The sequence below is a fragment of the Equus caballus genome, chromosome 6, assembly GCF_041296265.1.
Source record: "Equus caballus isolate H_3958 breed thoroughbred chromosome 6, TB-T2T, whole genome shotgun sequence".
Taxonomy (NCBI): domain Eukaryota; kingdom Metazoa; phylum Chordata; class Mammalia; order Perissodactyla; family Equidae; genus Equus; species Equus caballus.
In genome coordinates, this window is record NC_091689.1 from 50,542,440 (window position 1) to 50,614,528 (window position 72,089).

Consider the following 72,089-nt stretch of genomic DNA (forward strand, 5'->3'; position numbering starts at 1 on the left):
GATAATTTTTGCATGTATGTTCATCAGCAATATTGGCCTGTAGTTTTCTTTTTTTGTGTTGTCCTTGTCAGTCTTTGGTATCAGAGTGATGTTGGCCTCGTAGAATGTGTTAGGAAGTGCCCTCTTCCCTAGTTTTCCTGAATAGCTTGAGAAGGGTAGGTATTAGATACTCTCTGAAAGTTTGGTAGTATTCCCCAGGAAAGCTATTTGGTCCTGCGGTTTTATTCTTTGGGATGCTTTGGATGGCTGTTTCAATCTCTTCCCTTGTGATTGGTCTATTCAGATTCTGTCTCTTTTTGGTTCAGCTTTGGGAGGTTGTAAGAGTCTAAGAATTTATCCATTTGCTCTAGATTATACATTTTGTTGGCACATATTTTTTGTTAGTATTCTCTTATAATCCATTGTATTCCTGTGGTGTCTGTTATTGCTCTTCTTTCATTCCTAATTTTGTTTATCTGAGCTTTCTCTCTTTTTTTCTTTGTCAGTCTTGCTAGGGGTTTGTCAATTTTATTTATCTTCACAAAGAACTAGCTCTTTGTTTCATTGATCCTTTCTACTGCCTTTGTTTTCAATAGCATTTATTTCTGCTCTGATTTTTATTATTTCCCTCCTGCTGTCTTTGGGCTTTGTTTCTTCTTCTTTTTCTAATTTAGTTAGGTGTAATTTGAGATCCCTTATTTGGGATTTTTCTTTTTTTTAAGATGTGGCTGTATTGTGATGAATTTCCCTCTTTATACCACTTTGCTGCATTCCATATGACTTGGTATGGAATGTTATCATTTCATTTGTCTCTAGATATTTTTTGATTTCTCCTTTAATTTCTTCAATGATCCATTGTTTGTTCAACAACATCTTGTTTAGTCTGAACATGTTTGTTCCTTTCTCAGCTTTTTTCTTGTAATTAATTTCTAGCTTTATAGCATTAAGATCAGAAATGATACTTGTCATTATTTCAATTTTCTTAAATTTTTTGAGGCTTGCCTTGTTTCCCAACATATAGTCCATCCTTGAGAATGTTCTGTGTGCGCTTGAGAAGAATGTGTATTCTACCATTTTTGGATGGAGCGTTCTATATATGTCCCTTTAAGTCCAACTGGTTTAGATTTTCAGTTAATTCCACTGTTTCCTTCTTGATTTTCTGTCTGGATGATCTACCCATTGCTGTGAGTGGAGTGTTGACGTGCTTTAGTATTATTGTGTTATTATTAATATCTGCTTTTAGGTTTGTTAACAGTTGTTTCATGAACTTTGGTGTGTCTGTATTGGGGGCACAAATATTTATGTCTTATTTCTTCTTGATAGACTGTCCATTTGCTGATTATATACTGCCCCTCTGTGTCGCTCTTTACCTGTCTTATCTCAAAGTCTAGTTTGTCTGTTATAAGTATTGCAACACCTGCTTTAGTTTATTGCAACACCTGCTTTCATTTTCCATTAGCTGGGAGTATTGCCTTCCATCCCTGTGTTTGTCATTGGAGCTGAGATGTGTTTCCTCAAGGCAGCATATTGTTGTTTCTTGTTCTATAATCCATCTCACCACTCTGTATCTTTTTATTGGCGAATTCAATCTATTTGCGTGTAGGGTGATTATTGATGTATGAGGGCTTAATGTGATTTTATCACTCATTATCTGGTTTTCCTTCATTTCCATTGTTTCTTTTTCTGTGTGCTTTGGCCTACCCATTGGGTTACATAGTTTTTCATGATGTGTTTGTTTGTTTTCTCCTTGTTTATTATTTGTGTCTCTGTTCTGATTTTCTCTTTAGTGATTATCCTGAGGTTTGCAGTCAGCAGCTCGTGTGTAAAAAAGTCTATTTTCTGATGACCTCTTATTTCCTTGGTCTAAATTGATTCAGTACCTTTCTGCCTCCCCTCCTAAGTTGTTTTTCTCCTATCTTATTCCATCTTGTGTTGTGAGTTTGTGGTTAAAACGACAGGAGTATCTTTGTTTTTGGTGTTTTCCTTCCCTTTAGCTTAATGCTATACTTGAGTATTTGCTATCCTATTCTGATTATGTCTACCTATTTATCTCCTTAATCTGTGTTTTGTGACCCCTTTCTCCAGCTTTCTTTTCAGGTATGAGGGCCTTCTTGAGGATTTCTTGTAGGGGGGGTCTCGCGGATATGAAGTCCCTTAGCTTTTGTTTGTCTGGGAAAGATTTAATTTCTCCTTCATATCAGAAGGATATTTTTGCTGGATAGAGTATTCTTGGCTCTTGATTTTTGTCTTCTAAAGATTTTAATATGTGGTGCCATTCTCTCCTAGCTTGCAAGGGTTCTGCAGAGAAATGAGCTGAAAGCCTAATAGGAGTTCCATTATAGGTTATTTTCTTCTGCCTTGGTGGCCTTAGTATTCTTTCTCTGTCGTTCAGTATTCCAGTTTTACTATTATATGCCTTGCTGTAGGTCTTTTTACATTGACAAATCTAGGAGATCTGGAAGATTCCTCCACACAGATGTCCCTTTCTTTCCCTGGGTTTTTGAAGTCCTCTGTTATTATTTCTTTGAACACACTTTCTGCTCCAGTCTCCTTCTCTTCTCCTTATGCAATATCTATAATTCTTATCTTGCATTTCCTAATTGAGTCAGATATTTCTTGGAGACTTTCTCCATTTCTTTATAGTGTTAGTGCTCTCTCCTCCTCTGTCTGTAGCATTTCAACATGCCTGTCTTCAATTATGCTGGTACTATGCTCCATGATGTCCGCTTGAGTGTTACAGGAATCTGTATTTTGTTTGATCTCATCCATTGTGTCTTTCATCTCTAATATTTCTGATTGATTCTATTTTATAGTCTTAATCTGTTTTGTGCTAGGGCTCCTGAACTTGTAGAATTGTTTCTCTACATTCTCTTTTCCCTCATTGAGTTTTTTGATGATAGCATTTTCGAATTCCTTGTCATTTAGATTACATATTGCTGTGTCCTCAGGACTGAATTCTGGGTACTTGTCATTTTCTATTGGGTCTGGAAATTTGATGTAGTGTCTGATATTGCTAGAGGAGGTGCAGCAGATCTTAGGCATTCTGATATTATTTGGTTGCATTTACTGCCTATCGCCACAGGGTTGAAGTCAGGAGCTGTGTATTCTGAACATTCTGCCTTTGGCTAAGATCCCAGGCAGTGGAGTGTGTGAGGGGTGGGTGGGGTGAGGAACAATTTCTCCTGCATGCTTTCAGGGCTTTCTTGCCATACTCTCACTATCTGTTCTCCTGGGGTCTTGGCTTAATGAGGTGACCACCTGTAAAACCTTTTGCCCTATTACAGGGCTTCCCTCATTGCTGCAAGGGCCCTAGGGATTCCATGATGTTCCTGTGACTGAGTATCCTCTCCCACGTTCCTTCCCTCCTGGAGCCTCCCATGGTCACAGATCAGTATTTAGAGGTGGGAGTGAAGTTCTCTCTTACCCCATTCCAGCTCCTCTGAGTGGAGCTCTGTCCTCTCCACCTTCCATCGTGTGGCTGTGTGTCTCTCTGACGTTTTTGTGTTGTGTCAGGATGGCCTCTCTTGGAGTATGGATTCCTCTTTTTGTTGTATGTTGGAGATGAGAGAGTCTTGGGGAAGTTCACTTCACCAAGATGGTGATGTCACTCCCATGACTTAGTTCTTATGGACCTTGTTTGGCTCTCTGAATCTAAGTTTGTGTTTTTCAACAAATTTGGAATCATTGCAGTGATTATTTGGTCAAATATTCTTCTGCCAAATGTTTCCTGCTTCTGCTTGTTTGATTCTAATTACACATGTGTTTTAAATTTAGTATTATTTCATCAATCTCCTTTTTATAATTTATTTTTCTCTCAACTTCAGATAAGATTATTTCTAGTAATCTATATTAATTGACTCCTTTTCATCCACTGTGCCATGAAACCAGTAAAGTGAATTTTACGTTTTCTATATTCTATATTCTGTTGCAAATGTGTTTTAGACCATTTGCTGGGACTTTGCATCTTTTTATTTATTGTGAGTATATTTTCTTGTACGTCTTTGAGCATTCTTTTAATTCTACTTTAAAAATATTTGTCTGATAATTTAAAAATTGGTTCATCTTGGAGGTGGTCTTATTGGAGTGTCATTTCTCTTAAGATAGGTCACATTTTTCTAGTTTTTGTATACGTTATGTTACTTTAAATCTTGAATCCCTTAAGAGGACTCAGGGTACACTTATATTTCTCTGAAGAGTATTGATATTATTTGTTAAAAGGCAACTGATTAGTGGGACTGGAACTGAAACCTGTCTCTGGGCTGGCAGGTCAAATCTCATTTTAGTTCTCTAGTTTATCCTTAGGTGTAGTCTTTTTCACACAGCATTGCTTTGTTGTCAGCCAGAATTTGGGGCAGAGTTTATACACTGAATTTGTTATTCCCACTCTCCGGCTCTCTCCTTTCTGGGATTCCATCATCATTTTCCACTGGCTGTGGTTTTCTTGTATGCTATCCTCCATTTTTTTTGACAAATGAAAGACTGAAAGGTTCTTCTTGAAGTTTTAGTCACATAAATGGAGTTGAATTTGGTCTTCCTTCAGGCTAAATATGGTGAAAATAGGTAACTGTTTTTGTGCCATTTTCTCCTTCCATGTTTGAACTATTTTTCCAAAATTCTTTGTTTTCCCCCTTTCATCTCTAGGCTGGTAGTGTCTGTGTATGTGTGTGTGTGTGTTATTTGCTTTATCCAGATTTATAATTTTTATCAGTGGTAGGTTCCAGTAGGAGCTTACATAGCCTCACCAGAAACAGAAAATCAAATTTCTTTGGATTTAAATCTCTTTATACTTTACTGTGAAAGAGATCTATAATTGTTTTGCCTCTGTGAAACTCAAGATATCTAGTGCTTATTAAAATTTGAGGTACCTCTTCATTGTTGGCATTTTATTATTTATATATATTTGTGCATTTTACTATTATAATAATTTTATGACATTCTTGAATTTTCTTCCAGAATATCTGGTACAGGATTTTGGATAAAACTGATATTTATGTTTTGGAACAGGTGGTAAAATAGAACAGTAAAACATAAACCTTGCATAGAGAATGACATTTCACTTTATTAGTACACTTTATTAGTATATGGTTTTTATCCAATTCAGAGCATTTGAGGAGCAAAAGCTAAATTTATGCATGTTGGTTTAGCAAGAGCCACAAATAAACAATGGACATAATTAAGGAGGAGACTTGTATAATGTAGGACAGAACACTTACTAGATGCTACTGTTGTATTTTATCCATAATTTTACACTCATTAATTACCAGAAAGCTGAATTTTCAGATTAGTAAATTTGGAACACAAGATATACATAAACAAGTTATTTCTTCCTGTATTCTCTTTGGAACTGGCTGCCTGCAAAGAAAATTCTTTCTGCTCTGCTTCAACATGCAGTACATTTTAAAGCAGCACTATCTCTTCTGAAATTAGTACTCAAATGGGTACTCTTTAATTCTGGACTCCAGAATGCAAGCCCATTATGTTCCACACCTAAGGTACATTCTCTGACAGTTAGCTGCAAAGCTAACTATCAATTTGGTCTTTATATTCCTAACTTCTCTGTGACTCTTTCTATTCTAAATTCACCTTGTTTAACAACCCCCTAATATTGTTTCCTATATTTATATCAGGTGGTTTTTTGGGGGCTATGATCTGATCTCACTTTATCAAGTAGATAAATTCCCATGGCTTTATTACAGATGCATATGGAGCTTTTAGCTTCATTTCTGTGCAAGATTTGAATGTTAAAAAAATAGTGTTTTAGAAAATTGTGAGCTTTGGCTCTTAAGAATGTGTTAAGCGGCTACTTTATTACTTTTCTCCATTCTCCATGGTAAGAGATGCACATATGTGAATGAGACACTCCAACTTTGGCAGGAAAAGGACATTTTAGTCTCTTTTTCCCCAGCACCCTGTAAAACTTTCATCTGGTCCCAAACCTAGGGAGTGTGAGAGATTGTCTTGCCAAAACTTGACAGTTCCTTTCAAAATTTCTTCAATTCCAAAAAAGATAGCCTATGCATATGTCCAAAATAATACATTGGAGGAGGAGACTGGGGTTCTGGACCAATCAAAAAATAGTAATTGCAACTTGATTTCAATTAAGGAAATTCATGTCCAGTAAAAAATTACTCTCGTTTATAATCCGTATGTGATGTGTATTGAATTTGGCAAAGCCGTCTTTAAAATGCAAATATTTTTGATATGCATTATTGAATTTGTTAAATCAGATTATATTTTTGTTGCCTGGCTAAAACTAATTTCTTGAAACAGTAGAGATTTGATAAGCGAAAGAAGGAAGACAAAGTTTTAGAGTTTGAGGCCTCTTGAAATATGATTTTACTGAACATTTGGGGAAGCAAAATATAAAAAGGCCACATACAGCAAACATTTAATATGGTGAGGCTTTATTTTAAGGATTTTTAGACATTATATTATTTATTTCTCAGAGCACCTTTTTTAGATGTCTACAATTATGGTCATTATGTTACAGGTGATAGAATGAAAGTATAAAGTTTTTAAGTAAAAATGACTGTATTTAGTGAATACTTGTGTGCCAGGAAGTGCTTTTCAAAAAATATTCAAGTAATGCTATGAATAAGATACTATTTCTATCATATTTTAAAGGAGAGGACACTGAGCCAACACAGTTCTATAACTAAATCATAAAGCTAACAGGATGCATGTAGAATTTACACTCAAATTACCTGGTATTTAATTTTATTCCGTATTACTTACTCCTCATTTGTACATGGATCAAGGATCCTGGGGTAAGCATCTATACAACAATCGTTACCACTATACAAAACCACTTCACCAGAACTTTTGACACAGAGGAAACAAAAACCTTCGTGGATAATGTAAGAAGTACTATTTTCTTCTATTTCCCAATATATTCTATTTACAAACAACTTACGTATCTCATGAAATATGAGAAATACATTGCTATGGCTATTATGATAGATTAGATTATTTTTCAGTAAATCTACATTTCCTCCCTCTGGCCACTACGAGAAGAGTATGCTTTGCAGAGAAGCTATGATATGTTTGGCCATACGACTTATTTTGACAATGTAATGTGAGTGGAAAAGTAATGAATTAGGAATTCTGAGCCTAGGCCTTAAGAAGCGAATTTCTATTTGCCCCTCTGAGACCTGATAATCTCTGCTTTACAGGGTTTTGCACCAAGTAACCCACTGTTCTGAGAATAAATATATGAAAAATGATCTGAGGTGAATCTCTTGTCTGGAGCCAAATCTCTATATACCTAACCTACATCAACTGAAAGCCAGGCAAACCACCAATGTGTGAGTGAGAAATTAGTCCTTATATTTAAATGTCAATACCATCTTGGGTTTTTGTAATACAACTTTACCAATTCGTTATAGCTACCATATACAGATTATATAAAATTAAAATATTCATATATTTTCCCTATATGAAGATAGGGAATAACTATAGAGAATATAAAGAATATGTCTATTCTTGAGATAAATAAATAGGAAATAATTTATTTTGCAAATAATATAAAGTGTAAAGTCTCTCCCTTTTGTAATTGAATTATGGTGAAGTATTTCTGAGTCAGTGTCAATTACTAAAGGTTATCTCAAATTTTGTCAATGACTAGATGGTCGAACCACCCAAACATTTTCATTGTTTTAACTCAATTTTTTCATTATTTGACATTTTCTTTTTTCCATCAAATTATTTTTCTAAGCATGGTGACAAAGAAGGACAGGAATGGAGAGAGACAAAATTCAATAAAACAAGATACCTTCCAAAATATTTGCTATCTAGAAGGGAAAAGATCACAGATGTGAAAAAATATGAAAGAACATTGATTATTACACAATGAAAAAACCAATCTCTACCAAAGAGTTAACCTAATCATTGATCATGCTGCACTAAAACAGATTCAGAAGATACAATTGGTTGCATTCTCTGAGGAAGTGGGGCAGATGCAAATGGCTCTTATACAGCAACCTTGTGGTTCTTACATAGTAATCTTGAATGTCAATTAACAATTTATTACTCGCAGCTTAAAACAATCTTCCATTGCTTTCTGAAAAAAATGGATATAGATCCCATAAACTTTTCTCCCTCGTCAGCTCACATGATGTTAAATTTTGTCAGTAAAAGGCACTGAATAGGCACTGTAGGAGAAAAGGCTCTTCTTCCTGGTTTCATGGTGTTTTCTCTCTTTTGGCTAATATAGTGCAGTTCCAGTGGCATGGATGCAGGAAGTCCTATGGTATTCTAGCAAGTTTTTGTGTCCAGTTTCAGTCATACTTCCCTGCCCTCCAGCCTCTGTCTGCTGACAATCTGGCAAGGCATTCTTCCTGCTTGCCAGTTATAGCCCGAGAGCCATCTTCATTAATTTCAGCCTGCTGATTGTGAAACAGCTTTGTCCCTGGGCAATCCAGTGAAAATGTCTACCATGAAGTTGTCTAAAGCCACACTGTCTTCAATGATTTCTAAAGACCTTCTTTAGGTGATAAACTTGGCTACAAGGTGACTCCTTCTTTGAGTACCCTCCTTTAATCATAAGGTAGAGAGATCCCATCAAGATGGTGGCATAAGCAGACTCTGAACTCATCTTCTCCCAAAAACACAACCAGGTTACAACTATTTTTGGAATTATTACCCTGGGTAGAAAACTGAAAACTGGATAAAAAGAAGCCCCACAGAAGGGACATTCCTGACTTAGGCAAAAGAGGCAAAAATTTCTTCTGTAGAGAAAAAAGTCACCTCCAGTAGTAATGGAGTTTCTAAGCCAGCCAGGTGGGAGCTACCCTAAGGTACGCAGCCCTCCATGGAGGAGTGACGTCTGGAGTGGGGGCCGATACTGCTATAAGCAATCTTCAGACTCAGCACAACTGAGACAAGGGTCTTACTACCTGGCTTTGCTGGGTATTAAGTGCAGCAGAGATATGCCTAGAAAGCCTAGCAGACAAAAGCAGAAAAGACCCAGGTCTTAAAGGGCCCATGCACAAACTCACCCGTCTCAGCAACTTAAAATCACCAGAGAGAAGGCTGACAGTCCTTTGGTGAAAAGACACACCTGGTGGGCTCTGGTGGCATCTTGGAGAGAGGAGAGTCCTCTCTGGAGACTGAGATATTGGTGATGTCCATTATTGTGAGCAAGTCCTTGTGTGTTGACACAGACCCCAGCAGAAGTCATTGAAATTCTTCCCCTGGGCTGTTATCCCTGGGTCTATGACACCCACTAGAGCACAGATTTAATCCACTTCAGCCAGGGTAGGCAGCCTGCTCTAGGGACTGACCCAGCCCAACAGGAAACCCTCAGGTTATTTGTCAGCCTTCATTGACTGGGTGCCTTGATCCTCTATAGGCAGGAGGGTGTGTCTGCCTCTGTTGGGCAGGACCTATTTGAGGACCATGGGGACAGTGGGGGGCATTGATGGAGAGGTGGGGGCCTCTCCATGGGGCATCAGGATACAATCTAGGGTTTCGGGAATTGTGCATGGGTCAGGAATGTGTTGACGGTGTGTGTTGTCCTGTGCAGGGTGAGGCTTAGCAGCAGAAGAAGACCTGTGCTTAACAAATAGCCATAAAAAGGATCAGCTCCATCTTCCACAACCTAAAATAATTGAGTGCTCCCATGGCTAAGGCCAGCCTCACTCAGCTGCACTCCTAAGAGAACTGACAACAACCGTGTAGTCCTGAGGCTTACAGCAGCTGTAATGCCCTGAGCCAAGCAACCAGCTACACTGGGTACCTACACAATTAACAGGAAAACTGCAACAGGAGTGTGCTTTTAGTCCTTGTAGCCAATGGTGCCGAAGCTCCCCAAACCAGATTCACAAACAGCTGGCCAGGAAAGGAAAGACTAGACTCCCTGGGTACCTGCAGTAAGAGCAACCCTGCCATAGCAGAAGGACACCAGTAGCCCACAAAGGAGTCACTCCTGGATCATTTGTACTGGTGATGAGAAGGAAGCACACTACTGGGCACCAAAAGGCATCCTTTACAAAAGACCACTTCTCCAAATTATGGAGATGTGGCTGACTCACCTAATACATAGAAATAAGCACAGAGAAAGAGGCATAATGAGGAGACAAAGGAATACATTCCAAGCAAGGGAACAGGACAAAACCCCAGAAAAATGACTAAATGAAACAGAAAGAATTGACCTATCCAACAAAGAGTTCAAACAAAACCTCATAAGGATGCTCACAGATATTGGGAGAAGACTGGATGAACACAGTGAGCTCATCAACACAACACTGGAAAATATAAAAAAGAAGCAATCATAATTGAAGAATACAATACTGGAAATGAAAAATTCACTACGGGGACTCGATAGCAGAGTAGAAGATACAGAAGAATGGATCAGTGAGCTAGACAGATGACTAGAAGAAACGACCCAAGCTGAACAGAAAAAAGAAAAAGGAATTAGACAGAATGTGAACAGTCTAAGAGAACTCTGGGACAATATGAAGTGCACTACCATTCCTATTATAGGTGTCCCAGAAGGAGAAGAGAGAGACAAAGGGACAGAAAATTTCTTTGAAGACATAATACATGAAAGTTTTCCTAACCTAAGGAAGGAAACAGACATCTAAGTACAGGAAGCACAGAGAGCTCCAATCATGAAAAGCCCAAAGAGGCCCACGCCAAGACACATTATAATTAAAATGTCCAAAATTAAAGATAAAGAGAGAATCCTAAAAGTAGCAAGAGAAAGGCAACAAGTGACATAAAAAAGAAATCCCATATGGCTATCAGTGGCCCTCTCAGGCAAAATCCTACAGGGGTGAAGAAAATGGCATGACATATTTAAAGTGTTAAAAAGAAAAACCCTACAGCCAAGAATACTCCATCCATCAAGGTTGTCATTCAGAATGGAAGGAGAGATAAAGAGCTGCCCAGACAAGAAAAAAATTAAAGGAGTTTATCACGAACATTTCTACAAGAGATGTTGAAGGGACTTATTTAAGTGGGAAAGTGATGAACCCAAATAGGGATAAAAAAATTATCAGCGAAAACCACCACCAAAAACCAGCCAATAAAATCACTGGTAAAGGTCCAAATATAATAATGGTAGCAGGTCAACCACCTGTGAAGATAGCGTGAAGGTTAAAAGACGAAAGTACTAAAATTACCTATTTCAATGATAAGAAGGTAATGAATAGACAGACACAAAACAAGACATTAGATATGATTTCAAAAACATAAAATGTGGGAGAAGGGGAGTGAAAAATTAGAGCTTTTAAAAAGAGGTCAAGCTAAAAGTCTATCAACTAGGTATAGACTGTTATATACATGGGCTATTATATACAATCCTCATGGTAATCACTGATCATAAATCTATAATAAGTAAGCAAATAAGTAAGAGAAAAAAATCAAACATATTACTAAAGAGACCATGAAAAAACAAGAGAAGAGAGCAAGAGAAAAAGAAAGGAACAGAGAAGAACAACTAAAACACCCAGAAAAAAAAGGTAACAAAATGGCAATAAGTACATATTTATCAATAGCTGTTTTAAATGTCAATGGACTAAATGCTCCATTCAAAAGGCATAGGGTGGCTCATTGAATAAAAAAAAACAAGACCCATATATACGCTGCATACAAGAGACACACTTCAGACCTAAAGGCACTCATAAACTGAAACTGAAGGAATCGAAAAAGATATTCCATGCAAATGGAAAAGAAAAGAAAGCGGGGATAGCAATTCTTATATCAGACAAAATAGACTTTAAAACAAAAACTGTAACAAGAGACAAAGAAGGGCACTACATAATGATAAAGAGAACAATCCAACAAGAAGTTCATATCTATGCACCCACTATAGGAGCACCTAATATATAAAGCAATTATTAACAGACTTAAAAGGAGAAACAAACAGTAACACAATAATAGTAGGGGACTTTAACACTCCACTTACAGCAATGGAAAGATCATCCAAACAGAAGATCAATAAGGAAACACTGGCCTACCCTATGATCTACCATATGATCCAGCTATCCCACTGCTGGGTATTTATCCAAAGAACTTGAAAACACAAATGCATAACGATACATGCACCTGTATGTGCATTGCAGCATTATTCACAATAGCCAACACTTGAAGCAGCCTAGGTGCCCTTGAAGGGACAAATGCATAAAGAATATGTGGTATATATACACAATGGAAGACTACTCAGCTATAAGAAATGATGAAATCCAGCCATTTGTGACAACATGGATGGAACTTGAGAGTATTATGCTAAAGGAAATAAGTCAGAGAGAGAAAGCCAAATACTGTATGATCTCACTCATAAGGAGAAGATAAAAGCAAGGACAAACAAACACATAGCGATGGAGATTGGATTGGTGGTTAGCGTAGGGGAAGGGGGGGAGGGGATAGGGAAAAAGGGGTGATTAGCCTCAGATGTGAGGTGATGGATTATAATTACTTTTTGTGTGGTAAACACGATGTAATCCACACAGAATTCGAAATATATTACAATGTACATCTGAAAGCTATATAATGTTATAATCTAATATTACTGCAATGAAAAAGAAAGAAAGAAAGAAGGAAAGAAGGAAAGAAAGAAAGAAAGAAAGAAAGAGAAAAAGTTCTCAGTACGAGAAAAAATTTCTTTTGTTTGTAACTCTGGTGACAGATGTTACCGGGATTTCTTTTGGTGATCATTTTGCAATAGATACAAATATCAAATTATTACATTCTACACCTGAAACTAATATAACATTATGTCAATTATATATATATTAAAAATACATAATATGTAATCATGTTATTCTGTGTGATTTTCTTTTATCCTTTCTTAGTGGACAATTTTCAACAAATAGTTAATAATTCTTTGCATCAAATGTACCCTGATTCCATCCTCTGACTTGACTCTAACTTATATACCTCGTCCCCCAAGGTTATTACTTCCTTATTTTCAATGCCTTCCAAGATGAAGACATATCTTTTAATCTGAAAATATGAGTGGACTGATTCAACTTACTGTGGCTAGCAATAACAGTTCTTGATATTATGATTTGCAATTTATACATGATTTATTTTAAAAAATAGCAAAAGCTTAAGAAATGTATAATATGGACTTGGCATATATTTTAAAAATTAATATCAATAAAGATTTTAAAATAGTTCTACAACACAGGAGTGAAGCCTCAGGCTGACTATGCACTTTAAGTGGTTATGATGCATTAATATAGATTCATCCTAGGTAACAAGTGTGCATTCTGGTGAGTGATGTTGATAAAGAAGGAGCCTACGCACGTGTTGGGATGGGGGGACATAGAAATCTTTGTACCTCCCTCTTAAATTGGTTGTGAATCTGAAACTTCACTAAAGTATAATATCTTAAAAAATAATTCTAAGCAAATAATTTATGGCTTTGAAGAAACTACAAATATGTTATTTATAGATGGTGACAGTAGCATTATATCAAATTTAGATAAGCTAAAATGCCTGCTGCTTACAAATATACATTCTTTCTTCCAAACAGGATGCGGAAGAAAGTGACTTCATTGGAAAATCAAAAAATGCACAATTTTTGCCTCTCTCTGAAGATCTTGAGAACCTGAAATACAGAGAATATTATATCATTATTTGTATAATATAACTTCATATTTTGATGAATAAACAATGCATTTAGACTAGTAGTTATAACCTAAATCTGAATATTTTCCATATAATTTTTTCTATGGAAACATTTAAATAATTGTGTTTATATGACTGTTCATATATTTCTTTTTTTCTTTCTAAGATTAATTCCTTCAAGGCATAAAATATTGAGTTCTCCAGCAACTTACAGTTTTGAAGAGAAAGTTGAGCCACTTGGCGACATCCAGGAATTACTATTGTTTCCATGAGAGGGTCTAATCCATGAGTAAACACGCAAGGAGACCAAAAAATTCTATGAGTAAAGAAATTTGAAGACAAGTCAAAAAAGTGCTTTTATACTAATTTGAATTTTCTAACCACAAATAGAGTTAATTCTTTTTAATTTATAGTCTTTCAATTTACATTATAGTGTTACACACTGGACACATTAGGAAAACGTATTAGTATGACTAAGTGAAGAAAACGACGGACAAAAACACACTTTCAGGGCTCTGAGAACTGATCAAAGATTAATAATAATTTGTGAAGTATTTATTATTGGAAAACCAATTTGTGAAGTATTTATTATTGGAAAACCTGCTGTAGATTCAAGTAAGAATGGAGCAAATTTGTGGTCTTCTTGCCTAGAACTGTTCCCATGCCTGCTCTCCTCCCCAGCCCAGCCGATGAGCAAGAATAATTGTAGTTTTTACAGTTTTGGTAAGACAGAAAAACTCAGTGGTGTTGTTACCACAGAGGCAGACTTGATTAGCAGAGGGGAATGGGTCGCTAAATAGCCCACTACCTTTTCAGCTCAAAGTGCTATATTTGCCTGGTACTGAATGAGGGAAACCCATACTTTTTCTATTCCAAGGTTGTGATCTCTTTTGTGCCACACACAGTGCCAATCATAAATATAATGGGAAGGTACAAAAAATGAGAGTACAAAAGAAGAGATGAGATTAGCTCTACACATCCGTGGACGATGGAAAATTGTGTACATGTGTAGAAGAGACAAGGTGATTCCATACTAGCTAAAATACTAAAATGACACCTGTTTAACACAAAAGATGTTAGGAAAGGTGAAAGAAAAGATCAAAAGACAGAAACTGAACAAATAGCAAATGGCAGACCTAAATCCAACTATATTAGTTATTACATTAAATGTAAATGAATAAACATTCCAATCAAAAGATAATAAAATATCTGAATAAAAATGCTGAATGAAAATGTAAGATTCATCTATATGCTCTCTGTAGCAAACCACACTTTAGATTCAATGGCATAAATAGGTGAAAGTGAAAGGGATGGAAAAAATACAGCTTATCAACAGTAACCATAGTGAGCAGAAATTGTTATTCTGATATCGGACAAAATAGCTGTTAAAACAGGAAACATTATTAGAAATAAAAAGAAACATTTAAAAATATTAAATCCATCAGTACAAGAGGAAGATAAAACAATGAAAACCTATATTCGCCTAACAGCAGAACCCACAATCACATGAAGTGGAAACTGAGAGAATTAAAAAGAAAGATAAACAATTTAATAATTATTGTTGAAAATTTAAGAGCTCTTTCCTCAATAATTGATAGAACAGCTGATCATAAAATCAGTAAGAATATGAAAGAGTGTAAAACCACTATGAACCAGCTTGATATAACTGGCATATATAGAAAATATTCTAGTTCATAAATAGGTATCACTAAGTTCAAAGGATTAGAACATTTCAAATTATATTCTCCGAAGACAAAGAACTGAAGTGGAAATCACAACAGAAAGAAATATGGGAACTTCCAAGTCATTTAGAAAGTGACACATTTCTGCAAAATCTATCGTTCAAAGTTGAAACCAAAAGGAAAATTAGCAAATACCTGATAATAAAATGAGAACATGTAAAAATTTTTAGGATGGAACTAAAGTAGTGTTTAGAAAAAAACATTTTGCCACAATTTCAAAAGGAAGAATGTTCTAAAATGAATGATCTGAGCAGCTTCCCTCTCAAGAAGCTATCAAAAGAAGAGTCAGTTAAAAGTTATAGAATGGAGAAGTGATAAACATATTTTGTTGAAACTTTACACTGAAATTTGTATGGCAGAATAACTCATGGAAGCCCTAAATAGAACAATACCCAAATATCCAAGAGCATCAGCAGTAGAATAGATAAATACATTATAACATAATCAGACAATGGAACAGGAAAGAGGCATGGACCATCTACAACTTCATGCAACAATGTAGATGAATTTCACCAGTTTAGCTTTACCTGAAAAAGCCAAAAATAAAGAACACATACTGCATGATTCCATTGATATAAAGTATTTTTTAATGCAGAAAAGAATACAAAAGTGCCCTTTCGTAGCGCAGGCAAATTTCAATTTCTCATTCTGGGTGATGGTTACACTTGATGAAAATTCAGTAAGCTGTTGGAATATAGTATTTGCATCCACTTGTGTGTATATTATACCTCAATAAAATTATAAGACAATGTTATGAAAATATGCAAATGCATTTTAAAACAGACACACAGAGGAAGAAATTCTAACAATTACGACTTGTGAAAACTAAAACAAAAAGAAATACAATTACTATGCTTGTCTTAAAACTTCTATTAGAACTTTATCTGTAATTCAAAAAACTTTCCACGCTCAGTTGCAGATCATTTCATGTTGATGTGAGCAATATGTACCAAAAACATATAGTGCCAATCTCATAAAATCTCTTGTAGGATAAAGAAAATAGAAAACACTTGCAACAAGATGAATGAGGCTGGTAAAATACGTTATGTGTATTTTTGATGAGAATCTTACAAAAAGGGAAATTACATATCGGTTGCAATCATAAAATGATATAAACATTCCAGTGATATATAAACATCACGCACTATGAAAAAACTGGATTTGTTGAAGCAATGCCATGTTGGATGTACATATGAAACTCCATAGTATTGATCCGTTACTTTAACCAAGTAAAGAAGATAAAAGATGTGATCACTCTGATGCAGAAGGCATTGATAAAATTAAGATTCATACTTGCTTAAAAAAAAGAAAAGCAAAAGAATCTTTAAAAAGATAGACATAATGAGGAAATATCCATACAACGTCCTAGAACAAACAATAAATCTTTGAAAAAGAACTAATGTAACTAATGTAAATTTACTGTAAAAAAATGCTTACAGTACAGACTTGGCATGAAAATAGATAACTAGATCAATAAAACAGATTAGAAAGTGCAAAGGTATACCCACGCATATGTGGAATGCAGATTTCAACAAAGATGCAAACTCATAAAGTAGACATAGCATAGTCTTTTCAACAAATGTTGTGGAAACAATTGGATATTGTTATGCAAAATAAAAATAATATAGTTATTATTTTATACATACCTCATATTATATACAAAAATAAGCTCAAAATTGGCCATAAACCTAGGTGTAAACTATAAAACGTCAAGAAGATAAATTATCTAGATAAAGCTGATTAGGGCATATATATGCGTATGCATTATATATATCTATAAAGTTACTTATGAAGAAAACATCACCTTCGCTATAAATTATATTCCATCATTTAGATAATCATGTAGAAAAGCATAAACTTCACTTCCACCTCACAGCATCACAAAACATACATTCCTAATGTATTATAGACCTAAATGTAAAAGTTAAAAAATGAAGGAAAAACAAAAAACTTAGAGTGTAATGTGGGAGACTATTGTCATGAATTTCGACCAAGTTCTGAAATAGGTCCAAAATAATCACTAATACTCAAAATGGTAAATTGGATTCTGATAACATGAGTAAATTCTGATCATTGAAGGACTCCAATATCAGAATAAAAAAGGTAAGTCACAGAGTCAAAAAAGCTGTTTTCATCTGATTAAATCAAAAACAACCTCAAATCCAAAATAGAACCACTTCTAGGAAGGAAGAAGAAAGACAACACAGGAGAAATGGGCAAGAGACAGGAACAGACACTTCTCATTATCACGAAAAAGAATATTCTAGTGATTAAGACCCCAGAAAAATGTGTTTAATTTAATAGTAATCAGAAAATGCCTGTTAATGTTATAATGAAATTACTATATAACAATCAGACATAATACTAAAATTCTTGATAATATTAAGTTTTGGTTGAAGGGACTAATTGGTAAAATGTGTATTTACACAATAAACTAAAAAACTGTGATAACAAAATAAATTTGACATACACATATTTATGACCCCACAATTTCATTCTAATGCAAAGAAGATAGTAAACTATAATTATACAGAAATGCAATTATACTTATAAATTAATATTATTATATATATAATATTTATATTATATGAAAATAATTTATTGTATATGACATATTATGTATAATATGTAAATTATTATAAATACAATATGTGGGAAAAGACATACACAATGATTTTCATAAAATAATTATTCATAATACCAACATATTCAAATCAACCACATTTATCTCTCAGTAGAATAGATTAAAAAACATCATAATCATATAATACAGAAGTGAAAAATTAAAAAAATACAAATAAATGTAATAACATGAATGAATTGTTAAATATCATATGGAGGTAAAAGAAAAAAACACATAAAAATGTATACTAAATGTTCCATTTATATAGTGTTTAAAAATAAGCAAAGACAATTTATAACATTAAAAATCAGAATGCTGATTAAGAGAGGAGAGAAGAGAAGTGGTAAGAGTACACTCAGGGGCTGCTGGGGGCTGGAAACTTCTAATTGTCACCTCATATGTAATTATATGGTTTTTTTCAGTTGTGATCAACATGCACTTTAAAATAAAAACTACCAACAAGTACAAAAATTTGGACGATTTTCACAAATATAATATTGACTGAAATAAGCTTTTAGTAAAATGTTCGAAACATTTGAAATCTTACCAGTTCATCTTCGTTATCTATATAAAGCAGGGTAGAGTTCTTAGACGCACAGGCCAGCAAGCTCTCATTCCATGCTTTTCTTTCAATACTAATGTAATAGCAATTGTTGGAATATGTGAACCACTCCTTTGGACAATGACCACAATGATATGCTGGAGAAAGATTATGAAATACATATCCCAAAACAATTTTAATTAAAAAAAAGGAATATTAGCTTACATATTTGCATAGGTAGAAGCATATATGTACATATCTTATCTATGCACCCTCACAGGCTGGTACATATAAATCAAAACACACTCATACACGCAACCACAGGGACGGTTAGCCTCTAATCTCCTAATTTATGTGCTCATATAAAGCAAAAACACAAACAAAAGTATCCACTCTATACATGTCCTGAAATTCAATGAACAATATCACCATTTTAGATTAGTAAAATTGTTTACATCTGATCAGTAGAAAATTTGATCCAGTCAGCAGCAATCGGTATGGTGATTTTAAATGAATTTTCTTAATATTGTTGCACAGAAAGAGAGACTGTCCTATAATTATCATGTATGAACATGTATTACTAGATTTTGTAATTCATCATCCCCCCAAAAATCTATTATCATTTTAGCTAGCTTAAGTTAGAGACAAAATCAAAATATACTAATATCAGAACTTTGGAAATCAATATACCTTTCTGGTTCCTTGTTGCCAGGGATGAATTGTTCTGTGCCAGGCTTACAGTACCTATAAAGATTAAATTAATTCATATAAAAATTAACATTATCTAAATAAATCATAGTTTCTTACTTTGAAATTTAGTATATTGTTTAGAATTAGAATAATCTAATTTGAGAAGATTTTACCAAAAAATTAATAAAGTAATAAAGATTGGGGGAAAAATATTTCAAAAGCCTTCAGGACCAACTTTACCATCTTTCACAATATTTGCTTTAACCAATCACAAAACTTACATTATATTTCTCAGTAGGATCGTTCAGTCTCCTAAAACACTTCTTTGAGTTATGAAGTGAAAATATAGGCATATATACACATATATATGTATGTATATTACCCTCTAAAATCATTCTGTTATTTATAATTAACGAATTCAGACTAATCATTCCACGTTCAGTCTAAATTTATTCATTAAAATAAGAATTCTAACCCACAATATTATGAAATGTATAGAGGCATTGACCATCATTAAGGTGAAAGTTCCCTTACAATCTTTCAAAAATTTACTTACAGGGAACAAGGAGCATCAACCTTACTACAATATACAAGACAAAGCAGATGACTCCCAGGATCAGAGCAATGAGCTTCTCGGAAGGTGATGGTAAATCTGCAGGGAGAGAAATAAAAACACTGAGAAAGGAGAGATGGAGATAGTTCTTCGTACAGTTTACATACACATGCACGGGGAATCATATATATAAACTTGGAACCCAAACCCATATCTACCATTATAATCTTTCTCTCAGAATATATACTACTGCATTTTCAGTGAATATAAGGGGCTACAAGTTGTTGGTCAAACGCTACAAATTTTAACAATGCCTGAATAAAATTAGTCCTCAGATTTTATGTTAGAATACCATATTCCAATTTCAATCCCTGATCCTCACAAATGAAAAATATTATGATTTTCTACTCTTTCCTCACACCTCTGTGTCCCAGCTGCACACCCTAGGACAGTGATATTGCGTGTCTATTAAATGTTTTACCTGTGCAGCAGTCGTTCTTGTCATTCTATTGAAGACACTAGGAAGTATTTTCAATGTGTAACTCCACATGAGATATTTCCTGTTGAGTTACTGAAATGGAGCTTAGTGTCCTACCTTTCATTTGACGTCTTCTTGGGTCTTTAACCACGTTCAGTTCTGAGTAGTTTTCTCTTTGGTCATTCATCTCTGCTGCTGAGTAATGACAGGGACTGCGTTCCATAACTGAACTTAAGTAGTTAACCAATGGTGTATATAATGACAAGATCGCTAGTATAGTTAAATGGGTGGAGTGTGACGTGAGTAATAGTACTCATTTGCATTTGAACAATGTAAAAGTCTAGTTTCCTTAGAGCTCTATTTATTCAGTTTCATTGAAGTATAAATGACATCCAACATTATATTAATTTCAGGTGCCTTAAAGTTTTAAGTAAGTGTTTTATGATAGACTAAGTAGTTTTTAAACCGTATTCTACATTTCACACAATGTTATTGGTTGCAGCAATGAAAAGCAATCAGTTAGTGTGGAATAAAGAAGATGATGGATAATAATGTCCTCATTAATTTGAGTCAGATTCCACGGAAACAATTTAACACTATTGGAATAACTGTCAAAATTAAAATGCCATATTGGAAGAAAAATGATGCACCAATTTTTTTTATGACAATTTTTAAATCCACTAATGGTTAAAGATTGAATGTTCTAAAGTTGAGGAAATAATGATATTAGCATGCATTGTCATTTCCTGCACTAAATTAATTTTATTTACTGACTTACATTTATTTATTGAAAGGGGATGAGGTGTTACCAATTAAACTTTATTTTGAAGGACCGTGGAGTTCTGAGAAATTATTAAAATTTTAAAGATATATTTTATAAAGTATAAATATATAAATTTGAGTCTCCCAAATTGTCCAAAGCCTTATAAATATTAAGAATAACACAGATTTTTAAAAAATATACACATGTAATTGGCAATTGATTTAATGGCTAAGATATGAAGCTATAAAAGATCAATAAAAGTGTAGATGATTTATGGAAGCACACTGTTGGTGCAAACTTCCAGAAGGATCTTACGGCTGTCAAATCAGTGAGGGTAGCTTCAATTGTGATAAATCATAGAATTTAATTTAATAATTCAGTCAAGGGGCTCCATAGTCAGTAAGACCTGGAATTAATTTTGTTTTTGAAACTTACAACATGTGACCTTTAAAAAGTTACTTAGTGTCTAGCAACTTCATTTACTAACCTAAAATGGGACTACAAATGTGTATGATATAATGCATGCAAAACACTTTATACTCAATCTGGCATTAATAAGCTCTCAATAATGTGTTAGTTAATTTAATTATTATTTTAACACAGTTATCTATTATTTGTGAACCTTACCAGTTAGACAGTATAATTTAATTCTTTAGACAGGAGTCTCTTTATCAGTGTGGTATACCTTTCTCTGCAATGTTTTGTTCAACATTTTAAAGTCTTTTGATTGTTTACACTTAGGTTTAAATTAGCATACTATGGAAATTAGTTCATTGTGATTTTTAATAAAAATCAAACTACTTTATTTAATCTAAGTAAATGTACGGGGGGGGTTTACATTTCACACTCATGTTTGGATGAATGCATTTTAAGAACCTATTTTTAAATGCTGGGCTAAATATAAATAATGTACAAAATAATATCTATACTGATTACAAAATCCAAAATTAACTATTCAGTGTCATGATCCTTATGAGATTCCACTTTAAATTATATTGATTTACAAATCCAAATATGCATGTGTATACGCACTTAACTATTCTTCACAGGCAATAATTTCGATATTTAAGAAATCCTCCAACTTATTTCATGTTTCTATGTTTGTTTTTTATCTTGAATTATTCAAATAAAGATACTAATGTCCTTTTTGATTTGATTATATATGAACTTTTGCATCATCTCTAGCATCGGTAATCCCCCACTAATTGAGTTGAGCTAGTAGAGAGACAGGAAAGTAGCATTACATACCTTCTGTTGCCCAGAGAGTCGTGTATCCTCTAGTGGGAGGCCAGGTTACTCTTGTAACAAACGATATCTGTGGACTTCACAGACGGCTCTGTGAAGGCTCAGAGTGAAGCAACAGCAGAAAAAGTAGATTTCTCATCAGTGTGTCACTTCAAGTTTGAACAGGAAGTTCTTACACGTGGGCTATTTTGAAGACAGTTTATCACCTCACACACCATCAGAATACCTGAGACTTTGAGCTTGTAGTGTGTCATTCAGTTTGTACATTGTCAAGTGCCTCTGAGAAATTGTTTTCATATTCTAAAAGATATCAGCTGAGAGATACTTGACCACTCCCCGCTGTTAATGTGCTTCCTCTCAATCACAAACACTAAAAACTTAGGTCTTGTTGAGAGTCTCTTAGATGTGTATGTTCTACTTTTAGGCAAGGTTGCTAAATGTTGAGATTTCATACTTCTTTTCCTTATACTTTCATGTGTCATTTCTATTATAGTGGAAAAAATTCTAAAATCATAATATCATTAACAATAGACATTTAATGAAATTTGTCACTAATTATTCTGAAGAATGACTCCATTTTCAACTTTGTGGTAACTGTCACAACGATCATGAAGTCCCAATATTTTTTCTCAATTTCTCCGCCTTTGTTCTTAAAATTCCTGCATTCAATCTTATTACTAATAAGTAAATTATTTGGATGTCTCCTGATAAAAATAAATGTCTCTAGGAAAGAAAAAACATTAAACAATGTTGAACTATGTCACCATGTCAGAGATTGATTTATGAAATTACTGTTCATTATATTATTCATTGATTCATCCTCCATTTATAACTAATTGTCTATATTTTAATAGAAATTTTTGCTGTAAATGACAAAAGTCCGAGTCTAACTATGTAGGGGGAAAACAAAGGTAATTTTTGAAAATTTCAGTAACTAAAAAAAGGGAATAGCATAAAAAGTAGACTTTTAAAACACAAGTTAAATCGCATATGAACATAAAAAGACTTAATTTATTAAATTTAAATGATCTAGTTTGTATAAAATGGAATTATTTTTTATCATTTTTCATTTTATGTCAAGAAAAAAGAGAATGTTTATCTATCATTCCTAAGGAAATTAAATAGGGTTAGAGCATGCACTCTCAACGAGCTGATATCGCTAACAACGGGACAAAAATGGGTTCTTGAGGGTAGTGAAAAAATTCTTATTCATTTTATATATAAAGCACAGATATACCTAAAGTACATAAAGAGAGGTGTAGCATACTTTTGGTTTTGAATTTTCATGGGGACAGGCTAAGAAAATATGTCCGGAATGGCTCCTTAGTTGGTTGAGGATGATAATGAAAAGAAAAGGTTGAAAATACAGTGCTAGAGGACAAGATGCAAGAGGTAACAGGACTCAGATCAACCAGGCTTCTGTAAGGCTTTACCTAGGTTTGAACAGATGAATAACATTATCTGATTATATTTTAATAGTGTCACTTTGGCTGCTGAAACGAAATATAGAATAAGGTCGGAAACAGGGAAACCATTAAAAGAATTCAAGCAAGAGATGATGGTGGCTTGGGCCAGTGTAGAGTGGAAGTGGTGAGAAGTGACTGGATTCTGGCCTATTTTGAAGTTAGTGTTAACAGGACTCTCTTGTGTAGAATGTGGTCTGAGAAAGAAGGACAGAAGTCAAGGATGAAGCATGACTTTTGCTTTGACCAACGGGAAGCATTTTGTTTCCATTAAATGAGTTGGGAAAGATTATACATGAGGTAGATGTGGGGCAGAGAGGTCAGAAGTTTGTTTTCTGATTGGACATGTCAAGCGTGATTTAGCTATTAAACATACAGCTGAAGCTGTTGCATAGGAACTCAGATATCTAAGTCCTGAGTTAAATTTTGAGAATTGGTCTGGAAAGTATAAAATTTGGGTTTTCAGCATATACATGGTGCTTGAAACTAAGGGACTGATAATGTCACCAAGGAAATTAGATGTAAAAAAGAGGAAGTCCAAAGACTGAGCCTTGTGGCACTCAGAGATTAAGAGGGAAAGGTGAAATCAGCCAACAAGACTGAAAGGAGTAGCAAGAAGATAAGAATAAAAACCAAGAACATGTATTGCCTTGGGTGCCAAGTGGAGAAAAGTTTTCCATGAGGCATGAGTGAACTACTGTGTTTGATGTTGCTGCTAACTTGAGTAAGATGAGAATTTATTAATGGATTCACAAAGTAGGGAATAGTTTGAGTATTATTGGGGCAAACATCCAATGTGATCGGTTTAAAAAAATAGGAGAAGAATTCAAAATAGTTTTACCATGATGCAGCCAGATGTTTATTAAATGTATGCTTTCTGATGGCGATGAATTGTGCTTCTTGAATCTGAGTATCATATGTGTCATCAATCCTGAGTATAATCAGTTCTGGTCTCTTCTAATATTACTTGTCCTCATTTCCCTGTCTTTCCATCCCGGAAAATTTATCCTTCATGTCTTAGTATCTTTTCTAGTTTCTGCAGTTTCTCTTTACTTCAATTGTTCTTTCGATTCACTTACTTTCTCCCTAAATGTTTCTAATCTTGTTCTTCAATCAATCCACTGACTTTTCATCCAAATAATTTTGTTTTAATCTCTAAAATTACTATTTGTGACTTTTCCAAATTTTTCTGGCTTCTTCCCATCACAAATATCTCAGGCAATAACTTCTTTTTTTAATGGTTCCTTTCTATCTCTTATATTTTGTTCATTTAATATCTATACTTTATATTCCAGAATTATATTCTTTGACACCTTTTTTTTTTTTTTTTGGATGACTTGAAATTTTGAATTGTGGCTTTCAAATTCTACACAGCCTGCTTTGAGAATGTCTCTAGAAGTTTTCTATTTAAATTTTTTCTATATACCTTAATTTTATTTTCTATGTATAGTTACATGTTTATATTTTGCCCTCAGTAATCACAAAATATCAATCTTCCTGATGGTTGTAAGGAGATTCCTCATCCCTCAAACCTTGCTTATATTTTTATTTCTTATTTCTCTACTTGTTATTTATGCTGAGTATCTCTGAAGGGTAGAGGAATTCAGATTCAAACTCTTCAATCATTGCATCCTGCTTGTTCCACTTGCTGTTTTATTCCAAAGTCGTAGCTGTTGAGATGAAGAGACATTTAACTATACACACAAAAGCCATATTTTCCCAAGATCATTTCAGGAAGTCTCATTACTTCTGTTCAAAAACCTTGTCTTGGATCAATTAATTTCCTGTTTAGACTTATCTGTTGTTCTTTTGGTTGATGATTTTCTCCTCAAAAGTTTGGTGATTTTTAATTGTCTGTTCATATTGATAACTGGGGCTTGAAATTTGAGCAATGTTTTTCTATCATGAAATAGTATTTTTATTAATTTGTTAACTAATTCAGATAATATGCAAAGAAGCTTATTTCTGGCAATATTGAAATTGTGGGAAGAGCCTTGCCACTGGATAGGGTATGTGGATACCTTACATTCTGACTTCTGGGATTTCCATACCTCTGCAGGTGGTCGTAATTGGTGGTAAGCTACTCTCTTAACTACACTTAGCATAAAATCTGGCGTCCCCTATGTCAAAAATCAAACTCTACAGTGAATTTCTCTCAGAGGCATAATAACAGGGAAAATTCTAATGCTTTTTCTTTCTCAAGATTCAAAGTAAAGCCATGTAGCATTGATCACCTTTAAATAAAATTTAAAAATTTAAGGAAGATCTTTAATTTCTTGCTCTGAGAATGGTCTTAAAAATTCAACTACTTTTATTATCTGCTACCTTTAAGCTGACCCTGCATCTCTTATTCTGTTTTATTTGCTATATTTGCCATTGAATGGTTTAATTTATAATTTAATTTGGTTTACTTTTAAATTTAACTTAAACTTTTTGAATCCCATTGCATTTGCTTTATCATGTTAAGTAATTTCGAAAAATTTTTTTGGATTTATTTTATATTTTGTATTTATTTTAAGAGTTGATTATTTTATAAATATTTTTTCCTATGATTTCAGTGAATTTACCACTGGAAGTAATATAGCCATAAAGGCTACATCTGTTCATCTTTTTTTTTTTTGTAAAGATTGGCACCTGAGCTAACATCTGCTGCCAATCATTTTATTTTTCTTTCTCCCCAAAGCCATCCACTACATAGTTGTATAGTTTTAGTTGTGGGTCCTTCCACTTGTGGTTTGTGGGACGCCACCACAGTGTCTCTTGATGAGAAGTGTCTGTCCATGCCAAGGAGCCGAACTGGTGAAACCCCAGGCTGCCATGGTGGAGCACACGCAAACTTAACCACTCAGTCATTGGGCCGGCCCCTAAATCTGATCATCTTGATCCCATAAAGGAATAATATTTTTAAATGAAAAGGATATTTGCTACTTTATTTTTTATACCTATATTCAAACAGCCAAAAAGTGCCTATGTTATAATGGTCTCCTAGCATAGCTATGCCTTTGTCTCTAAAAAGCATATGGAAGTTCTGTGTGAAAAGTTGCATGTGTATATATATATAAAAATATAAATTGAGGATACCATAGTAAAGTAAAAACACTGCATGGAAAGTTATTGAGAAAGCCAATTAGGGAAACACAGTTGTCTTGCAAGGAATCAAAAGGAAATAAGAAGCAAATAGAGCATTCAAAACCATTGTATCAGTCAAGATGAGTGAGATTTTCCTGCAGTAACAATCTCAAAATACTGGAGGCTTCCATCAGCAAGTATTTACATCTGCAGCAAGAGTGCTTTATTTCTTACTTGTGCCATAGGACCCCTCACCCACATCAACTTCACTCATGGATCAAGTTTTATGGAGCAACCTCTGTAAGGAACATTGCTGGTCTTCGAGTCAGAGAGAAAAAAGCTACAGAAAACCATGAACTTCCTTTTAGTATTTCAGCTCAGAAGTGTCCAACTTGAGCTCCACAGAGTGAAGATATGTAATCCTCTCACCAGGCACATCAATACACCACAGCCATTAAGTTGAACTTAATGGTTACAAATTCAGCCAGCCTGATTAAATTGACCAGACAAGTGGAATAAATAAAACACTAGAATTATATAACAATAATGAAAAAAATATTTATATAAATATCTAAGAAATATATATAAAGGATAATAATATTAATAAATAATTATATTTAAATGTATTTATATAAATTTATCTCAGAAATAAATGCTAGCAAGGACTAAACAATTCAAAAACTGTGAAAAGACAATATCAGGAACACATGGAGGAGTTGTAATGTCTAATCATGTCTCTAGACTTGTTTTAAGCGTTGGTATTGGTCTCAGTTTAGGAACATGGTGAGATGACTTCTCCAGTTACAACAATTGTGAAAGAGGTATGAAAATCTTCCTGAGGATGTGGATTTCTTAGACCTAAATATTTCCAAATCCAAAGGTAATCATAACAGCGAGTGTCAGATAAGATTGAAATTGCCAATTCAGAGACAATGTAGAAGTTATGTCACTAGAAATGACCCACACTCAATATACTATCAGAGTTCCAGACACATAGAGATGAAAGGGAGAAGGAAAATTCATGGATTTTGAATGTACAGGTAACGTACTTCAAGTGACACCTGGTAAGTTAAGTTATAAACCTTTTACATTTCTAACTTTGCAATACAATCAACATATCTAAGAGAAGATAATATTAGAAGCTTGTTTCTGATATATAAGCATATTGTTGTATTTAACTGTACCAAGAAGAATTCTCCCAACATGTATGAGCTCATATATCAAGTAAAGTGGAACTATCAGCATTTAAAAAAAGCAGTCACTCAGAAAACATCAAGTCAAGATATTTTCCTTTGTTCAGATATCAAGTCTGGCGTTATATTTGCCACAGTGATCACAAGGCTTCGAGAAAATAACTTTGCGTATAATAAACTGTAACGGTGGGGAATTCTGTTTTATTATAAAGATGATGATGATGATATGGATGAGAGACTGAAGTTTGTCTTTTGTTATTGTTATTATTTATGTTATTGTTTTTGTGAAGAAGATTCACCCTGATGTAACATCTGTTGCCAATATTCCTTTTGTTTTGTTTTGTTTGGTTCAAGGAGGATGAGCCCTGACCTATCATCTGTGCCCATCTTCCTCTACTTTATATGTGGGATGCCTCCACAGCATGGCTGGTGAGTGGAGCTGTCCACACCCGGGATCTGAACCCATGAACCCAGGCAACCAAAGTGGAGTGGGCAGAACTTTAACCATTCAGCCACGGTGCCAGCTCAGCAACTAAAGTTTTAATAATTCTTTATGTGCCAATACATATTAGGAGATTTAAAAATAGGTAATATGAGATTTTTTACAACCATGTTTTTGTGGTCTGGAAAATACTATATCCACTTCAGAAGAGGCAACCTAAATTGAATTTGCCAAAGGAATTATACCTTAATCCAGGCAACACAATCTTTATGGTGAAGAATAAATAGAATAAGAATTTGGCATAGATGAATTTTTTCCTTAATTACTCTTGGTCTTTTACATGATATAAGTGTTAGTTCCAAAATTAAATACTTTTGGCTTTATAATTGGTTTTATCTTTCTGCCCTCTGTTCCTGCCTTCCTTGGGATTACCTGAATACTTTTTTGAATTACATTTCAATTAATATACTGGCTTCCAGGCTATTCCTGTTTACATTATAATTTTCATGGTTGTTCTAAAGATTACAGCATATACTCTTAACATTTCACAGTCTGTGTAAACCGAGTTAATTTCATAGAACTTAAGAAATGTTGTAGCATGCAGCTCTATTGACACCTCAATCCATTATGATATTGTTGTCATACCAATTGCATGTAACATTGCCTCCTATTCTCTGGTTGCTTTCAATATTTTCCCTTTCTCTATTTCAGAAGTTGAGTTATTAGGTACCCCTTCATGATTTAGTTATTTTTTTTATTTAGTTCATCATAGTTTACATCAATGTGAGATTTCAGTTGTGCAGTATTTTTTGACTGTCATCATATAAGTGCTCCCTTCACCTGCTCTGCATACTCCTCACCCCTTTTCCCCTGGTAACCAGTGAACTGTTTTCTTTGTCTGTGGGTTTGTTCATATTCCACATATGAGTAAAATCTTCTGGTGTTTGTCTTTCTAAGTCTGGCTTTTTTCACTTAGCATAATTACCTTCAGGTCATTCCATGTTGTCACAAATGGGATGAATTTGTCTTTTTTATGGCTGAGTAGTATTCCATTGTATACATACCACATCTTCATCATCCAATCACCATTGGTAGGGCACATGGATTGTTTCCATGTCTTGGCTATTGTGAACAGTGCTGCAATGAACATAGGGGTGCATGTGTTACAATTTGGATTGTTGATTTCAAATTATTTGGGTAGATACCCAGTAGTTGGATAGCTGGGTCCTATGATGGTTCTATTTTTAGTTTTTTGAGAAATCTCCATACTGTTTTCCATAGTGGCTGCACCAGTTTGCATTCCTGCCAGCAGGGTATGAGGGTTCCCTTTTCTCCACAGTCTCTCTAACGTTTGTTCTTTTTGTTCTTAGTGATTATAGACATTTCAACAAGTGTAAGGTGGTATCTTAGTGTAGTTTTCTTTAAAAGATTTGCACCTGAGCTAACAGCTCCTGCCAATCTTCCTTTTTTTTCTGCTTTCTCTCCTCAAATTCCCCCAGGACATAGTTGTATATTTTAGTTGTGAGTCCTTCTAGTTGTGGCACATGGGATGCTACCTCAGTGTGGCCTGATTAGCTGTGCCATGTTCTCACCCAGGATCCAATCCAGCCAAATCCTGGGCAGCCAAAGTGGAGTGTGTGAACTTAACCACTGAGCCACAGGGCCGGCCCCTCTTAGTGTGGTTTGGATTTGCATTTCCCTGATGTTTGGTAATGTTGAACATCCTTTCATGTGTTTATTGGCCATCTGTATATCTTCTTTGGAAAAATGTCTGTTCATATCCTCTTCCCATTTTTTGATCAGGCTGTTTGTTTTTTTATTGTTCAGTGTATGAGTTCCTTATATATTATGGAGATTAACCCCTTTTCAGATATATGATTTGCAAATATTTTCTCCCAATTGATGGACTGTTTCTTTGTTTTGATTCTAGTTTCTATTGTCTTCCAGAAGCTCTTTGGTGTGATGAACTGCCCCTTGTTTATTTTTTCTTTTGTTTCCCTTGTCTGAGAAGATATGGTATTCGAAAAGATCCCTTTTAGTTCGATATCAAAGAGTGCGCTACCTATATTATCTTCCAGGAATTTTATAGTTTCAGGATATATCTTCAAGTCTTTGATCCATTTTGAGTTTATTTTTGTGTATGGCATGAGATAGTGGTCTACTTTTATTCATTTGCATGTGGCTGTCCAGTTTTCCCAACACCATTTATTGAAGAGACTATCTTTTCTCCATTGTATGTCCTTGGACCTTTGTTGAAGATTAGCTATCTGTAGATGTGTGGTTTTATTTCTGGGCTTTCAGTTCTGTTCTATTAATCTGTCTGCCTGTTTGTGTACCACTTCCAGGCAGTGTTGATCACTATGGCTTTGTAGTACATTTTGAAGTCAGAGATTATGAGGCCTCCAGCTTTGCTCTTTTTTCTCAGGATTGCCTTAGCAATTCAGGGGCAATTCTTTGATTGCCCCATATGAATTTTAGTATTCTTGGTTCTATTTCTGTGAAGAATGTCATTGGGATTCTGATAGAGATTGCATTGAATCTGTAGATTGCTTTGGGTAGTATGGACATTTTAACTATGTTTCTTCTTCCAATCCACGTGCGTGGAATCTCTTTCTATCTCTTTAGGTCATTATCAATTTTTTTCACTGATATATTATAGTTTTCATTCTGTAAGATCTTCACATCCTTGTTTCAATTTATTTCTAGGTACTTTATTCTTTTAGTTGCAATTTTAAATGGAATTGTATACTTGAGTTCTCTTTCTGTAAATTCCTTATTAGAGTGTAGAAAAGCAAGTGATTTTTATAAGTTGATTTTGTACCCTGAGACTTTACTGCAGTTGTTATTTCTATTAATTTTCCATTGGATTATTTGGAGTTTTCTATATATAAGATGATGTTGTCTGAAAACACTAAGAATTTCACTTCCTCACTCTCTATTTGGATTCCTTTTATTCCTTTCTCTTGCCCCATTTCTCTGGCCCAAACCTCCATTACTATAGTGAATAAGAGTGGTGATAGTGGGCATCCTTGTTTTCTTCCTGTTCTCAGGGGGATTGCCTTCAGTTTTGTCCCATTGAGTATAATGTTGGCTGTGGGTTTGTCATAGATGGCCTTTATTATGTTGAGGTAATTTCCTTTTATCCCCATTTTGTTAAGAGTTTTTATCATAAATGGCTATTGGATCTTGTCAAATGCATTCTCTGCATCTATTGAGATGATCATGTGGTTTTTATTCCTCAATTTGTTGATGTGGTGTGTCATGTTGATTGATTTGTGGATGTTGAACCATCCCTGTGTCCCTGATATAAATCCTGTGTGATCACGATTTATGATCCTCTTGATAGATTGCTGAATTTGGGTTGCCAAAATTTTGTTGAGAATTTTTGCCTCTATGTTCATCAGTGATATTGGCCTGCAGTTTTCCTTTTTTGTGTTATTCTTGTCAGGCTTTGGTATCAGAGTGATGTTCGCCTTGTAGAACGTATTAGGAAGTGTTCCATCTTCCCTAGTTTTCCTGAATAGCTTGAGAAGGATAGGTATTAGATACTCTCTGAAAGTTTGGTAATATTCCCCAGGGAAGCAGTTTGGCCCTGTTGTTTTATTCTTTAGGATGCATTGGATGGTTGTTTTAATCTCTTCCCTTGTGATTTATCTATTCAGATTCTGTTTCTTTTTGGTTCAGCTTTGGGAGGTTGCAAGAGTCTAAGAATTTATCCATTTGCTCTAGATTATCCATTTTGTTGGCACATATTTTTGTTAGTATTCTCTTATAATCCATTGTATTCCTGTGGTGTCTGTTGTTATTGCTCTTCTTTCATTCCTAATTTTGTTTATCTGAGATTTCTCTCTCTTTTTCTTTGTCAGTCTTGCTAAGGGTATGTCAATTTTATTTATCTTCACAGAGAACTTGCTCTCTGTTTCATTGATCCTTTCTATTGCCTTTGTTTTCAATAGCATTTATTTCTGCTCTGAGTTTTATTATTTCTCTCCTTCTCCTGACTTTGGGCTTTGTTTGTTCTTCCTTTTCTAATTTAGTTAAGTGTAATTTGAGATCCCTTATTTTGGATTTTTCTTTTTTTAAGGTGTGCCTGTATTGGGATGAATTTCCCTCTTAATACTGCTTTGCTGCATCTGATATGATTTGGTATGGTATGTTATCATTTTCATTTGTCTCCAGATATTTTTTGTTTTCTCCTTTAATTTCTTCAATGATCCATTGTTTGTTCAACAACGTCTTGTTTAGTCTCCACATCTTTGTTCATTTCTCAGCTTTTTTCTTGTAATTAATTTCCAGCTTTATAACTTTAAGATCAGAAATGATGCTTGTCATTATTTCAATTTTCTTAAATTTTTTGAGGCTTGCCTTGTTTCCCAACATATAGTCCATCCTTGAGAATGTTCTGTGTGTGCTTGAGAAGAAGGTGAATTCTGCTGTTTTTGGATACAGTGTTCCATATATGTCTCTTAAGTCCAACTGGTTTAGTTTTTCATTTAGTTCCACTGTTTCCATGTTGATTTTCTGTCTGGATGATCTAGCCATTGATGTGAGTGGAGTGTTGACGTCCTTTACTATTATTTTGTTCTTATTACTATCTGTTTTTAGGTTTGTTAACAGTTGCATTATGAACTTTGGTGTGCCTGTGTTGGGGGTACACATATTTACATCTTATTTCTTCTTGATGGACTGTCCATTTGATCATTATATACTGCCCCTCTTTGTCGCTCTTTACCTGTCTTATCTTGAAGTCTAGTTTGTCTGATATAAGTATTGCAACACCTGCTTTCATTTCCCATTTGCTTAGAGTATCCCCTTCCTTCCCTTCACTCTGAGCATGTGTTTGTCACTGGAGCTGAGATGTTTTTCCTTGAGGCAGCACATTGTTGTGTCTTGTTCTTTAATCCATCTCACCATTCTGTGTCTTTTTATTGGAGAATTCAATCTATTTGCGTTTAGGTGGTTATTGATGTATGAGGGCTTAATGTTGTCATTTTATCACTCATTATCTGGTTTTCCTGCATTAACTTTGTTTCTTGTTCTGTATGTTTTGCTGTACCCATTGCATTACATAGTTTTTCATGATGTGTTTGTTTGTTTTCTCCTTGTTTATTATTTGTGTCTCTGTTCTGATTTTCTCTTTAGTGATTATCCTGAGGTTTGCAGTCAGCAGCTCGTGTGTAAAAAGTCAATTTTCTGATGGCCTCTTATTTCCTTGGTCTAAATTGATTAAGTACCTTTCTGCCTCCCCTCCTAAGTTGTTTTTCTCAAATCTTATTCCATCTTGTGCTGTGAGTTTGTGGTTAAAATGACAGGATTATCTTTGTTTTTGGTGTTTTCGTACCCTTTATATTAATGCTATACTTGAGTATTTTCTATCCTATTCTGATTACGTCTACCTATTTATCTCCTTAATCTGTGTTTTGTGACCCCTTTCTCCAGCTTTCTTTTCAGGTATGAGGGCCTTCTTAAGGATTTCTTGTAGGGGCGTCTCGCGGCTATGAAGTCCCTTAGCTTTTGTTTGTCTGGGAAAGATTTAATTTCTCCTTCATATCTGAAGGATATTTTTGCTGGATAGAGTATTCTTGGCTCTTGATTTTTGTCTTTTAAAGATTTGAATATGTTGTTCCATTCTCTCCTAGCTTGCAAGGTTTCTGCAGAGAAATTGGCTGAAAGCGTGATAGGAGATCCTTTATAGGTTATTTTCTTCTGCCTTGGGGCCCTTAGTATTCTTTCTTTGTTGTTCAGTATTTCAGTTTTACTATTATAGGCCTTGCTGTAGGTCTTTTTACATTGACAAATCTGGGAGATCTGGAAGACTCCTCCACACAGATGTCCCTTTCTTTCCCTGGGTTTTCGAAGTCCTCTGGTATTATTTCTTTGAACACGCTTTCTGCTCCAGTCTCCTTCTCTTCTCCTTATGAAATACCTATAATTCTTATCTTGCATTTCCTAATTGAGTCAGATATTTCTCGGAGAATTTCTCCATTTCTTTTTAGGGTTAGTTCTCTCTCCTCCTCTGTCTGTAGCATTTCAACATGTCTATCTTCACTTATGCTGGTACTCTGCTCTATGATGTCCACTTGATTGTTCAGGGGATCTCTATTTTGTTTTATCTCATCCATTGTGTCTTTCATCTCTAATACTTCTTATTGGTTCTATTTTATAGTCTTAATCTGTTTTGTGCTAGGGCTCCTGAACTTGTAGAATTGTTTCTCTATATTCTCTATTCCCTCATTGAGTTTTTTGATGATAGCTCTTTTGAATTCCTTGTCATTTAGATTACATATTGCTGTGTCCTCAGGACTGAATTCTGGGTACTTGTCATTTTCTATTGGGTCTGGAAATTTGATGTAGTGTCTGATATTGCTAGAGGAGGTGCAGCAGATCTTAGGCATTCTGATATTATTTGGTTTCATTTACTGCCTTTCACCACAGGGTTGAGGTCAGGGGCTGTGTATTCTGAGCATTCTGCTTTCAGCTAAGATCCCAGGCAGTGGAATGGGTGAGTGGCGGGTGGTTTGAGGAACACTTTCTCCTGCATGCTCTCAGGGCTTGCTTGCCATATTCTCACTATCGGGTCTCCCGGGGTGTTGGCTTAATGATGTGACCACCTGCAGAAGCTTTTGCCCTATTGTAGGGCTTCCCTCTAGGCTGCAAGGGACCGCAGGATTCCATGATGTTCCTGTGCATGAGTATCCTCTCCCAGTTTCCTTCCCTCTTGGAGACCCCCATGGTTACAAATCAGTCATTAGAGGTGGGAGTGAAGAAAGTCTCTCTTACCCTATTCCTGCTCCTCTGAGTGGGGCTCCATCCACTCCACCTTCCATCGTGTGGCTGTGTGTCTCTCTGATGTTTTTGTGCTGTGTTAGGATGTCCTCTGTTGGAGTATGGATTCCTCTTTCTGTTGTATTTGGAGATGAGAGAGTCTTGGGGAAGTTCACTTCACCGAGATGGTGATGTCACTTCCATGACATAGTTCTTATGGACCTTGTTTGACTCTCTGAATCTAGGTTTGTGTTTTTCAACAAATTTGGATTCATTTCAGCCATTATTAGGTCAAATATTTTTCTGCCAAATGTTTCATGCTCCTGCATGTATGATTCTAATTACACATATGTTTTAAATTTGGTATTATATCATTGATCTCCTTTTTAAAATTTATTTTTGCTCAACGTCAGATAAGATTATTTCTAGTAATCTACATTAAGTGACTCCTTTTCATCCACTGTGCCATGAAACCAGTAAAGTGAATTTTACATTTTCTATATTCTATATTTTTTGTAAATGTTGTGTTTTATACCACTTACTGGGACTTTCCATCTTTTTATTTATTGTGAGTATATTTTCTTAGACATCCTTGAGCATTCTTTTAATTCTGCTTTAAAAATATTTCTCTGATAATTTAAAAATTGGTTCATCTTGGAAATGGTCTTATTGGAGTACCATTTCTCTTCAGATAGGTCACATTTTTCTAGTTTTTGTATACGTTATGTTACTTTAAATCTTGAATCCCTTAAGAGGACTCAGGGTACACTTATATTTCTCTGAAGAGTATTGATATTATTTGTTAAAAGGCAACTGATTAGTGGGACTGGAACTGAAACCTGTCTCTGGGCTGGCAGGTCAAATCTCATTTTAGTTCTCTAGTTTATCCTTAGGTGTAGTCTTTTTCACACAGCATTGCTTTGTTGTCAGCCAGAATTTGGGGCAGAGTTTATACACTGAATTTGTTATTCCCACTCTCCGGCTCTCTCCTTTCTGGGATTCCATCATCATTTTCCACTGGCTGTGGTTTTCTTGTATGCTATCCTCCATTTTTTTTTGACAAATGAAAGACTGAAAGGTTCTTCTTGAAGTTTTAGTCACATAAATGGAGTTGAATTTGGTCTTCCTTCAGGCTAAAAATGGTGAAAACAGGTAACTGTTTTTGTGCCATTTTCTCCTTCCATGTTTGAACTATTTTTCCAAAACTCTTTGTTTTCCCCCTTTCATCTCTAGGCTAGTGTGTGTTTGTGTATGTGTGTGTGTGTGTTATTTGCTTTATCCAGATTTATAATTTTTATCAGTGGTAGGTTCCAGTAGTAGCTTACATAGCCTCACCAGAAACAGAAAATCAAATTTCTTTGGATTTAAATCTCTTTATACTTTACTGTGAAAGAGATCTATAATTGTTTTGCCTCTGTGAAACTCAAGATATCTAGTGCTTATTAAAATTTGAGGTACCTCTTCATTGTTGGCATTTTATTATTTATATGTATTTGTGCATTTTACTATTATAATAATTTTATGACATTCTTGAATTTTCTTCCAGAATATCTGGTACAGGATTTTGGATAAAACTGATATTTATATTTTGGAACAGGTGGTGAAATAGAACAGGAAAACATAAACCTTGGATAGAGAATGACATTTCACTTTATTAGTACACTTTATTAGTATATGGTTTTTATCCAATTCAGAGCATTTGGGGAGCAAAAGCTAAATTTATCCATGTTGACTTAGCAAGAGCCACAAAGAAACAATGGACATAATTAAGGAGGAGACTTGTATAATGTAGGACAGAACACTTACTAGATGCTAATGTTGTATTTTATCCATAATTTTACACTCATTAACTACCAGAAAGCTGAATTTTCAGATTAGTAAATTTGGAACACAAGATGTACATAAACAAATTATTTCTTCCTGTGTTCTCTTTGGAACTGGCTGCCTGCAAAGAAAACCCTTTCTGCTCTGCTTCAATATGCAGTACATTTTAAGGCAGCACTATCTCTTCTGAAATTAGTACTCAAATGGGTACTCTTTAATTCTGGACTCCAGAATGCAAGCCCATTATGTTCCACACCTAAGGTACATTCTCTGACAGTTAGCTGCAAAGCTAACTATCAATTTGGTCTTTATATTCCTAACTTCTCTGTGACTCTTTCTATTCTAAATTCACCTTGTTTAACAACCCCCTAATATTGTTTCCTATATTTATATCAGGTGGTTTTTGGGGGGCTATGATCTGATCTCACTTTATCAAGTAGATAAATTCCCATGGCTTTATTACAGATGCATATGGAGCTTTTAGCTTCATTTCTGTGCAAGATTTGAATGTTAAAAAAAAATAGTGTTTTAGAAAATTGTGAGCTTTGGCTCTTAAGAATGTATTAAGTGGTTACTTTATTACTTTTCTCCATTCTCCATGGTAAGAGATGCACATATGTGAATGAGACACTCCAACTTTGGCAGGAAAAGGACATTTCAGTCTCTTTTTCCCCAGCACCCTGTAAAACTTTCATCTGGTCCCAAACCTAGGGAGTGTGAGAGATTGTCTTGCCAAAACTTGACAGTTCCTTTCAAAATTTCTTCAATTCCAAAAAAGATAGCCTATGCATATGTCCAAAATAATACATTGGAGGAGGCGACTGGGGTTCTGGACCGATCAAAAAATAGTAATTGCAACTTGATTTCAATTAAGGAAATTCATGTCCAGTAAAAAATTACTCTCGTTTATAATCCGTATGTGATGTGTATTGAATTTGGCAAAGCCGTCTTTAAAATGCAAATATTTTTGATATGCATCATTGAATTTGTTAGATCAGATTATATTTTTGTTGCCTGGCTAAAACTAATTTCTTGAAACAGTAGAGATTTGATAAGCAAAAGAAGGAAGACAAAGTTTTAGAGTTTGAGGCCTCTTGAAATATGATTTTACTGAACATTTGGGGAAGCAAAATATAAAAAGGCCACATACAGCAAACATTTAATATGGTGAGGCTTTATTTTAAGGATTTTTAGACATTATATTATTTATTTCTCAGAGCACCTTTTTTAAATGTCTACAATTATGGTCATTATGTTACAGGTGATAGAATGAAAGTATAAAGTTTTTAAGTAAAAATGACTGTATTTAGTGAATACTTGTGTGCCAGGAAGTGCTTTTCAAAAAATATTCAAGTAATGCTATGAATAAGATACTATTTCTATCATATTTTAAAGGAGAGGATACTGAGCCAACACAGTTCTATAACTAAATCATAAAGCTAATAGGATGCATGTAGAATTTACACTCAAATCACCTGGTCATTAAATTTTATTCCGTATTACTTACTCCTCATTTGTACATGGATCAAGGATCCTGGGGTAAGCATCTATACAACAATCTTTACCACTATACAAAACCACTTCACCAGAACTTTTGACACAGAGGAAACAAAAACCTACCTGGGGAAATGTAAGAAGTACTATTTTCTTCTATTTCCCAATATATTCTTTTTGCAAACAACTTACGTATCTCATGAAATATGAGAAATACATTGCTATGGCTATTATGATAGATTAGATTATTTTTCAGTAAATCTACATTTCCTCCCTCTGGCCACTATGAGAAGAGTATGCTTTGCAGACAAGCTATGATATGTTTGGCCATACGAATTATTTTGACAATGTAATGTGAATGGAAAAGTAATGAATTAGGAATTCTGAGACTAGGCATTAAGAATTGAATTTCTATTTGCCACTCTGAGACCTGATAATCTCTGCTTTACAAGGTTTTGTACCAACTAACCCACTGTTCTGAGAATAAATACATGAAAAATGATCTGAACTGAGTCTCTTGTCTGGAGCCAAGTCTATATATACGTAGTCTACATCAACTTAAGCCCAGCCAAACCACAAATGAGTGAGTGAGAATTTAGTCCTTATATTTAAATGTCAATACCATCTTGGGTTTTTGTAACACAACTTTACCAATTAGTTACAGCTACCATATACAGATTATATAAAATTAAAATATTCATGTATTTTCTCTATATGAAGATAGAGAATAATTAAAAAGAATATAAAGAATATGTCTATTCTTACAGATAAATAAATAGGAAATTATTTATTTTGCAAACAATACTAGGGTAAAGTCTCTCCCTTTTACAATTTTATTATGGTGAAGTATTTCTGAGTCAGTGTCAATTACTAAAGGTAATCTCAAATTTTGTCAATGACGAGCTGGTCAACCCACACAAATATTTTCATTGTTTTAACTCAATTTTTTCATTTTTTGACACTTTGGTTTTTTCATCAAATCATTTTTCTAAGCATGGTGACAAAGAATGACAGGAATAGAGAGAGAGAAAATTTAATAAAACAAGATACTTTCCAAAATATCTGCTATCTAGTAGGGAAAAGATCACAGATGTGAAAAAAATATGAAAGAACATTGATTATTACACAATGAAAAGACCAAAGATTTAACCTAATCATTGATTATGCTGCACTAAAACAGATTCAGAAGATACAATTGGTTGCATTCTCTGAGGAAGTGGGGCAGATGCAAATGTCTCTTATACAGCAACCTTGTGGTTCTTACATAGTAACCTTGAATGTCAATTAACAATTTATTACTCTCAGCTTCAAACAATCCTCCACAGCTTTCTGAAAAAATGGAGCTAGATCCTGTAAACTTTTCTCCCTTGTCAGCTCACACGATGTTAAATTTTGTCAGTAAAAATCACTGAATAGCCACTGCGGGAGTAAGGGCTCTTCTTCCTGGTTTCATGGTGTTTTCTCTCTTTTGGCTAATGTGGTTTAGTTCCAGCTGCATGCAAACAGGAAGTCCTATGGTATTCACTCTCTAGCAAGTTTTTGTGTCCAGTCTCAGTCATACTTCCCTGCCCTCCAGCATCTGCCTACTTGCCAGTTATTGCCTGAGGGCCATCCTCATTAACATCAGCCTGCGGACTGTGGAACAGCTTTGTCCCTGGGCAATCCAGTGAAAATGTCTGCCATGAAGTTGTCTGCAGCCACACTATCTTCAATGATTTCTAAAGACCTTCTTCAGGTGATAAACCTAGATACAAAATGATTCCTTCTTTGACTACTCTCCTTCAATCATAAAGTAGAGAGATCCCATCAAGATGGTGGCATAAGCAGACTCTGAACTCATTTCCTCCCACAAACACAACCAGGTTACAACTATTTTTGGAATTATTACCCTGAGTAGAAAACTGAAAACTGGATAAAGAGAACCTCCACAGAAAGGACAGTCCTGACTGAGGCAGAAGAGGCAGAAATTCCTTCTGTAGAGAAAAAAAGCTACTGCCAGGAGCAGTGTAGTTTCTAAGCCAGGCAGGTGGGAGCCACCCTAAGGTACGCAGCCCTCCATGGAGGAGTGAGGTCTGGAGTGGGGGCCGATACTGCTATAAGCATCCTTCAGACTCAGCACAACTGAGACGAGGCTCTTACTATCTGGCTTTGCTGACTATTTACTGCAGCAGGGACACCCCCAGAAAACCTAACAGACAAAAGCAGAAAAGACTCAGGTCTTAAAGGGCCTATGCACAAACTCACCCATCTCAGCAAGTTAAAATCACCTAGAGAAGGCTGATAGTGCTTTAGTGAAACACACACACCTGGTGGGCTCAGGGTGCATCTTGGAGAGAGGAGAGACCTCTCTGGAGACTGAGATATTAGTAGGGTCCATTATTGTGACCTAGTCCTTGTGTGCCAACACAGACCCCAGCAGAAGTCATTGAAATTCTTCCCCTGGGCTGTTATCCCTGGGTCTACGACACCCACTAGAGCACAGATTTAATCCACTTCAGCCAGGGTAGGCAGCCTGCCCTAGGGACTGACCCAGCCCAACAGGAAACCCTCAGGTTATTTGTCAGCCTTCATTGACTGGGTGCCTTGATCCTCTACAGGCAGGAGGGTGTGTCTGCCTCTGTCTGGCAGGACCTGTGTGAGGACCAGGTGACTTGTGGGGGACATTGGTGGAGAGGTGGGGGCCTCTCCATGGGGCATCAGGGTCCAATCTAGGATTTTGGGAAGTGTGCATGGACCAGGAATATGTTGACAGTGTGTGTTGTCCTGTGGGGGGTGAGGCTTAGCAGCAGCAGCAGACCTGTGCTTAACAAATAGCCATAAAAAGGATCAGCCCCACCTTCCACAACCTGAAATAATTGAGTGATCCCATGCCTAAGGCCAGTGCCACTCAGCTGCACTCCTAAGAGAACTGACAACAACCTTATGGGCCTGAGGCTTACAGCAACTGTAAGCCCCTGAGCTAAGCAACCAGCTACACTGGGTACCTACACAATGAACAGGAAAACTGCAAAAGGAGTGTGCTCTTAGACCTTGTAACCAGTGGTGCTGAAGCTCCCCAAGCCAGATTTACAAACAGTTGGGCAGGAAAGGGAAGACTAGACTCTGTGGGTAGCTGCAGTAAGACCAACCCTGCCACAGCAGAAGGACACCAGTAGCCCACAAAGGAGTCACTCCTGGATCATTTGTACTGGTGAAAAGTGGGAAGCAGACTACTGGGCCTCAAAAGGCATCTCTTACAAAAGGCCACTTCTCCAAATTATGGAGATGTGGCTGACTCACCTAATACATAGAAATAAGCACAGAGAAAGAGGCATAATGAGGAGACAAAGGAATACATTCCAAGCAAGGAAACAGGACAAAACCCAAGAAAAAATGACTAAGTGAAACAGAAAGAAGTGACCTATCCAACAAAGAGTTCAAACAAAACCTCATAAGGATGCTCACAGATATTGGGGAATACTGGATGAACACAGTGAGCTCATCAACACAGAACTGGAAAATATAAAAAAGAAGCAATCATAATTGAAGAATACAATACTGGAAGTGAAAAATTCACTACAGGGACTCGATAGCAGAGTAGAAGATACAGAAGAATGGATCAGTGAGCTAGACAGATGACTAGAAGAAACGACCCAAGCTGAACAGAAAAAAGAAAAAAGAATTAGACAGAATGAGAACAGTCTAAGGGAAGTCTGGGACAATATCAAGAGCACTACCATTCCTATTATAGGTGTCCCAGAAGGAGAAGAGAGAGACAAAGGGACAGAAAATTTCTTTGAAGACATAATACTTGAAAATTTTCCTAACCTAAGGAAGGAAACAGACATCTAAGTACAGGAAGCACAGAGGTCTCCAAACAAGATAAGCCCAAAGAGGCCGACATCAAGACACATTATAATTAAAATGTCCAAAATTAAAGATCAAGAGAGAATCCTAATAGCGGCAAGAGAAAGGCAACAAGTGACATACAAAAGAAATCCCATAAGGCTATCAGTGGCTCTCTCAGCCAAAATCCTACAGGGGCGAAGAAAATGGCATGTTACATTTAAAGTGTTAAAAGGAAAAACTCTACAGCCAAGAATACTCTATCCATCAAGGTTGTCAATCAGAATGGAAGGAGAATAAAGATCTTCCCAGACGAGAAAAAATTAGAGGATTTTATCGCAAACATTTCTACAAGAGATGTTGAAGGGACTTATTTAAGTGGGAAAGCGATGAACACAAATAGGGATAAAAAACTTATCAGCAAAAACCCCCCAAAAAACAAGGCAATGAAATCACTGGTAAAAGCCTAAATATAGTAAAGGATGCAGATCAACCACCTGTGAAGATGATATGAAGGTTAAAAGACAAAAGTACTAAAATTACCTATTTCAGTGATAGGAGGGTAATGGATAGACAGACACAAAACAAGACATTAGGTATGATTTCAAAAACATAAAATGTGGGAGGATGGGAGTGAAAAAGTAGAGCTTTTAAAAAGAGGTCAAGCTAAAAGTCTATCAACTAGGTATAGACTGTTATATACATGGATTATTACATACAATCCTCATGGTAATCACCAATCATAAACCTATAATAAGTAAGCAAATAAGTAAGAGAAAAGAAATCAAACACATGACTAAAGAAAGCCATGAAAAAACAAGAGAAGAGAGCAAGAGAAAAAGAAAGGAACAGAGAAGAACAACTAAAACACCCAGGAAAAAAAGGTAACAAAATGGCAATAAGTACATATTTATCAATAGCTGTTTTAAATGTCAATGGACTAAATGCTCCATTCAAAAGGCATAGGGTGGCTGATTGGATTCAAAAAACAAGACCCATATATATGCTACATACAAGAGACACACTTCAGATCTAAAGGCACTCATAAACTGAAACTGAAGGGAAGGAAAAAGATATTCCATGCAAATGGAAAAGAAAAGAAAGCGGGGATAGCAATTCTGATATCAGACAAAATAGACTTTAAAACAAAAACTGTAACAAGAGGCAAAGATGGGCACTACATAATGATAAAGAGAACAATCCAACAAGAAGACATAACATATGCTCATATCTGTGCACCGACTATAGGAGCACCTAATATATAAAGTAATTATTAACAGACTTAAAAGGAGAAACAAACAGTAACACAATAATAGCAGGGGACTTTAGCACTGCACTTACAGCAATGGAAAGATCATCCAAAGATAAGATCAATAAGGAAACACTGGTCTAACATATGATCTACCATATGATCCAGCTATCCCACTGCTGGGTATTTATCCAAAGAACTTGAAAACACAAATGCATAAAGATACATGCACCCATATGTTCATTGCAACATTGTTCACAATAGCCAACACTTGGAAGCAGCCTAGGTGCCCTTTAAGGGACAAATGGATAAAGAAGATGTGGTATATATACACAATGGAATACTACTCAGCCATAAGAAATGATGAAATCCAGCCATTTGTGACAACATGGATGGAACTTGAGAGTATTATGCTAAATGAAATAAGTCAGAGGGAGAAAGTCAAATACTATATGATCTCACTCATAAGGAGAAGGTAAAAGCAAGGACAAACAAACACATAGCAATGGAGATTGTATTGGTGGTTACCATAGGGGAAGCAGGGGAGGGGGTAGGGAAAAAGGGGTGATTAGCCTCACATGTGAGGTGATGGATTATAATTACTTTTTGTGTGGTAAACACGATGTAATCCACACAGAATTCGAAATATATTACAATGTACATCTGAAAGCTATATAACGTTATAATCTAATATTACTGCAATGAAAAAGAAGGAAAGAAAGAAAGAAAGAAACAAAGAAACAAAGAAACAAAGAAAGAAACAAGGAAGGAAGGAAGGAAGGAAGGAAGGAAGGAAGGAAGGAAGGAAAGAAAGAAAGAAAGAAAGGAAAAGAAAATTTCTCATTATGAGAAAAAATTTCTTTTGTTTGTAACTCTGGTGACAGATGTTAACGGGATTTCTTATGGTGATCATTTTGCAATAGTTACAAATATCAAATTATTGCATTCTACACCTGAAACTAATATAACATTATGCCAATTATATATAAATTAAAAATAGATAATATTTAATCATGTTATTCTGTGTGATTTTCTTTTATCCTTTCTTAGTGGACAATTTTCAACAAATAGTTAATAATTCTTTGCATCAAATGTACCCTGATTCCATCCTCTGACTTGACTCTAACTTATATACCTCGTCCCCCAAGGTTGTTACTTCCTTATTTTCAATGCCTTCCAAGATGAAGACATATCTTTTAATTTGAAAATATGAGTGGACTGATTCAACTTACTGTGGCTAGCAATAACAATTCTCGATATTAGGATTTGCAATTTATACATGATTTATTTTAATAAATAGCAAAAGCTTAAGAAATGTATCATATGGACTTGGCATATATTTTAAAAATTAATATAGATAATGATTTAAAAATAGTTCTACAACACAGGAGTGAAGCCTCAGGCTAACTATGCACTTTAGGTGGTTATGATGCATTAATATAGATTCATCCTAGGTAACAAGTGTCCATTCTGGTGAGCTATGTTGATAAAGAAGGAGCCTACGCACGTGTTGGGATGGGGGGACATAGAAATCTTTGTACCTCCCTCTTAAAATTTGTTGTGAATCTGAAACTTCACTAAAATATAATATCTTAAAAAATAATTCTAAGCAAATAATTTATGGCTTTTGAAAAAACTACAAATATGTTATTTATAGATGGTGACAGTAGCATTATATCAAATTTAGATAAGCTAAAATGCCTGCTGCTTACAAATATACATTCTTTCTTCCAAACAGGATGCGGAAGAAAGTGACTTCGTTGGAAAATCAAAAAATGCACAATTTTTGCCTCTCTCTGAAGATCTTGAGAACCTGAAATACAGAGAATATTATATCATTATTTGTATAATATAACTTCATATTTTGATGAATAAACAATGCATTTAGACTAGTAGTTATAACCTAAATCTGAATATTTTCCATATAATTTTTTCTATGGAAACATTTAAATAATTGTGTTTATATGACTGTTCATATATTTCTTTTTTTCTTTCTAAGATTAATTCCTTCAAGGCATAAAATATTGAGTTCTCCAGCAACTTACAGTTTTGAAGAGAAAGTTGAGCCACTTGGCGACATCCAGGAATTACTATTGTTTCCATGAGAGGGTCTAATCCATGAGTAAACACGCAAGGAGACCAAAAAATTCTATGAGTAAAGAAATTTGAAGACAAGTCAAAAAAGTGCTTTTATACTAATTTGAATTTTCTAACCACAAATAGAATTAATTCTTTTTAATTTATAGTCTTTCAATTTACATTATAGTGTTACACACTGGACACATTAGGAAAACGTATTAGTATGACTAAGTGAAGAAAACGACTGACAAAATCACACTTTCAGGGCTCTGAGAACTGATCAAAGATTAATAATAATTTGTGAAGTATTTATTATTGGAAAACCTGCTGTAGATTCAAGTAAGAATGGAACAAATTTGCGGTTTTCTTGCCTAGAACTGTTCCCATGCCTGCTCTCCTCCCCAGCCCAGCCAATGAGCAAGAATAATTGTAGTTTTTACAGTTTTGGTAAGACTGAAAAACTCAGTGGTGTTGTTACCACAGAGGCAGACTTGATTAGCAGAGGGTAATGGGTCGCTAAATAGCCCACTACTTTTTCAGCTCAAAGTGCTATATTTGCCTGGTACTGAATGAGGGAAACCCATACTTTTTCTATTCCAAAGTTGTGATCTCTTTTGTGCCACACACAGTGCCAATCATAAATATAATGGGAAGGTACAAAACATGAGAGTACAATAGAAGAGATGAGATTAGCTCTACACATCCGTGGACGATGGAAAATTGTGTACATGTGTAGAAGAGACGAGGTGATTCCATACTAGCTAAAAAACTAAAATAACACCTGTTTAACACAAAATATGTTAGGAAATGTGGAAGAAAAGATCAAAAGACAAACTGACCAAATAGCAAATAGCAGACCTAAATCCAACTATACTAATTATTACATTAAATGTAAATGAGTAAACATTCCAATCAAAAGATAATAAAACATCTGAATAAAAATACTCAATGAAAAAAGTAAGATCCATCTACATGCTCTCTACAGCAAACCACACTTTAGATTCAATGGCATAAATAGGTGAAAGTGAAAGGGATGGAAAAAAATACGGCTTATCAACAGTAACCATAGTGAGCAGAAATGGTTATTCTAATATCAGACAAAACAGCTGTTAAAGCAGGAAATATTATTAGAAATAAAAAGAAACATTTAAAAATATTAAATCCATCAGTACAAGAGGAAGATAAAACAATGAAAACATGTATTGACCTAACAACAGGACCCACAAAAACATGAAGTGGAAACTGATAGAATTAAAAAGAAAGATAAACAATTTAATAATTATTGTTGAAAATTTAAAGCTCTTTCCTCAGTAATTAATAGAACACCTGATCATAAAATCAGTAGGAATATGAAAGCGTGTAAATCCACTATGAACCAGCTTGATATAACTGGCATATATAGAATACATTCTAGTTCATAAATAGGTATCACTAAGTTGAAAGGATTAAAATATTTCAAATTATATTCTCCGAAGACAAAGAACTGAAGTGGAAATCACAAGAGAAAGAAATATGGGAACTTCCAAACATTTAGAAAGTGACACATTTCTGCAAAATCTATAGTTCAAAGTTGAAACCAAAAGCAAAATTAGCAAATAACTGATAATAAAATGAGAACATGTAAAAATTTTAAGGATGGAACTAAAGTAGTGTTTAGAAAAAAAACATATTTTGTCACATTTTCAAAAGGAAGAATGTTCTAAGATGAATGATCTGAGCAGCTTCCCTCTCAAGAAGCTATAAAAAGAAGAGTCAATTAAAAGTTATAGAAGGGAGAAGAGATAAACATATTTTGTTGAAACTTTATGCTGAAATTCGTATGGCAGAATAACTCATGGAAGCCCTAAATAGAACAATACCCAAATATCCAAGAGCATCAGCGATAGAATAGATAAATACATTACAACATAATCAGACAATGGAACAGGAAAGAGGCATGGACCATCTACAACTTCATGCAACAATGTAGATGAATTTCACCAGTTTAGCTTTACCTGAAAAAGCCAAAAATAAAGAACACATACTGCATGATTCCATTGATATAAAGTATTTTTTAATGCAGAAAAGAATATGAAAGTGCCCTTTCATAGCGCAGGCAAATTTCAATTTCTCATTCTGGGTGATGGTTACACTTGATGAAAATTCAGTAAGCTGTTGGGATATAGTATTTGCATCTACTTGTGTGTATATTATACCTCAATAAAATTATAAGACAATGTTATGAAAATATGCAAATACATTTGAAAATAGACACACAGTGGAAGAAATTCTAACTATTACGACTTGTGAAAACTAAAACAAAAAGAACTGAAATTACTAGAATTGTCTTAAAACTTCTATTAGAATGTTATCCGTAATTCAAAAAACTTTCCACACTCAGTTGCAGATCATTTCGTGTTGATGTGAGCAATATGTACCAAAAACATATAATGCCAATCTTATAAAATCTCTTGTAGGATAAAGAAAATAGAAAACACTTGCAACAAGATGAATGAGGCTAATAAAATATGTTGTGTATTTTTGATGAGAATATTACAAAAAGAGAAATTACATATCAGTTACAATCATAAAATGATATAAACATTCCAGTGATATATAAAAATAATGCACTATGACAAAAATAGATTTATTGAAGCAATGCTGTGTTGGATTTACATTTGAAACTCCATAGTATTTATCCCTCACATTGACCAAGTAAAGAAGATAAAAGATGTGATCACTCTGATGCAGAAGGCATTGATAAAATTAAGATTCATACTTGCTTAAAAAAAAGAAAAGCAAAAGAATCTTTAAAAAGATAGACATAATGAGATATCCATACAACGTCCTAGAACAAACAATAAATCTTTGAAAAAGAACTAATGTAACTAATATAAACTTACTGTAAAGAAAAAAGAATGCTTACAGTACAGACGGCATGAAAATAGATAACTAGATCAATAAAACAGACTGGAAAGTGCAAAGGTATACCCACGCATATGCGGAATGCAGATTTCAACAAAGATGCAAACTCATAAAGTAGACATAGCATAGTCTTTTCAATAAATGTTGTGGAAACAATTGGATATTGTTATGCAAAATAAAAATAATATAGTTATTATTATTTTATACATACCTCAAATTATATACAAAAATAAGCTCAAAATTGGTCATAAACCTAGGTGTAAACTATAAAACTTCAAGAAGATAAATTATCGATATAAAGCTGATTAGAGCATATATATGTGTATGTATTACATATATATCTATAAAGTTCCTTATGAAGAAAAGATCACCTTCTCTATAAATTACGTTCCATCATTTAGATAATGATGTAGAAAAGCATAAACTTCACTTCCACCTCACAGCATCACAAAAAATAAATTCCTAATGGATTATAGACCTAAATGTAAAAGTTAAAAAATAAAGGAAAAAAAATAAAACTTAGATGGTAATGTGGGAGACTATCGTCATGAATTTCGACCAAGTTCTGAAATAGGTCCAAAATAATCACTAATACTCAAAATGGTAAATTGGATTCTGATAACATGAGTAAATTCTGATCATTGAAGGACTCCAATATCAGAGTGAAAAGGGTAAGTCACAGAGTCAAAAAAGGTGCTTTCATCTCATGAAATCAAAAACAACCCCAAATCCAAAATGGAACCACTTCTAGGAATGAAGAAGAAAGACAACACAGGAGAAGTGGGCAAGAGACAGGAATAGACACTTCTCATTATCACGAAAAAAGAATATTCTAGTGATTAAGAGACCAGAAAAATGTGTTTAATTTAATACTAATCAGAAAAATGCCTGTTAATGTTATAATGAAACTACTATATAACAATCAGACATAATATTAAAATTCTCGATAATATTAAGTTTTGGTTGAAGGGACTAATTGGTAAAATGTGTATTTACACAATAAACTAAAAGACTGTGATAACATAATAAATTTGACATACATATATTTATGACCCCACAATTTCATTCTAATGCAAAGAAGACAGTAAACTACAATTATACAGAAACACAATTATACTTATAAATTATTATAAATATATTTATATTATATGAAAATAACATTGTATATGACATATGTATAATATGTAAATTACTATAAGTACAATATATGTGGGAAAAGACATACACAATGACTTTCATAAAATAATTATTCATAATACAAACATATTCAAAAGCAGCCACATTTCTCTCTCAGTAGAATAGATTAAAAACTGCCATAGTCATATAATACAGAAGTGAAAAATTAAAAAAATACAGATAAATGTAATAATATGAATGAATTGTTAAATATCATATGCAGGTAAAAAAAGAAACACATAAAAATGTATACTGAATGTTCCATTTATATAGTGTTTAAAAATAAGCAGATAATTTATAATATTAAAAATCAGAATACTGGTTAAGAGAGGAGAGAAGAGAAGTGACAAGAGTACACTCAGGGACTGCCGGGGGCTGAAAACTTCTAATTGTGACCTTATATGTAACTATATGGGTTTTTTTCATTTGCGGTCAACATGCACTTAAAACTACCAATAAGTAAAAAATTTGGACGATTTTCACAAATATAGTATTGACTGAAATAAGCTTTTAGTAAAATGTTTGAAACATTTGAAATCTTACCAGTTCATCTTCGTTATCTATATAAAGCAGGGTAGAGTTCTTAGACGCACAGGCCAGCAAGCTCTCATTCCATGCTTTTCTTTCAATACTAATGTAATAGCAATTGTTGGAATATGTGAACCACTCCTTTGGACAATGACCACAATGATATGCTGGAGAAAGATTATGAAATACTATCCCAAAACAATTTTAATTAAAAAAAAATGAAAATTAGCTTACATATTTGCATAGGTAGAAGCATATATGGACATATCTTATCTATGCACCCTCACAGGCTGGTACATATAAAACAAAACACACTCATACACGCAACCACAGGGACGGTTAGCCTCTAATCTCCTAATTTATGTGCTCATATAAAGCAAAAACACAAACAAAAGTATCCACTCTATACATGTCCTGAAATTCAATGAACAATATCACCATTTTAGATTAGTAAAATTGTTTATATCTGATCAGTAGAAAATTTGATCCAGTCAGCAGCAATCGGTATGGTGATTTTAAATGAATTTTCTTAATATTGTTGCACAGAAAGGGAGACTGTCCTATAATTATCATGTATGAACATGTATTACTAGATTTTGTAATTCATCGTCCTCCCAAAAATCTATTATCGTTTTAGCTAGCTTAAGGTAGAGGCAAAATCAAAATATACTAATATCAGAACTTTGGAAATCAATATACCTTTCTGGTTCCTTGTTGCCAGAGATGAATTGTTCTGTGCCAGGCTTCCAGAAGCTAGAAAAATTAAAGTAATTTTTATAAAAAAATAATATTGATCTAAATAAATCATACAAATTTTAGTTTCTTACTTAGAAATTTAGTGTATTGTTTAGACTTAGAATAATCGAGAAAAATACCAAATAATTTTACCAAAAAATAATAAAGTAGTGAAGATTAGGGGAAAAATAATAAAAACCTAAAGAAACAAACTTCACCATCTCTTACAGTGTTTGGTTTAATCTCAAAAATTAATTTATATTTCTCAACAAGGTCTTTCAGTCTCCTAAATACTTCTTTGAGTTATGAAATCCAAACATATATATAAAATATTCTCTATAATCACTCTGTTGTTTATTTTTTTGACAAATTCTACATTTAGTATAAATCCATATGTTAAAATGAGAATTCTAATACATAATACTGGAAATATTCAGAGACACTGACGATCATTAAAGTGAAAAGTTCTCTTATAATCTTTAAAAAATTTTCTTACAGGAAATAACAAGTGCCATTGTTACCACAGTGGACAGCAAGACGAGGCAGATGATTCCCAGGATCCCACCAATGAGCTTCTCTCGTGGTGATGGGAAATCTGCAGGGAAACAGAGAAATGGAAACACTGAGAAAGGAGAGGTGGAGATAATTGTTTAGACAGTTTACATTCAAGGGAACTCACATGCACAGGGAATCATATATATAAACTTGGAACCCAAACCCACATCTACTACTTTAATCTTGCTCTCAGAATATACCACTGCATTTTCAGTAAATATAATGCTCCATGAGTTGTTGGTCAAAGACTACAAATTTTAACAGTGCCTGAAAGGAATTAGTCTTCAGATTTTATATTAGAATATCCTATTACAACTGCAACTGCGAGCTCTGATCCTCATAAATCAAAAATATGTGAGCTTATTCCCTACTCTTTCCCCACATGTCTGCATCCCCAGCTGCACATCCTAGAACAGTTACTGTGTGTCTATTAAATGTCTTACCTTTGCAGTGGTCCTTCTTGCCATTCCCTTGAAGATCTTGAGAGGGATTTAGAAGATTTAATTCAGCACAGGTTATTTCCTGCTCAATTACTGAAATGGAGCTTTTAACACCCTTAGGTTTCATTTGCTGTTTCTTTGAGTCCTTAACCAGATTCAGTTCTGCATAGGTTACTGTTTGGTTATTCATCTCTGCAGCTGATGTCAAGGACTGTGCTGTATGGAAACTGTACTTGAGTATTTGACAGACGGCGTATATAACAACAAGATGCCTAGTATAGGCAAATGGGTGGAGTATGAGGTGAGTAATAGTACTTATTTGGCAGTTGAACAGTGTAAAAGTGTGGTCCTTAGAAGTTTAAATGTGTTTCATGATGGAATAAGTAGTTTTTAAAATGATTTCCTACATTCGACACAAGGTTATTGGTTAGAGAAACGTAAGGCAATAAATTAGTGAGGAATAATTTAGTTCATAAGTAATAATGTTGTTACAATTCTAGACAGATTGCACAGAAACATTTTAACACTATTAGAACAACTGGGTTAAAATTAAAACGCCATATTAGAAAAAAATGATGCACCAAGTTTTGTGACAACTTTTAAATCCATTCACGGTTAAAGATGAGTGTTCTAAAGTTGGGAGAATAGTAGTGTCAGCATATATAGTAATTTCCTGCACTGAATTAGTTTTGTTTAGAGACTTACATTTATTTATGAAGCAGGGTGAGGTGTTATCAAATGATCTTTTATTTTGAATGATTGTGGAGATCTGAAAAATCATTAGAATTTTAAAGAAATATTCTATGTATTGAAAAATATTACGTGACACGCTAAACTTATCCAAAACCTACTAAATAATGAAAATAAAACAGTATAAATAATTCCTTAAAATACTTATTTAACACGAGTATTGGGCATTTGATTCAATGGCAGATATGAGACCACGAGATGATAAACAGAAGTGTAGATAATCTATGGAAGAACACCATAATTTCGAATTTCCAGAAAGATCCTCTGGCTGCCAAAGTCAGTGAGGGCAGCTTTAGCTGTGCAACCAATTGTAATAAATCGCATAATTTATTAATTCAGTCAATGAGCTCTACAGTCGGTCATTTTGGAATCTTTTCTGGCTTTGAAACTTATACTGTGTGACTTTTAAAAAGTTGCTTATTGTGAACTAAGAGTGGCTTGCAGAAACACACAAAATATAGCAAGATAGCAGAAATTTAAAGTTGTTAAGAAAAATGGGGCAAAAGTAACTTTAGTTCAGGAATGTCTGAAGGAAACAAGTATAAGGAAAATGAAGAGAAGGAAGAAAAGTCTAAGTATGCTAAGGTCATTCATGGCCGAGTGGTTAAGTTCGCCAGTCTTTACTCATAGCTGAAAATCAGTAACTAGTCTCTAATGCTGAAAAAAATGTAGTTTAAAAATGCAGTGACCCAATCACTTAAGGTTTTTTGAATTTTTTTAATTCTAGAGAGATACTCCAAGGCTAAATATGACTTCGTGATTAAAAACAAATATTTAGTCTGAAGTTAAGAAATTACTTCGGTTTCAGGTCTGTTATTAATGCACGTTAAATGTTATATTTTAACTAAAAAATGCATTTATAGTATTATCCCATCTGCTCCAAAATTATTTTCACCTAGCTATCTATCTTTCTGTTTATATATACAAGGACACACTGTTTCTTAAATGCTAATTCAGAAAATATTTAAAGTAATTATTCTATCCTATAGATTTTGGGTGATTTACTTTCTTTGTAATTTTTTATATTTAGTTCTTTATACATAGTGAAACTGTTCCATTCTTATGAAAATAATAATTATACTATTTTTTTTAAAAAGTTACTTAGTGGCTAGTAACCTAGGTTTACTAATCTAAAGTTAGAAAAAATATGTAAGATATAGTGCATGTAAAACACTTAATACTCAATCTGTCTTTTATAAATTCTCAATATGTTAATCATTTTACTTATTATATTAACTCAATTGTCATGTCATTATTTACAATTTCGATTAGTTAAACCATGTAAAGTCATTCATTAGACAGATGTCTCTTTATCAGTGTGTTATATCTTTTTTGCACTGTTTTGTTCAATTTTTTTAAAGTTTGTTTATTGTTTATAGTTGTTTAAATTAGCATTTTATGAAATTCAACTCAACCTCATTTTTATTAAGAATCAAACTTCCTTTATTTCATCTAAGTACATGTATGAGGAATTACGTTTGACCTTCATGATTTGATAAATTCATTTTGAATCAATTTTTAAAGGCTGAGCTAAATATAAAATATACACAATTTTATCTATATTTATTACAAAATCCAAAATTAACTGTTCATTGTCATGATGCTTTTGGTATCCCACTTTAAATTTTGTCATTGTACAAAGCCAATTATGCATTTGTATGCACTTGACTAATTCTGCATAGGCAATAATTTGAATAATTTAAGTACTCCTCCAACATGTTTCATGTTTTATGCCTTTTTATACCCTGAAATAAAGATACTAATGTTCTGTTTGATTTGATTGTATATTAATTTTACCTCTGTCACATACCTAGCATTTGTAATCTTCCACTAAATGAGATGGGCTAGCAGAAGAGTAGCCACACATACCTTCTGTTGTCCAGAAAGTGGTGCATCGTCCAGAAAGTGGTGCATCGTCTAGTGGGAGGCTGGGTTACTCGTGTACACAAACAATATCTGTGGTCTTCACAGACTGCCCTGTGAAGGCTCAGAGTGAAACAATAGTGGAAAAAGCTGATTTCTCATCAATGTGTCACAGGAAATTATTACACTTGGGCTATTTTGAGGCTTTGATTTTGAAGACAGTTTTTCTATCACACACCTCCAAAATATAGGAGACTGGGGTTTGTAGTGTCATTTAGTTTGTCAATTGGCAAGTGCCTCTGAGAAATTATTTTCATATTCCAAAAGATATATGGGGACAGAGACTTGACCACCCTATGCTATTAACTTGCTTCTATCTCAATCATAAACACTGGAAACTTAGTCCTTGTGTAGTTGTTCAAGTTTTACTTTCAGACAAGTTGCTAAATTCTGGCATTACATACCTCTTTCCCTTATCCTCTTACTATGTCATTTCTAGTATCATGGAAAAAATTCTGAATTTTAAATGTCTCTGATAAGGATAAATCATTAAACAATATTGAACTACATCATCATGCCAGAGATTGAAACATTAAATAACTACTTATTATATTATCATTTATTCATCCTCCAACTATAACTGTTTGTGTTTTGATACGAATATTTGTTGTAATGACTAAAGCCCAAGTCTAACTATGTAGACGGTGAAAAAGGGTATTTTTTAAAAATTTCACTTAACCAAAAAATGGGGAGGGCAAAGTAGACTTTTAGAACACCAGTCAAATGATACATGAACATCAAAAGAAGCAAAACTTTAATTTAGATGACCCAGGTATAGCAAAAGAAATTCTTTTCATCATTCTTCATCTTGTATGAAGAAAGGGGGAAATGTTTATCATTCCTAAGGATATTCACTTCTAATGATGTCTCTGGGAGATTGAGTTCAGACAAACTCAAATTAACTTCCTAAAATTTAGAAAAATGGTAATTAAATCCATATTTATGTCCTTGTAATCTGGGCTAATATTTGAAACTTCTATAACAATGGCTAATGTTGGCTCACTATATGTGTATTTCTATTAATTATATTGTATTATATTTTCATAAACTGTTATTAATTTCCCTTCTGTTAGCCCCATTATAGAATTACAATGCTCGTCATTTATTAGCGATGCCAAATAATGTAAAATTCACTAATGTTGTCTTAAAATGTTGCCTTTTTAAAGTTGAGGTACTTATATCTACCATCCCTATACTCATCCACTTTGTTGTTTTCAGTGAAATAATGTTATATATATCATTCCTTTTCATTATATGTGAAAATATGGGTTTATTCTACTGGCTTTACTTTACTTTAATGGAATGTAGGATCAGACAATATAAAGCCACAGTGAAATTACTGAAAATAATGAGTAGTTATCCTTATTATATAAAAGCTATGTATACATATTTGTGACCATTTCTAATACTGGTAATATCTACTATTGACTTAAGAGAGATGCATAAATTAGAAGCCAATAACAAGTGAAACTATGATTTTAATATCATGGCAGTATGTATTCATTTTCAAAGATTTTTTTAAAAAGGGGGGAATTAATTATCAACTGACTCTTAAGAAAATATTTAAAGATTTTCTAAAGACAAATATCCTTATTCTAAATGAAAACTTGGATATGCCGAAAGGAAAGAAGAGTTGAGGAAAAGAGATTATGTGGATATAACTTTATGGATATTGAGTGAATAAAATATTAATGATAAGGTTTCAAATAGCAAAATATATATTTATATCAAAATTCAAGGGAACAAATACTGCAGAAGCACTAAATAAATATAGGGGTTTGTTAGGTCTTTTCACTGCTTGAGAAGGGGTATAAGTACTAGTTTGTTAGACTTTAATGAGTAAAGAAAGTATGCTATAAAATGTAAAGCACTAATAAAGAATATTTAAAGCATATTAAATTAACAAGTTCTTATAGAGGAAAGTGAAAATAAAAATATTTATTGTGAAAGATAAGCAAAGAGTTCAAAGAAAGGGTAGTGTTCATCTCAAATTAAAAAGTAACTATATTATGCTTAACAATTAATTACATCTACATACTTACACATACAAATAAAATATATAACTAACTTATTGTATAATAATCAATAATTATATTAAATATAAACAGAATAATTTTCAATTTAAATTCTAAGAATATTGATATTTAAAATAACTGTCTGCTGGGGGCTGGCCCCGTGGCCGACTGGTTGGGTTCGCACACTCCACTGCAGGCGGCCCAGTGTTTCGTTGGTTCGAATCCTGGGCGCGGACATGGCACTGCTTGTCAGACCACGCTGAGGCAGCGTCCCACATGCCACAACTAGAAGAACCCACAACGAAGAACACACAACTGTGTACTGGGGGGGCTTTGGGGAGAAAAAGGAAAAAATGAAATCTTAAAAAAATAATAATAATAACTGTCTGCTGTCTTAATGAGACACTCCTTTAACATAAGCATAAAGAAAGACAAAAGTAAAAAGATGAAAAAATACACCACACAACACAAACCAGTAGAATATTACTATATTTAATGTATGGTCACAATATAACACAAGAACCATTGTTGGAAATGACAGAGCATGTTTCACAATGATACGGTGAATATCTATACCATTAGCAATGAATTTTTTGAATCTGTATGTACTCAATAATACAAGCTCAACATAGATTTGAAAAAAGTGAAGAAGCAAACAATCAGAAGTGGAGATTTAAACAATTCTCTGTCACTGCTTATCAAACAAACAGATATATCAGTAAGGCTATAGAAAGATTTAAACAAGACAACTAACCAATCCATACACACACATACACGTAACATAGAACATTCATTTTTAAAGTCATATGGAAATTTCCCATAACTACACTATTTACCCATATTTTCAAGCCTAATAATAGAAAATATATAGAACTGTTGTGTCACTGCAGTAGCTGCTAGCCAAGTTCGACAAGTGGGAACTTGAAATTTGGGCATTTACATTTAATTTGTAATTAATTAAAACAAAATAAAATTTTAAAATTGATTTCTCAGTCACCCTAGCCACATTTAAACAGATATAGAACACTTCCAGCTTCACAAAAAATTCTCTAACTACAGTTTATCAAAATCAGATGTTAATAACCAAAAATTTGAGGATCTTTATATGATTTTAAACTCAGTGATAAATTTATAAATAGCATGTGGGCCAAAGAAATGATCTCAATGAATGTTCATAATTTTTATATGAATTATAAGGAAAATATAACAGCAAAATTCTGTCTTGTGAAATATTGATTGCAATAAATGCATGCCTTACAAAAGAAAAAAATAAAAGCAGAAATCAAAGCATGCCTTACAAGCAACTAAAAATGGAAAGTTTAAAATTAGATGAAATTAAATTCAAATGAATTAGAGGGAAGAAAACAATAACAGTAAAAACTCAAAGCAAAGAACAAAATTACGGTAGAGAGGATCAACAAGGTCAAAGTCATTCTCATTGAAAAGACAATAAAATTGCTGAAAGACTGTTGAAGAAAAAAATTAACACACAAATCTTTTATATCTAGATTAAACAAGGGAATATCTTTATGGTTTTTACACATACTAAACAGATCATAAAGCCACATTATGAATACATCTTAACATCTATATGAAATACGAAATTCCAAAAAATGCAAATTACAAAAATGCAGTACAACAAAGAGAAACCTAGGTAAACCTAACAGACACTAAAGAAATTGAGTTTATTATATAAACCTGTGTACAAAAATACTCTACAAGCTCTAACGCTATCAGTAGCGAATAATAATACTTGAAAATATGGCAGTACTCCTACACAAAGGCTTGGAGGTAATAGAAAAGAGAAATGCTTCCCAATATAACTTTGATAACAAATTCTGTCAAGTACACAACATAAATGAAAATCCAAGGCCAATGTTTTTGTGAACATGGATGATGAAGACTTATGCAATCATAATACTATTTCCATGTTATGAAACAGAAAGTTACCCAACAAAATCTAACCTCAAATGTTTCCATTCTAAAGCTTATCCTTGCAATTATATCCATTTGGAGATCCACGATTACCTGCTTTAGGCCAGATGTGTGTAGCATGGCAGTTATGTTTACCAGATGATGATTCTGTTATCCTATAATGGAGAAAAATGCATAATTCTGTTGTTATATTCTATGGAGGCAATCCATGAAACAATAGCATTTTCCATGTAACTGTAATAAAAAATATGTTGAAAATGGATATTGACATTTTTCATGTAATGTTAGTAAGAGTTGATCCCTGTTATCAGAAAGGAATTGTACTGCTCTGATATTACAGTTCCTAGAAAAAATTAAAGCAATCCTTATAAAAATTAATATTGATATAAATAAATCATAATGATTTTAGTTTCCAACTTTGAAATTTTATGTATTGTTTAAGATTAGAATAATATTGAATAAAATTGATTTTACCAATAAAAATTAATAAAATAATAAAGATTTGGGGGGAACATATTTAAAAACATTAAAGGACCAAACTTCAACATCAGAGTAACTAGTTTAACCGATCTTAAGAATTAATTTGTATTTCTCAATGAAGTCTTTCAGTCACCTAAAGCATGTCTTAGAGTTATGAAATCTGAATATGTATATAACATTATCTATAATCATTATTTTTACTTTTGAAAAATTCAGAATAACCATTCCATATTTAGTCCAAATGTGCACATTAAAATGAGAGTTGTATTCTATAATATTATGAAATGTTTAGAGGCACTGTCACCATGTAATCTTTCAAAAATTTACTTACAGGGCCTAAAGAGTTTCATTTTTACTACGATGTACATCAAGACAAGGCAGATGATTTGCAGAATTTCAGCAATGAGCTTCCCTGAAGGTGGTGGTGAACCTGCAGGGAGAGAAATGGAAACAATGAGAAAGGAGAGATGGAGACAATTGTTTAGACAGTTTACATACAAGAGAACCCACATGCACAGGGATTCATACATTTAAACTTGAACCCCACACCCATATCTACCATTGTAATCTTTCTCTCAGAACATGCTATTGTATTTTCCTCAAGTACAATACTCCATGATTTGTTGGTGAAATAATACAAAATACAAAAATTTCTGAATGAAATTAGTACTTAGATTTCATATTAGAGTACTTTATTTCAACTTCAAGCTCTGATCCTCACAAATGAAAAATATGTGAGCTTATTTCCTACTCTTTCCCCATACTTCTGAAACCCAAGTGCACATCCTAGAACAGTTATTTGGTGTGCCAATTAAATGTTTACATTTATAATGTTAGTTCTTGTCATTCTATTAGTGATCTTGAGAAGCATTTTTCAAGTTTAATTTCACCTAAGCTGTTTCTTGTTCAATTACTGAAATGGAACTTTAGTGTCCTTAAGTTTCATCTGCTGTCTTCTTGAGTCCTTAACTTATTCAGTTCTGCGTAGATTACTCTTTGGTTGTTCATCTCTGCAGCTGAATAATGTCAGGGATGATGCTCTATGAAAACTCAGAGGTTATATGTAGCACTGTAATAATTAAGCAGTTAATAAGAGGTGTATTTAATGATAAGATCCCTAGTATAGTCAAACTGGGTGGAGTGTGAGAGAAGAAATAGTACTCATTTTGCAAATAAACAATGTAAAAGTCTGCTTCTCATTTCCTTAGAGCCTTAAATAAATGTTTCAGCATAGAATAAGTAGGTTTTAAAATTATATTCTATGATTGATACAATATTGGTTGGAGCAATGAAAAGCAATAAATTAATTGGGAATAAAGAAGTTCAAGAATAATAATATTCTTGAGCCAGCTCCAATGGCCTGGTGGTTAAAATTCAGCACTCATATTGCTGGCCCGGGTTCATTTCTTGGTCATAGAACCACACCACCAGTCTGTCGGTTGCCATGCTGTGGTGGCAGCTCACACAGAAGGACTAGAATGACTTACAACTAAGATATACTACTATTCACTGGGACTTTGGGGAGCAGAATAAAAACAGGAGATTGGCAATAGATGTTAGGTCAGGGAAAATCTTTCCCTTCAGAAAACAAAAAGAATAATAATATTCTTATTAATTCAAAGTCAGATTCCAGATAATTTTTTCTTCTTTTTTTTGAACTTTGAAGTTTTATTTCTAAAAATTGTGTACACTGAATTCTAAGTCTGATAATTGTTCAATTACTTTAGCAATGTACAAGTAATATCTATGATTTCTCTTAAAATTAATTAATTAAATTTGTTGAGATTACATTGGTTTATAACATTATATAAATTTCAGACGTGTCACTATATTTTTACTTCTGTATACACCATGTCATGGTCATCACCAAAAGATTAGTTGCCATCTGTCACCATACACATATGCCCCTTTACCACTTTTTCCCTCTCCCATCCCCTTGTCCTCTGGGAACCACCAATCTGGTCTCAGTATCTATCTTTGTTTATCTTGCACATACGAGTGAAGTAATACAGTAACTGTATTCTTTTGACTTATTTCGCTTAGCATAATACCCTTAAGGTCCATCCATGTTGTCACAAATGGAAATATTATCTTTTTTGATGGCTGAGTACTATTCCATTGTGTGTAAATATATATATACCACATCTTCTTTATCCATTCATCCATTAATGAGCACTTAGAATGCTTCCAAGTCTTGGCTATTGTGCATAATGCAAAAATGAACATAGGAGTGAATATCTACTGTTGAATTAGTGTTTTTGTATTCTTTGGATAAATACCCACAAGTGGAATAGCTGGATCAAAGGTAGTTATATTTTTAGTTTCTAAAAGAATCTCCTTCGGATTTTCCATAATGGCTGCACCAATTTGCGTTCCTACCAGTGGTGTGTGAGGGTTCTCTTTTCTCCACATCCCCTCCAAAACTTGTTATTATTTGTCTTTCTAGTAATAGCCTTTCTGATGGGCATCAGGTGATATCTAATTGTGGTTTTGATTTGCATTACCCTAATAATTAGTGATGTTGAACATCTATTCATGTGCCTGTTGGCCATCTATATATCTCCTTTGGAAAAACGTCTGTTCCTATCGTCTGTGCATTGATTTTATTGAAGTCATAATAGTTTATAAGGTTGTGAAATTTCAGTTGTAGATTATTATTTTCAGTCATTGTATATACATGCCCTTTTACCCCTTATGCTCACCCTGTGATCCCCTTCTTGACTGCTAACCACTAATCTTTTCTCTTTGTTTATGTGTCTATCATCCACACGAGTGAAATCACACAGTGTTTGTCTTTCTTCTTCTGGCTTATTTTGCTTTACATAATACTGTCAAGATTCATCCATGTTGTTGCAAATGGGAAAATTTTGTCCTTTTTATGACTGAGTAGTATTCCATTGTATATATATACATATACCATGTCTTCTTCATCCATTTGTCAGTTGGTAGAAAGTTTGGTTGCTTCCACATCTTGGCTATTGTGAATAATGCCACAATGAACTTAGGGGTGCATATGTCTCCTTGGATTGTTGGTTTCAAGCTGTTTGGATAAATACCCAGTAGTGGGATACCTGGGGCATATGATGTTTCTATTTTTTAATTTTTTGAGAAATCTCCATACTCTTTTTCTGTAGTGGCTGCACCAGTTTGCATTCCCACCATCAGTGTATGAGAGTTCCCTTTTCTCCACATCCTCTCCAACATTTGTCATAGTTTGTCTTTTTAATTACAGCCATTCCAACAGGCATAAGGTGCTATTTCACTATAGTTTTGATTTACATTTCCTTAATGATTAGTGATATTGAACATCTTTGCCTGTGACTGTTGGCCATCTTTATACCTCCTTTGGAGAAACGTCTCTTCATGTCCTCTGCTCATTTTTTGATTGGGTTGTTTGGCTTTTTGTGGTTGAGTTGTTTGGGTTCTCTACATATTTTGGAGATTAATCCCTTATTGGATATATAATTTACAAATATTTTCTCCCACTTTGTGGGTTGCCTTTTCATTTTCTTCCTGGTTTCTTTTGCTTTGCAGAAGCTCTTTAGTTTGATGAAGTCCCATTTGCTTATTTTTTCTTTTGTTTCCCTTGCCTGAGTAGACACTGTATTTGAAAAGATGTTTATAATGCCAGTCAAAGAGTGGACTTCCTACATTTTCTTCTAGGAGTTTAATGCTTTCACATCTTACCTTCAAGTCTTTAATCCGGTTGAGTTAATTTTTGTGTATGGTGAAAGATAATGGCCTACTTTCATTCTTTTGCATGTGGCTGAACAGTTTTTGCAAGAGCATTCATTGAAAAAACTTTCCTTTGTCCATTGTATGTTCTTTGCTCCTTTATCAAAGTATAGCTGTCTGTAGATATCTCGGTACATTTCTAGGCTTTCAGGATTGTTCCATTGGTTTCTGTGACCGTTTCTGTAACAGTACCATTCTGTTTTCATTACTATATCTTTGTAGTATACTTTGAAGTCAAGGATCGTGATGCCTCCAGCTTTGTTCTTTTGTCTCGATTGCTTTAGCTATTTGGGGTATTTTGTTGTCTGTATGAATTTTAGGATTCTTTGTTCTATTTCCTTGAAGAATGTCATTGGGATTCTTATTGGGATTGCATTGAATCTGTAGATTGCTTTTGGCAGTATGGTCATTTTAACCATGTTTATTATTCTAATCCATGTGCATGGAATATCATTCCATTTCTTTATGTCATCCTCAATTTACTTCAATAATGTCTTATCATTTTCATTGTATAGGCCTTTCACCTAATTACTCTTGAAAAAAACCTCAAGTACTATGTTGAATAAGAATGGTGAGCATGGACACTCTTGTCTTGTTCCTGTTCTCAGAGGGATGGCTTTCAGTATTTCCATGTTGAGTATGATGTTGACTGTGGGTTTCTCATATATGGCCTTTATTATGTTGAGGCACTTTCTTTAAATAACCATTTTATTGAGAGTTTTAATCATAAATGGATGTTGGATCTTATAAAATGCTTGCTCTGCATCTTTTGAGGTGATCATGTGGTTTTTATTCCCCATTTTGTTAATGTGGTGTATCACGTTGATTGATTTGTGGATGTTGAACCATCTCTGTGTCCCTGGTATAAATCCCACTTGATCATGCTGTATGATCCTTCTTATGTATTGCTGTATTTGGTTTGCAAATATTTTGTTGAGGATTTATGCATTTATTTTCATCAGTGATATTGGCCTGTAATTTTCCTTCTTTGTGTTGTCCTTTTCTGGCTTTGGGATCAGGGTGATGTTGGCCTTATAGAATGAGTTAGGAAGAATTCCATCTTTTTCAATTTTTTGGAAAAGTTGTAGGAAGATTTCTATGAAATCATTGAATATTTGGTAGAATTTTCATAAGAAGTCATCTGGTCCTGGACTTTTATATTTTGTATTTATACAATATTTTATATTTTAGGTTTTTGATAACTGTTTCAATCTCTTTTCTTGTGTTTTGTCTATTCAGATTCTGTATTTCTCCACGATTCAGTTTTAGGAGGTTGTATGAGTCTAGGAATTTATCCATTTCTTCTAGATTGTCCAATTTTTTGGCATAGTTTTTCATAGCATTCTCTAATAATCTTTTGTATTTCTGTGGTATCCATTGTAACTTCTCCTCTTTCCTTTCCAATTATATTTATTGGAGATTTCTCTCTTTTTTTTTCTTAGAGAGTCTGGCTAAGGGCTTGTCAATTTTGTTTATCTTCTCAGAGAACCAGCTCTTAGGTTCATTGATTATTTCCACTGGTTTTTTTTTTTTTTTTTTTTTTGGTTTCGAGTTCACTTGTTTCTGCTCTGATTTTTATTATTTCCCTCTGGCTGCTGACTTTGGGCTTTTTTATTATTCTTTTTCTAGTTCTCTTGGGTGTAGTTTAAGATTACTTATTTGGGATTTTTCTTTTTCGTTAATGTGGGCATATAATGCTATGAATTTCCCTCTTAGGACTGCTTTTTCTGCTTCCCATATGATTTGGTATGGTATATTTTCATTTTCATTTGTCTCCAGGTATTTTTTGGATTTCTTTGTTAATTTCTTCATTGATCCATTGGTTATTCAGTAGCCTGTTGTTTAGTCTCCACATACCTGTCATTTCCCAGCTTTTCCTTGTGGTTGATGTCTAATTTTGTAAGATTGTGGTTGGAAAAGATGCTTGATATGATTTCAATCTTCTTAAACTTATTGAGGCTTTGCTTGTTTCCCAACATATGGTCTAGATTTGAGAATGTCCCATGGGTACTTGAGAAGAATGTGTATTCTGTTGATTTCAGATGGAAAGCCCTTTGCATATTTATTAAGTCCGTGTGGTCTAGGTTTTCATTTATTTCCACTATTTCCTGGTTGACTTTCTGTCTGGATGACCTATCCATTGATGTAAATGGGGGTTGAGGTCCTGTACTATTATTGTCTTGCTCTGAATTTCTCCTTTTAGGTCTGTTAATAGTTGCTTTATGTGCTTTGGTGCTCCTGTGTTAGGTGCATATATATTTATAAGTGTTAAGTCCTCTTGGTGGAGTGCCCCTTTTATCATAATATACTGTCCCTCTTTGTCTCTCATTTCCTTCTTTATATTGGAGTCTACTTTGTCTGACATAAGTATAGCAACACCTGCTTTCTTTTGTTTGCCATTATCTTGGAGTACCATTTTCCATTCCTTCACTCTGAGCCTGTGTTTGTCTCAGAGCTGAGATGTGTTTCATGGAGGCAGCATACTATTGCATCTTGTTTTTCAATCCATCCAGCCACTGTGTCTTTTGATTAGAGAATATAATCCATTTGCATTTAGAGTGATTATTGATATATGAGGGTTTAATATTGCCACTTTATCACTTGTTTTCCAGTTGTTCTGTATTTCCTTTGTTTCTCATCCCATGTATTTCCAACAGCCAGTTCAATTTGGTGTTTCTCTATGATGGTTTCCACAATTTTCTCTTTATTTATCATTTGTGTCTCTGTTCTAATTTTTTGTTTAGTGATTACCATAATATGTCTATAAAAGATCTCATAGATGAGAATGTCCATTTTCTGATAATCTCTTATTTCCATAGTCTAACCAGATTTATCCCTTTCCTCTTCCCTGTCCAAGATATTGTTATCACAACTTATTTTGTGATGTGAATTTGTGGTTATTTTGTCATAATTCTATTTTTTGATGTGAGTTTCTGGTTAAAATGAGGTGATTATAGTTATTTTTGATGTTTTCTTTCCCTTCATATTTAATGTTATAATTAAATGTTAACCTGTTCTGATAGAGGGCTGCAATTTTCTGATTTTGTCTGTCTATTTATCTCCTTACTCAAGCTTTATAAACTCTTTCTCTTTTTTTCAGGTATTAACCCCTTCTGCATCATTTATGGTAAGGAGAGTCTTGTGTCAATGAAGTCCCTCAGCTTTTGTTTATCTGGGAAAGTTTTTATTTCTCCATCATATCAGAAGTATATTTTCACTGGATAGAGTATTCTTGGCTGAAAGTTTTTGTCTTTCAAAATTTTGAATATATCATTCCACTCCCTCCTAGCTTGTGGGGTTTCTGCTGACAAATCTGCTCAAAGTGTGATAGGGGTTCCTGTGTAGATTATTTTCTCCTGCCTTTCCTCCTTAATATTTTTCTTCATCATTGACTTTTGCCAGTTTTACTAACATATCCCTTGGAGAAGGTCTTTATACCTTTATGTAGTTAGGAGTTCTATCAGCTTTATTTACGTGTAATTACAGCTCCTGTCCCATGTTTGGAAAGTTCTCAACTATTATTTCTTTGAACAAGCTCTCTGCTTCTTTCTCCCCCGGAACATCCATAATACTTATGTTGCATTTCTTAATCGAGTCAGATATTTCTCAGAGAATTTCTTCATTTATTTTTAGACTTCATTCTCTCTCCTCCTCCATCTGCAGTATTTCTATATTTCTGTCTTCTAAATTACTGATACTGTCTTCCATAATCTCAGGTCTATTTTTTAAGGACTCTATATATTCCTCTATCTCATTCATGCTGTTTTTCATCTCCAACATATCTGATATTTTTTATAGTTTCAATTTCTCTAGTGAAGAATTCCCTCTGTTCATTACTTCTTTTCCTGAGATCCCTGACATTGCTTAGCTGCCTTGATGTGATGCCTTTCCATACGTTGGGAGACAATTTGGAGACTGTAAGTCTTCCTGTTATCCCCTCAGTGTCACTCACCGGCCACCCCAAGGTCCTGTGACCTAGATCTCTACCACCCAGAGAGGGAGAGGAAATATCCTTACCACCTTCCACTGCCTCCCGGGTGGGTCTACCATGCCCACCTTCAGACGTATGGCTGCATGGATTGCTCAGATATCTATTGTTCTATGTCGATGGCCTCTGTTGGTTTATGAATCTTATTTTCATTATATCTTAGCAAGGAGAAACTAAGGGAAGAGCTCACTCCACCATCACACTTATGTCATTTCCACTGTCTGTTCTTTGATGAATTGTTTGTTTTTTGGTTGTTGAGTTGTGTGAGTTCCTTATATGTTTTGGATAATAATGTCTTATCAGATGTATGATTTGCAAATATCTTTTTCCAATTGGTAGTTTGTCTTTTCATTTGCTGATGGTTTCCTTTGCCATGAAAACCTTTTTAGTTTGATGTAGTCCTTTTTAAAATTTTTTCTCTTGTTTCCCTTGCCTGTGGAGACATGATATTCAAAAACATACTGCTAAGACTGATGCCAAGGAGTGTATTGCCTATGTTTTCATCCAGCAGTTTTATGGTTTTACATCTTATATTCAAGTTTTTAATCCATTTTGGGTTGATTTTTTAGTATGATGTAAGATAATGGTTTATAAATTTTTTTCTGTGGCTGTTCAGTTGACCCAAAGTCATTTTTTGAAGAGACTTTCCTTTCTCCATTGTATTTTCTTGGTTCCACTGTCAAAAATTAGCTTTGTGATAGCCAGTGCTATGCTGTTTTGATTGCTATAGCTTTATACTATACTTTGAAATCAGGAAGTGTGACAGCGCCAGCTTTGTTCTTTTTTCTCAGGATTCCTTTGGCTATTTGGAGTCTACAGTTGTTCCATGTAAATTTTAATACTCTTTGTTCTATTTCTGTGAAAAAAAGTCATTGGCTTTCTGATTGAGATTGAATTGAATCTGTAGATTGCTTTAGGTAATATGGACATTTTAACTATATTAATTCTTCCAATCCATAAACATGGAATGGCTTTCCATTTCTTTATGTCTTCTTCAATTTCTTTCAAAACTGTCATATAGTTTTCAGAGCATGTCTTTCACCTCCTTAATTCAATTTATTCCTAAATATTTTATTCTTTTTTTGAGGTTTAATAGGGTTCTATTCTTGAATTCTCTATCTGCTAGTTAATTGTTAGTGTATAGAAATGTGACTGATTTTTGTATGTTGATATTTTACCCTGCAACTATACTGTACTTGTTAACTTTCTAATAGTTCTTTGGTGGATTCTGTAGGTTTTCTGTAAATAGAATCATATCATCTGCAAATAGTGACAGTTTTACTTCTTTCTTTCCAACTTGGATAAATTTGATTTCTTTTTCTTGCCTAATTGCTCAGCTATGACTTCCAGTACTACATTGAATAAGAGCAGTGAGAGTGGGCATCTATGTCTTGTTCCTGTCCTTAAAGGAATAGCTTTCAATTTTTCACTCAAGCCTGATGTTGGCTGTGGGTTTGCTGTACACAACCTTTATTATGTTGAGGGACTTTCATTCTATATCCATTTTATTGAGAGTTTTTATCATAAATGGATGTTGAATCTTGTCAAATGATTTATCTGCATCTATTGAGATGATCATATGATTTTTATTCTTCATTTTGTTAATGGGATATATCACATTGATTGATTTGTAGATGTTGAGCCATCTCACTTGATCATGGTGTATGATCCTTCTAATGTATTGTTGTGTTTTATTTGGTAATATTTTTTTGAGGATTTTTGAACCTATATTCAACAGCTAATTGGCCTGTAATTTTCCTTATTTGTATTGTCTTTTTCTGTTCTTATTATGAGGTAATGTTAGTATCTCAAATGAGTTAGGAAATATCTCATTCTCTTCAATTTTTAGGAAGAGTTTGAGAAAGATAGATATTAAATTTTCTTTGAATGTTTGGTAGAATTCACCAGAGAAGCCATATGGACTTAGATTTTGATTTTGGGGCAGGCTTTTTATTTTGATTCAATTGCTTTACTTGTTATTGATTTATTTATATTGTCTGTTTCCTGATTCGGTTTCAGGAGGTTGTATGATTCTAAGAATTTATCCATCTCTTCTAGGTTATCTAATGGATTGTGTAAGCTTTACTTTGTATTCTCCTATATCCCTTTGTATTTCTATGGTATCCATTGTCATTTTTCCTCTTTCATTTCTGATTTTATCTAAGTCTTCTCTTTTCTTCTTAGTCAGTCTAGCTAAGGACTTGTCAATTTTATTTATCTTGGCAAAGAAACAGCTCTTAGTTTCATTGATCTTTTTTACTGCCTCTTTAGTACGTATTTCATTCATTTCTGAACTTATTTTTATTATTTCTTTCCTTTGCTAGTTCTTTTTTTTTTTTTTTGAGGAAGATTAGCCCTGAGCTATCTACTGCCAGTCCTCCTCTTTTTTGCTGAGGAAGCCTGACCCTGAGCTAACATTGTGCCCATCTTCCTCTACTTTATACGTGGGATACCTACCACAGCATGGTTCGCCAAGCAGTGCCATGTCCACACCCGGGATACGAACCAGCGAACCCTGGGCCACCAAGAAGCAGAATGTGTGAACTTAACCGCTGCGCCACTGGGCCAGACCCTTTTTAGTCCTTTTATGTGTATTACTAGACTGTTTATTTGAGATTTTTCTTGGTTCTTAGGGTAGGCCTATGTTGCTATATACTTCCCTCTTAATATGGCTTTTGCTGCATCCCATGCGTTTTGGTATTCTGTGTTTTCGTTTTCATTTCACTCAACATATTTCTTGATTTCTCCTTTCATTTCTTCACTGATCCAATTGTTAAGTGGCATATTGTGTAGGCTCCTATCTGTGACTTTTCCAGCTTTCTTCTTGGAGTTGTTTTCTATTTTCATACCATTGTGTTAGAAAAAGATGCTTGGTACGTTTTCAATCTTCTTAGATTTCGTGAGACTTGTTTTATTTTCCCAAGATACAATCTATCTTTGAGAGTGTTCCCTGTGCCTTTGAGAAGAATGTATATTCTGCTGCGTTTTGGATGAAGTAGTCTAAAACATCTTTTAAGTCTTTCTGGTCTAGTGTTTCATTTAAGGCCAATGTTTTGTTCTTGACTTTGTCTGGCTGAAGTACCCATTCATGTTAGCGAGGTATTAAAATCCCTAATATTATTGTGTTGCTGTCAATTTCCACCTTTATGTCTGTTAATAGTTGCTTTATATACTTTGGTGAGCCCATGTAAAGTGCATACAAATTAATAAATATGTCTTCTTGGTGGAATGCCCCTTTTATCATTATATAATGTCTGTCTCTGTCTCTTGTTACCATTTTTGGCTTGAAGTCTATTTTGTCTCATACAATTATGGCTACACTCACTTTCCTTTGGTTTCCATTTGCTTGGAGTATCTTCATCCATCCCTTCACTCTGAGCCTATGTTTTTCTTTAAACCTCAGATATACCTCCTGGAGGTAGCATACTTTTCAGTCTTCTTTCTTAATCCATTCAGACGCTCTGTGCCTTTTGATTGATGAATTCAATTCATTTACACTTATGGTGATTATTGATATATGAGGGCTTAATACTGCCATTTTATCTTTTGTTTTCTTGTTCTATATTTCCGTTGCTTTTTTCCCTTTGTGTTTCTGTCTAAAATTTCAGTTTTCTGTGGTGTATTTCTCACTTTCCTCTTTTCTTGTGTTTTGTGATCTGCTTTAAGGTTTTTTTTTTGTGTGTGTTTACTGCAAGTTTTGTAGAAAAGAGCTCACAAATGATATAATCCTTTGCTTGCCCATAGCATCGTATCTCCATTTGCCTATTCAGATTCCATCCTTTTCTTCTTCCCCTAGAATATCTTGGTTGTTACAAATTATCTTTTTCTGTGTTGTGTTTGTTACCAAATTGAAGTGGTTATAGCTATTTTTGATGCTTTCTTTCCCTTTAGCCTTTATGCAATAATTGTTTACTAACCTATTCTGATATAGAGTTGCCATTTTCTGATTATGTCTACTTGTCACCTTACTCAAAGCTTTGTAAATATTTGCCTTTTTGTTTTAGGTAGGAGCGCTCTTTTCAACATTTCTTGTATGACAGGTCTAGTGGTGGTGAGCCCCCTTGGCTTTTGTTTGTCTGGAAATCTTCTTATTCTCCTTCATATGTGAAAGATAATGTTGCTGGATGAAGTATTCTTATCTGATGGTTTTTGCGTTTCAATATTTTGAATATACCTTTCCACTTTCCCCTAGCGTTTGGAGTTTCTGCTGAGAAATCTGCTAATTGCCTAATGTGGATTTCTCTGTTAGTTATTTTCTTCCTTCTAGCCACCTTCAGTATTCTTCCTTTGTCATTAACTTTTGACTTTTTAAATATAATATGCCTCAGAGAATGTCTTTTTGTGTTGATGTAATTAGGTCTTCTATTAGCTTCATGAATTTGTACATCCAGTGTTTTCCCCAGCTTTGGGAAGTTCTCAGCTACTATTTCTTTAAATAAGCTCTCTTCCTTTTTTCCTCTCTTCTCCTTCTGAGATACTCATTATCTTTATGTTGCTTTTTCTAATTGAGTTGGCTATTTTTGCTAGAATTTTTCCTTTTTTAATAAAAGTTTTATGTCTCTTTCCTCTTCCACCTGAATTATTTCTAGTTTTCTATCTTTCAGCTCACTAATTATCTCTTCAATATGGTCTGCCCTGTTTCCAATGCTTTCTACTTTATCTTTCTTCTCATTTAATGTACTTCAGCACCACATTTTTTTTATGTTTCGATATGTTTGGTGAAGTACTTTTTCTATTCATTAACTTTATTCCTGAGCTCACTGAACTGTTTTTATGAGTTTTCTCGTAACTCACTGAGTTCCTTCATGGTAACTATTTTGAATTCTCTGTCACTTATATCACAATCTTCCATGGCAACAAGTTTGGTTCCTAGAGAGTTGTAATTTCCTTTTTGTGCTATTATATTACTGTAGTTCCTCATGGTGCTTGGTGAGTTGTTTCTCTGTTGGTGCATTTGTGGTAACCAACACTTTCTTATTTGAATAAGGCTATATTTACTTTTAATCTGGTTGCATTTGTGTGCTTGTTCTTTTCACCATCCACTATCTCTGCCACAGGCATCATCAGTGCCTTCCTTATGATGTTACTGCCACCAAGGTTGCTGGTGCCTTGCTGCTTACAAAGTGGCTGCAGTCATGGGTGTTGCAACTGGGGCCACCATGCTTGAGTGCCTCTGCTACTTTCAGAGTTGCCTGGGTCTTGTATTCCCCTACTGCAGTGGTTGGGGACAGGGAAGTTGATGCTGGGGATGGAGTCACTAGCACTCTGCCATGTTTGTGTTTGTGGGGTCTCCAGGTTCTGCTGCTACGTGTGCATGGGCTGAAGTTTGGGTG

The 72,089-nt window shown here is 34.2% G+C and overlaps 2 protein-coding genes across 4 annotated transcripts; both read right to left on the reverse strand.

The window, feature by feature from the left end:
• Positions 1-12,746: 12,746 nt before the first annotated feature.
• Positions 12,747-22,326, reverse strand: LOC138915150 (NKG2-A/NKG2-B type II integral membrane protein-like). Of its 2 annotated transcripts, XM_070269872.1 has the most exons (7): positions 22,193-22,326; positions 20,299-20,376; positions 19,707-19,802; positions 19,151-19,204; positions 18,467-18,618; positions 13,767-13,870; positions 12,747-13,534 (listed from the first exon to the last, which is right to left on the reverse strand). In XM_070269872.1, exons 2-7 carry the CDS (start codon positions 20,366-20,368, stop codon positions 13,414-13,416), a joined length of 597 nt encoding a protein of 198 aa, XP_070125973.1. In that variant the 5' UTR covers positions 20,369-20,376; positions 22,193-22,326; the 3' UTR covers positions 12,747-13,413. The 2 variants fall into 2 exon arrangements, with proteins under 2 accessions (XP_070125973.1, XP_070125972.1); XM_070269871.1 differs by lacking the exon at positions 22,193-22,326 and having other exon boundaries at positions 12,987-13,534; positions 20,299-20,493.
• A 15,780-nt stretch (positions 22,327-38,106) lies between these two features.
• On the reverse strand, positions 38,107-54,670 carry LOC100062688 (NKG2-A/NKG2-B type II integral membrane protein). 2 transcript variants are annotated; one of them, XM_023643115.2, is made up of 6 exons: positions 51,934-52,259; positions 51,432-51,530; positions 50,900-50,953; positions 50,216-50,367; positions 45,559-45,662; positions 38,107-45,326 (listed from the first exon to the last, which is right to left on the reverse strand). In XM_023643115.2, the coding sequence occupies exons 1-6, from the start codon at positions 52,118-52,120 to the stop codon at positions 45,206-45,208; spliced, it is 717 nt and encodes a 238-aa protein (XP_023498883.1). In that variant the 5' UTR covers positions 52,121-52,259; the 3' UTR covers positions 38,107-45,205. The 2 variants fall into 2 exon arrangements, with proteins under 2 accessions (XP_023498883.1, XP_070125977.1); XM_070269876.1 differs by lacking the exon at positions 51,934-52,259 and adding an exon at positions 54,550-54,670 and having other exon boundaries at positions 39,906-45,326; positions 50,216-50,303.
• Between the last annotated feature and the right edge of the window lie 17,419 nt (positions 54,671-72,089).

Excerpts from the sequence above, each read along its gene's own strand:
- LOC100062688 (XM_023643115.2), bottom strand. The coding sequence starts at position 52,120 with ATGAATAACCAAACAGTAACCTATGCAGAACTGAATCTGGTTAAGGAC. Across the intron at positions 50,368-50,899 it reads GGCAACAAGGAACCAGAAAG|CATATCATTGTGGTCATTGT; the intron begins GTATATTGATTT and ends ATCTTTCTCCAG. Across the intron at positions 45,327-45,558 it reads TCAACTTTCTCTTCAAAACT|GTTCTCAAGATCTTCAGAGA; the intron begins GTAAGTTGCTGG and ends TCTGTATTTCAG.
- LOC138915150 (XM_070269871.1), bottom strand. The coding sequence starts at position 20,404 with ATGGAACGCAGTCCCTGTCATTACTCAGCAGCAGAGATGAATGACCAA. Across the intron at positions 19,803-20,298 it reads AAGAAGACGTCAAATGAAAG|ATTTACCATCACCTTCCGAG; the intron begins GTAGGACACTAA and ends CTCTCCCTGCAG. Across the intron at positions 18,619-19,150 it reads GGCAACAAGGAACCAGAAAG|CATATCATTGTGGTCATTGT; the intron begins GTATATTGATTT and ends ATCTTTCTCCAG.